We start from the raw sequence: 68,945 nt of genomic DNA, 5'->3' as shown, positions 1-68,945 counted from the left end.
AAGTAGACTGGTGCCTTTAACTGTGTGTTTCCTTCGTGTCCTGCTGGTGCCTTTAACTGTGTGTTTCCTTCGTGTCCTGCGCGGACGATCCCTGGCTGGTTCTGCACCGGGCACCTGCAGGGTAGGGAAGCGGAGATGGACGGAAGCAAAAATGGACGTTCAGATCGTGCGCCGCTCCACGTGCCCCTCCCAGGAGGGAGACGCATGATTGTCACATTAACCCTGAGCCATTCTGTGGAGCAAGAGTATTGGACTTTTTTGTCTTATGTCCAGAGTTGTCTCTAGGGTACGGCAAATGGATGCAACCACGCCAGCTTTATGCTTGCAAGGAGGGAGGGATAGCTCAGTGGTCTGAGCATTGGCCTGCTAAATCCAGGGTTGTGAGCTCAATCCTTGAGAAAGCCACTTAGGGATCTGGAGCAAAATCTGTCAGGGATGGTACTTGGCCTTTCTGTGAGGGCAGGGGACTAGACTCAATGACATCTCAAGGTCCCTTCCAGCTCTATGAGATAGGTATATCTCCATATATACTTCAGGGGCACTATGGGGTGGCTGGTGCAATGGTCCTGGAAGGGTGTTTGTCATGCCTGCCCCAGGCCTCACAACCCTCCAGGAACATCCCTGCTTCCACCCCATGCTTTCTGAAACAGCTCTTGGCACCTCTGTGGCCAGCTCTCCAAACACAGCCATCAGAAAAGCACACTGGCTGTGCCTAGACTGGCCTGGCCAGTTTTCCAGAAAAACTTGCCAGCTGTCTACACTGGCCACTTGAATTTCAGCAAAAGCACTGACAATCTCATGTAATCTCATGTAAGATTGTCAGTGTTCTTGCGGAAATACTATGCTGCTCCCATTCGGGCAAAAGTCTTTTTGCGCAAAACTTTTGTGCAAAAGGGCCAGTGTAGACAGCTCAGATTTATTTTCCGCAAAAAAGCCCCGATCGCGAAAATGGCGATCGGGGCTTTTTTGCAGAAAAGCACGTCTAGATTGACACGGACGCTTTTCCGCCAAAAGTGCTTTTGCGGAAAAGCGTCCGTGCCGATCCAGATGCTCTTTTCTGAAAATGCTTTTAACGGAAAACTTTTCCGTTAAAAGCATTTCCGGAAAATCATGCCAGTCTAGACGTAGCCACTGAGTGTTGGGAATCATCCAGAAAGGGACAGAGCAGAACACATACTGCCTCTTCAGCATGGCGGGAGCACATCTTGAGTGCTGCATGCACGTGCGGTCACCCCATCTCAAAACAATATAGATTGGGCCTGGAAAAGGCTCCGAAAGGGACAGCAAAGGGGATCAGGGACTTGGAACAACTTCTGTCTGAAAAGATTCATGAGACTTTTCAGCTTGGAAAAGTGGCGACAAAGGGTGGATGTGACAAACTCACGACTGGTGTGAAGAAAGGGGATCTGGACATGCTATTTACTCCTTCTCGGAACACGAGAACTAGGTGTGGTGTGGCTAGGCGTGCCTGGGACAGCCCTCTGTGGAAATGCCAAGGGCAAGGCAGGCTGCAAAAGATACTCCCAGCTCTCACGGATAACGCAGAAGTTAAACACACCGATGAGACACGCACCGGGTTTCTGATTCCCCACACTGGTTCTTAAGAAGCTGAAAAACCAGTCACCCAACCCCCTTTACTGCATCACATGTCTCTGGCCCCCAATCAGCACCAAGATCCAGTACAGAGTGAATCTCTCCAGTCCGGAACCCTCGGGACCCGACTGGTTCCAAACGAGAGAATTTTCCAGACCACGGGAGGTCAACATTCTCTAGCAGCATTACCAACACTTCCACTGCTTACTGGGCTCTTTAAGGGTCAATTAGAGCCAAATCACAGCACAGAGCACTGAGCCAGGACTGGTGGCGGTAAACAAACGTCATGGGACCGCGGGAAACCTGGCCACTCCCAGGAAAAGTGGACACCACTAAAATCATGGTGGACCACAGATGTTTCCAGACCAGAGAGTTCTGGACTAGCGAGGTTCCACCTGCACAGTGAGAAATTAATTTTAAAACTCTGCTCTCTATACATTGGCTGCGTCTAGACTGGCATGATTTTCCGGAAATGCTTTTAACAGAAAAGTTTTCAGTTAAAAGCATTTTCGGAAAAGAGCATCTAGATTGGCACGGACGCTTTTCCGCAAAAGCACTTTTTGCAGAAAAGCGTCCGTGCCAATCTAGATGCACTTTTGCGCAAAAAAGCCCCGATCGCTATTTTCGAGATCGGGGCTTTTTTGCACAAAACAAATCTGAGCTGTCTACACTGGCCCTTTTGTGCAAAAGTTTTGCGCAAAAGGGACTTTTGCCCGAACGGGAGCAGCATAGTATTTCCACAAAGATCACTGATTTCTTACAGTAGGATGTCAGTGTTCTTGCAGAAATTCAAGCAGCCAGTGTAGACAGCTGGCAAGTTTTTCCGGAAAAGCGGCTGATTTTCCGGAAAAACTGGCCAGTCTAGACACAGCCAATGTGTTCTTCTGAACCCCGTGATCCAGCCACATTGATGGGTCAATATTAGACTGGATCTGAACCAAAAAAAACCATGCTGCCAGCCAATCCCCTTCGGGCTGAAAGCCAAAGGCTTATTCTAAAGAAAAAAGAAAGAACAAGAAGAGAGTTGTTAAATTATAAGGAACTCAGATACATACAAGAATACAAGTCTGTGTAGCAGTATCTTGGCAATATTGGTGAGTTTGCTGGCTTGAACGTCCCTCCGGAACGCATTCACAGCTTGGGTGGGTCATTCAGGCCTCTGTTCAACACTTCCATCTGTAGACAATTTACTCCAGAGCTAAGAATCAGGACTGAAGACAAAATGCATCTGCCTTTTGCATTCTTCTGCCATGTGGGTGTGCTTCCTTGGTCCCAAACACAAGCTTCACCGCACATGGCCTGGAAAAGCCTGAGTCATAAGGGCTATGTCTAGACTGGAATGATTTTCCGGAAATGCTTTTAACGGAAAAGTTTTCCATTAAAAGCATTTGCAGAACAGAGCGTCTAGATTGGCACGGACACTTTTCCGCAAAAGCACTTTTTGTGGAAAAGCATCCATGGCCAATCTAGACGCGCTTTTCTGCAAAAAAGCCCCGATTGGCATTTTCGCGATCGGGGCTTTTTTGCGGAAAGCAAAATCTGAGCTGTCTACACTGGCCCTTTTGCGCAAAAGTTTTGCGCAAAAGGACTTTTGCCCGAACGGGAGCAGCACAGTATTTCTGCAAGAACACTGACAATCTTACATGAGATCATCAGTGCTTTTGCAGAAATTCAAGTGGCCAGTGTAGACAGCTGGCAAGTTTTTCCGGAAAAGCAGTTGATTTTCCGGAAAAACTGGCCAGTCTAGACAGAGCCCTGGTGTATCTCTAGGCACCTTCCAGAGCCGGTCTTAGGGGCGGGCTGTGACTGCATTTCGGCCCGACCTCCTGAATCCTCCCCTGACTCTTTTTTTTTTTTTTTTGCTTGACAAATTTTTGTCCAGTATATTTTTTTAAACCATCTTGGATCCCTACGGGCGAGCCGAGCAGTCACCCGGAGCCACCAATTGATTAGGACTGGTGTTGGTGCCTTCCCATGAGTTAATTGTCCTGCTGCTGACCCTTGATAGGCAAACATACCAGGTAGGCAGTGCTGATACCAATCTCTCGCGGAGTGTCAGCCAGAAACACAGCACAAGTTTGGAGATGGACACATACCCTGCATATCTATCGCTCATAATATAAAGGTGATATGCGCATATAAACATGATTATCTTACTTGGCAAATTACAGCATTTTTGTAAAAACTTAAAAAACAATGAATAGTCTAGCAGCACCTTAAAGACTAACAAAACATGTAGCTGGTATCATGAGCTTTTGTGGGTACAACCCACTTCTTCAGATGACTGGAGTATTAAAAGTCTAGATCCAAGAATAAAAAAGGGAAGGCGGGTGGGAAAAAAGGAGGGGGGGAGAGAAAAAAAAAGAAAAAAGTACTGAATTAGACTGTTCAAGTTACAAGAGGCCGATAAGAACAATTAGCACCCCTATAAGTACCCATTGTTAGGTTGGTTGGTTAAGTCAATAGGATGAGGAAGGTAACGTTCAAGACAGCCGATATCGTTATTCATTCCTTTCTGATAGGAATCAAACTTGTAAATGAAGTTTTTACATTTTTTTAGATACCATACATAGCACAACTGTCATGATTCATTGCAAGATAATGAGAAGAAGAAGAAGAATTCCATACAGCACCAGACTAGTGGATCACCAAAATGTAATGAATAGGCAGCAGGTTTTAAACAAGCAAAGGAGAATATTTTTCAAGCAGTCAATCTGTGGAACTCCTTGCCGGTGGATGTGGTGAAGACCAGGACTTTAACAGAGTTCCAAAAAGAGGTAGATAATTTCATGGAGGATGGGTCCTCAATGGCTATTAGCCAGGATGGGTAAGAATGGTGTCCCTAAACTTTGTGAGAAGCTGGGAATGGACGGCGGAGGATGGATCACTTGATTCCCTGTTCTGTTCACTCCCTCTGGGGCATTGGCCATTGTTGGCAGACAGGATCCTGGGCCTGATGAACCTTTTGTCTGACCCAGTGTGGCTGTTTGTATGTTCTTATGTACATGTGTAGAGATGTGACTGAACATGGAGAGACAGAGCCAGATGGCATATATCACAGCAGCTCTGTCCAAGGCAGTGGGGAGCGGCCAATTGCTGCCAGCCGGCGACCTGGCCCCAAACTCCCCACATCCCAGTCTTGCTTGGGTTCTAACCTTGCGATGGGATCTGCCCACCATTGGCTCGTGGCATAACAATATGTTCATTGGACCGATTGCAGACCCCTGCCTGCCTCCTGGCCCTCCCCCCACCTGGCAGAAATGGAAGGGGGGTGACTCCGAGCATTGGGGCACTGGACGAGAGTTACAAACTATCCCAAAGTCTCTGGAGGTGGTTCTGCCCCCTATAGGCTATGGGGCAGGTAGTTCTACCACCTGTGGAGTATAGGGGAGATGATTCTACACACTGTAGGCTGCGTCTAGACTGGCAAGTTTTTCCGCAAAAGCACATGCTTTTGCACAAAAACTTGCCAGCTGTCTACACTGGCCGCTTGATTTTGCGCAAAAGCACTGACGTTCTACTGTCCGAAATCAGTGCTTCTTGCGCAAATGCTTTGACGTTCCTGTTCGGGCAAAAGCCCTTTTCCGGAAATGTTTTTGCGCAAGAGAGCCAGTGCAGGCAGCTAAAAACTGTTTTGCGCAAAAAAGATCCGATGGCGAAAATGGCGATCGGGGCTTTCTTGCGCAAAACCACATCTAGATTCGCACGGACACTTTTCCGCCAAAAGTGCTTTTGCGGAAAAGCATCCCTGCCAATCTAGACGCTCTTTTCCGCAAATGCTTTTAACGGAAAAACTTTTCCGTTAAAAGCATTTGCGGAAAATCATGCCAGTCTAGACGTAGCCTGTAGAGTATGGAGGGAGACGGTTCTACCATCTGCAGGATATGGGGGGAGATGGTTCTACCCACTGTAGCATATGGGGGGAGATGGTTCTACCATCTGCAGGATATGGGGGGAGATGGTTCTACCCACTGTAGCATATGGGGGGAGATGGTTCTACCATCTGCAGGATATGGGGGGAGATGGTTCTACCCACTGTAGCGTATGGGGGGAGATAGTTCTACCATCTGCAGGATATGGGGGGAGATGGTTCTACCCACTGTAGCATATGGGGGGAGATAGTTCTACCATCTGCAGGATATGGGGGGAGATGGTTCTACCCACTGTAGCATATGGGGGGAGATGGTTCTACCATCTGCAGGATATGGGGGGAGATGGTTCTACCCACTGTAGCGTATGGGGGGAGATAGTTCTACCATCTGCAGGATATGGGGGGAGATGGTTCTACCCACTGTAGCGTATGGGGGGAGATAGTTCTACCATCTGCAGGATATGGGGGGAGATGGTTCTACCCACTGTAGCGTATGGGGGGAGATGGTTCTACCATCTGCAGGGCATGGAGGGGGGTGGCTCTACCTTCTGCGGGGTAGGAGTAGGTGGTTCTACCCCTCTAAGGCATGGGGGAAGGTGTTTCTTGCCTCTATTCGGCTTGGGGGAGAGGTGGCTCGCAGTGGGGCTCTCCATAGGACTCACATGGCCAGTTCCTGCCCCTTATGCTCTATTGCTCCCAATCGAGATTCCATTATTCAGAATAACTAGCCCTTACTCTTGGGGACTTTTTGGAATATTGGGGTTGGAATCTGGGATGAAACCGGGGCAAGGACATAGGAGAGTCATTGTTTTGAGATGCTTTCTATAGAGCCCAACTCCTTGGTTTCTGGGGACCTCAGTCGTCCCCCTCAAATTAGGGAAATTTGATCTGCCTATGTTTCTAGCTTTCCGCTTTACCCTGCCACCTATCACTGGTGTATCTGAGTGCCTTCCATGTAAAATCAACTGCAAGGGCGAAGCCTCTAGAATCTCTGGCATGGCTCCCTTTTCAGGGCAAAACCTCTGTTTGCGGTAGGATGTTACTTGCAGTGGGGCACACATGGGAAACTGAGGCACAGGGAGAGGCTGAGTGATTTACCCAATGCCACACACAGAAAGTCTGGGGGCAGAACAGGGAACTGATGGGTACGTTCTTCATGTCCTAGATAAAGTCCCTACCAAATTATCACCAATGGCACAATCGGCGACACATACAGGATAGGTCTGGTTTACTGGACCGGCTGGGATGCATCTGGCAGGGATGCCCATCTCCCACTGAATTCTGGGAATTCTGGTTTGGTCTCTCCATAGGACCATCCTAAGATGCCTTGTTGGGACATTGACACCTGGCTGGGGGTGCCCCCTTCTCCCCATCAGCTGGGCACTGAGGCCCCAACCTCCAAGCTCATGTCTTACACACAAGATGAACAATGCGTCCGTCCACACACACGGAAACACCACTGTCGGAAGCCGCTTTTGGCACGGCATGTGCCCCCCTCCAGCTCACTGGCGTACAGCATGTGGGACTGTTTTCCCTTTGACTTCATTGGCTTTGCACCAGCTGAACATGGCCCTGTCCATCCAGAAGCGACTGTGCACGCTCTACATGCTGCATGAGCGCCAACACCTTTTTGTTCGTTAGAAAAAACAACCCAAAAGGAAAAGCAGACCCCAGCTCAAAGGCGAGGCTTTGTAAGAGAGCTGTGTTTTGAAGATGGAGAGATTAGCTCAAAAGAAAGCAGGAACCTGCAGGCAATTGACTTTGGAAACCAGTCGTTTTCTTTTCACACTGACCTCTTTAAAAAAAACAACAACCTGCCAATGGTGCACGGAATGGAATGCCTTGTCTGATCAACTCACTAAAATCAGCATGCAACCTGCAGAAAGAACTAACCTTCCTCTACAATGGGAAAAGTGTTTCTTAGCATTTGTGAGTTGCCCAAGGGCCTGATGTGAATCCAACCTGAGAATGGCATCTACCTTCTGGGTGGGGTTCCCATCGCAGGACGCGCTCAGGGAGAAAGCCTGGTTCTGCTCCAGGTGTCAATCAGCCATCAAGTCTCAACGAGCACCGGAGGATTCAAACAAACAAGAGAAACATCTATTGTTCTGTAGGCATCCATGGGACTCTCCTTGTGACATCAGAGCCCTTCCCCATCGGAGCACCCCTGCAGGTGCGGAGCACAGGGAAGAAATCACAATTTGCCAAAGGTTAGCCGCATGGACTGAACCCAGCTGTCTCTGGAGTTCCAGCTCGGAATGCGGTGTCATTGTCCGGCTCAGACCACGGTGTCATTGTCTGGCTCGGAATGGGGTGTCATTGTCCGGCTCGGAACGCGGTGTCATTGTCTGGCTCGGAATGCGGTGTCATTGTCCGGCTCAGACCACGGTGTCATTGTCTGGCTCGGAACGCGGTGTCATTGTCCGGCTCAGACCATGGTGTCATTGTCTGGCTCGGAACATGGTGTCATTGTCCGGCTCAGACCACGGTGTCATTGTCTGGCTCGGAACGCGGTGTCATTGTCCGGCTCAGACCGCGGTGTCATTGTCCGGCTCGGAACGCGGTGTCATTGTCTGGCTCAGAACGCGGTGTCATAGTCCGGCTCAGAACGCGGTGTCATTGTCTGGCTCGGAACGCGGTGTCATTGTCCGGCTCAGAACGCGGTGTCATTGTCTGGCTCGGAACGCGGTGTCATTGTCCGGCTCAGACCGCGGTGTCATTGTCCGGCTCGGAACGCGGTGTCATTGTCTGGCTCAGAACGCGGTGTCATAGTCCGGCTCAGAACGCGGTGTCATTGTCTGGCTCGGAACGCGGTGTCATTGTCCGGCTCAGAACGCGGTGTCATTGTCTGGCTCAGAACACGGTGTCATTGTCTGGCTCAGACCACGGTGTCATTGTCCGGCTCAGAACACGGTGTCATTGTCTGGCTCGGACCACAGTGTCCGCTCTTGGAGTCATTGTGGACAGTCCTCGAAAACATCCACTCGGTGGGCAGCGGCTGTCAAAAAAGCAGACAGAATGTTGGGAATCATTAAAAAAAGGATAGAGAATAAAACAGAGATAATCTTACCGCCTCTGCGTAACTCCCTGGCACAGCCACATCTTGAATACTGCCTACAGATGTGGTCTCCGCATCTCCCAAAAGAAATCTTGGCATCGGAAAAGGTTCAGAGAAGGGCAACAAACATGTTTAGGGGTTTGGAACGGCTACCAAATGAAGAGAGATTAAAAAGACGGGGAAGTTTTCAGTTTAGAAAAGAGGAGACTAAGGGGGGATGTGATAGAGGTCTATAAAATCATGACTGGTGTGGAGAAAGTGAATGAGGAAAAGTTATTTACATGCTCCCATAACCTAAGAACTAGGGGTCACCAGATGAAATTGACAAGCAGCAGGTTTAAAACAAACAAAAGGAGGATTTTATTCATCCAGCGTGCAGTCAACCTGTGGAACTCCTTGCCTCAAATCCCGGCCCTTGATGGGTGTAGCGCTCAAGGGAAGATTAGTCAGAACTGAGCAGTAAATACCTCCCCTGCTCAGGTAGGGTCACCCGAAGACCATCCTTTTTTTCAGGTGCTTTGCTTTTCTCTGCGAAGGTGTGACCCACTCGCCCAAACACGCAGGATAATGAGGAAATGAGAGTGAGAAGAGGCGCATCTGAGCATACGGCATGATGGGGACAGGCCAGCAGGGGAGGCACACAAATATCAGGGCTATGACTCAGAGACCCAGCGGTTTGCCAGTGAAACCTCCCAGCCCCTTGCGGTTGATGAGATAACTGAACCAGGCTATAAAACACCCCGGGAGGAGGTGTCCCGTATTCGATGGGCTGGACTCATCCTCCGAAGATGAAGGCTTTTCTGATCACCCTGCTGGCTGCCATCCTGTGCACACAGCCAGGTAAGACATCTGGGAGGTTCCTCTGTACCCCAGCCCATATCCTTACCACCAAGATAAGGTGCTATGGGGATGTCTGGAGAGATGCTCACAGTTTGTTTGCAGCAAAGAAATAATGAAGCCCCTGGCTCCAGCTCCAGAAATAGTGGATTGGCTTTCTCCTGGACCACTTGCTGGTGGAGCGCTTGATCACCTGTTCTGTTTGTTCCCTCTGGGGCATTGGCCACTGTCGGCAGACAGGATACTGGGCTAGATGGACCTTTGGTCTGACCCAGTCTGGCCATTCTTATGTTTTTATGGGCAGCTGACCTGTCCAGATGAGACTAAGGATGGTTTTCTGATTTCTTGATGGGAGTTAATGTGCGTGGGATGTAAAATGAGTGCTCATTTCTAGAAACTAGCAAACTATCTATGCACATGTATGTAACCCACACCCCTAGTGTGGGTCACTGGCCCATGGAGTGGAACTTAGACCACTTACAGTGAGAGATAAGAACAAGGGAGCTCTACAGCCTAAACCGGGAGCCAGCTGGCTTTATAGTTCAAGCTGTAGAGACTTCTACACTAAAGTCTCAGGTTCAAATCTGCCTAGCGGTGGTTATGCACACACATATTACCCTGGTTTCTCAGGCTACGTCTATACTGCGCCCTTCTTCAACAAAAGCTTATGCTAATGAAGCATGAATTAGCATATTGCCGTACTTCATTTGCATAATTAATTAGGGCCCGTTTTTGCGCAAGAGGCTTTTGTGCAAAAAGGAGCTGTGTAGATTGTTCCTTTTTGCACAAAAAAACCCTCTTGTGCAAGAGCCGTTCTTTCTCATGTTTTCTTGTGGGGGTTGCCTTAAAGCTGTGAGCTCAGCTCCCATTGAGCCGAGCCTGTGAACCAAGGGGATCGTTGCAAAGTCGGCAGGAGATTAGATGGGCTTTCTGGATTCATTGTATCCTGCAGGTTGTCTCCTTAGTGCCGAGTATAATCCCTCCTCCCCTTCCCCTCCACCCCATACAGAAAATCCATTGCGAGGGGTGAGGCTAGAGAAACCCATTTGGCACAGGCTGGGGGTTGAATTCCCAGCTCAGATCCCACGCGGACAGTTGCACCCAAGGGAGTATGGGAACCTTCCTCCCTCCAGGGGAGGCTACATAGGATATAGGCGAATCAATGCATCTCCCCTGGCATTCGGGGTGTGTGCCGGCTAGCCAGCCCCTCCTGGGAGCAGGAAGAAATGGGTGGCCCTGTGATTCCCCTCCACTCTGATTGTGCTGGTGGATCAAAGCCAAGGTTGGGAGGGGAAGCTGCAGCATGGAACTTCCCGAAAATTCCACACGCAGACAGGTAGGATGGCCTAGTGGTCAGGGAGCTAGAGTTGAAAAAGAGAGATAAAGGGGGGTTGTCCCGGTCAGTGCACTAAAGATCCCAAGGTGCTTGGACACTGTGCGAGAGGGGGGCCGGAGAAGCGCCGGAGGAAAAGGTTTCAGGCCTCCCCTATGTGGGGTCATTGTTCACTGACCTCCTAGAGGCTCGTGAACCCTGCCAGTCTGTGAGAGAGCTAGATTGTCCTTGAACCTCCGAGAATGTTGTTCCCACGCCCTCTACAGAGTGGGATGTCACCCCTCAATCCGTGAAATGGGCTACAAAGGCAATAAAAAAGGGTATGTCTACACTAGCTCTCTAGTTCGAACTAGGGGGCTAGTGTAGACATACCCAATGGAAGTTCTGAAAAGTTTGACAAACAGAGGGGGCTGCCATTCGCTCTAGGGCCATCCCCAAGAGAAATCTCCATCCATCTAGCTCCCCGCAGAGAGTAAAGCAGGCACATTAATTGAAAGTCCTCAGGTCAAACTCATTCTTTTCTCTCTCTGTACGTGGGCTCAGCACCAGCGAACCGCACCCAGCAGGTGTGCGGGCAACAACACACCCAGCAGACGATGCACCGGCCATGAGCTCCAGGTGGAACTCACCTGTTGAAAGCACCTAGCTCCGCAGCACAGTTGGCAGAGCAGCAGGTGCCATGTAGGCCTGGCAATGAATGGGTTAAATTCATCCCCTTCTCCCCTGGACTGGGAGGTTCCTGGGAAACAAACTCTGAATCGTGATTGCTGATCTTTGCATCATTGCGCCATTGTACGGTGCTGTGCAACTACACAGCGTTGCATCATGTTCCCCTCGGGCCCTCACACATGCCCAAACTCCGCAAATTCACCCAGCACCGTTCTACCCACTAGGATTCACTTCCACGGGGAGGTGACAGGTGTGGGCAGGTGTAACACCAACAGGCAGAACCAGACCTGGGATCTCAGTGCAGAAGTCGCTACAGCCTGAGCTGAAAACCAGCTGGCGCTCAGCTATGGCTGTTGAGCAAACGCCTCTCTCTCTAGAAGTCGCCTACCTTGGACAGAGCACCACACCCAGCAGGTGTGTGGGTTACAGACAGCCTCTTCAGGGAGCAGGTATCAAAAGTCACAGTCCTTCACGTGAATGTCGGCTCGGTCCTTACCTTTGGGGCCTTCCGCCATCCATCCCTGTTAGCAGCCCTGCTTTCCTTTACCACTAACAAAAATCACCATTCGTAAATCCGACAGTCCTTCTTCTTGACACTAACTTGAGGGACCAATCCTGTCAAAAATTGTCCGTTTCCTGCCCCGTTCTGACATGCGAGTCTCTGAGGTGTGACCGGCGGGAAAGACGGAGAAGGGGCGGCAGCGGGAGGCGGGTGCTTTTAAGCCTGGCTTCCCGCTGTACTCACCCAGTCTGCTTGTGAGTGTGCCCGGCTCTCCTGCTCACACTTCTCCCCCTCCTGCAGGTGGCTCACTGAAATGCTACACGTGCAAGACGCAGCTCAGCAACTCCAATTGCCAGACGTTGGTGGAGTGTGCCAATGGCACAAAAGCGTGCAAGACGGACGTGATCAGTAAGGCAACGGTCCAATTCAGTGGCCGTCACGGACGGGGCCAACCCAGAGCCACCCCCCTAGGACCCTCTCTCAGAGACCCCTGGCCGGGTGCCACTGCCGGGTGTGGGGAGCTAGAGGAAAAGAGGTGCCGATGTTAGGGGCGGCGGGTATCCGAGGCAAGGGGAGACACTGCCTATCCAAACTACCTCCCCTGTTCCCACCCATGCCCCGCCCTGAGCCATGCCTGCTGGCTGACTCTCCGGAGTACACCAGGGCAGATTGTGGCCGTGTCTTCCCACTGGCTCTCCGGAGCTCTGGGGATGGGGAGGTGGGGGGTAAGGGAGGTAAGGGCAGGGAGGGGGCAAGGGCCAGCAGCCAGCGGGGCCAGAGCCTCTGGGCGGCTCGGGGCTAGCAGGAGGGCCTGATGCCCACAGCCCCTCTGCACTCACCGGCAGCGGAAGGGGAAGCGGAGCAAGGCGGCCCCGGCTCACTCTGCACTCACCTCTCGGGGAGCCGCGTGACTCCGCTTCCCCTGCCGCTGCCGGTGAGTGCAAGGGGGCTGGATTCCTGCTGCCGGCGCCAGACCCCGCCCCCCAGCTCTACTAATTCCCCTGCACCGCATTGGTTGGCGGAGAAGGCGGGATGGGGCGGAGCAAGGGCGGGGAAGAGGAGAGAGGGCGGAATAAGGATGGGTTGGGGGCGGGGCAGGGGAAGGGAGAGGCGGGGCTTAGGGTTGTCTTAGCTCCTCCCCAGGCTGGCGGGGGCTCACATGCCCAGTGATCCCCTGTGTACCCACCCACCAGTCGCCCCTGCTCTGGGGAGGTGGCGTCATTAAGCAGACAGGAGCTGCTGCCGGCTTGCAGCAGCTGCCCCAGTAATGCCACAGCCGTGCGGCTGCATCAGTGCAGTTGTGCGCTGTAAGTGCTAGAGTCTTTGTAGCCTTCTCTCCCTTAAACTCTCCCAGCTCTCCGTCCACTAACATCCCGAGCACTTGGGCAGCCATCCAGGAGAGATTTAAATGCCACCTTGCTGATAGGCAGAGCACCCACCGCCAGCAGCATGTGTTTCTCCTGGTGGTGCACATCCGCACATGCCTCACACAAAATTTATTCTGCACATGGATGGAGCAAAATTAGAGAGCACGCTGGTCAGGAAGACCGAGCTGCTGTAACTTACACACTCAGGGGCCAAGAAAAGTTTAAGTGACTCCAACGGAGAGTGGCTCAGCTCTGAATCCGATCCTTTGTCTCTTGACAAATTGCTTAGCCCCTGAATTAATTACTCCATTTCCCGTCTGTGAAAGGGTAACAGGGATGTGGCGAGGCCAGACGTGTCTCTAACGGAGAACAGGGCTGTCCCCGGCTCTGTGTTTGTACAGGGCTTACCACAGCCGAGCCCCCGTCCCTGCAAGGGGTCTCGTTCTGGCTCTGAAATCCTCGGCCAAATAGAAAGGCAAAAGCGTTGCTGCTCTGTGAGTCAAGCCACCAGGGGAAAGAAACTGGATTTGTTTACAAGCCAGTTTGACCCCAAAATGGCCTCGGGCTTTATGTTCTTTCCGCCCCCTTTGTCATCCCTTGGCCTAGGCTCCTTCTAGGGGTCGCAGTCCAGCGAGACTTGGCTGCCGTCGAGTTCGAATTCCCACGCGGCGGTCCACAGACTTTTGGCTAGGGCGACCCACCGGCCGCATGTGGGGGGACCCACCGGTACAGAGAGAGCGTGAGAGAGAGAGATTCTTGACTGTGTTTTATTATTTTAAATTCAAACATGGAAGAAAAAAAAACCACCAACTGCAATGATTTTCACAACGCTAGCATCCCCCCCCCCCACAGCCCCTCCCTCGACCAGCCTGTCCCCCCAGTAACTTACTGGGTTCCCCCAGCTCTCTTGCCCTCAGGCTGCCGGCTCTGCCCCTCTGTCAGGGGTGACCCCATATATAACGGAAACTCCACTGGTGCTGGCTTGATGCACAAGCTAAGTAAACTCAGATTTATGAGGGGCCTCAGCCCCCCAAAATGTACTCGTTTTCGTTGCACCCTGTGCTCCGGTACAGGCGCAAATAGAAAACGTTATTATTCCTATTGTCAGCGTCCTTTCGGTTAGAATAATACACTTGTGGGTAAAGCCGTGGGGGTCTCCTACACTTGACATAGCTTAGGGCAGGGAGCGGGGAAACTTTTTTGGGTCAGAGGCTGCTGACCCACAGAAAAATCAGTCGGGGGCTGCACAGAAATGAAAAGCAAACCCTCACCCCCACCAAAAAAAGCCCTGACTCTCCACACTCCCCTTGCACATCAAAACCTTGGGGGGCCCCAGCTAGTGGTCTTGGGGGACCCACCCTACGCTCTGGGGTGCAGCCAAAAATGAGGATTTCAGTGTGTGGGAGGGGGATGCTGGGAAGCGGCCTTGGGGGACGGGGTCTGGGAGGGCACAGGAGTGGGCGAGGGGTTGGGAGGGCTGGGTGAGAGGTAGGATGCAGAAGCGGAGCGGGGGCTGGGGGCTGGGTGGGAGAGGGCCGCGGGGCTGGAGTGCCAGTGCCAGATACCTGATGCTGGGGGGTGGAGCCCCGAGCCTCGGGGGGGCAGATCCAGGCAAGCTGGGGGCCAAATCCAGCCCCCAGGTCATAGGTGCCCAACCCCTAGTTTAGGGCTTCAGTGTGTCTGAATCTGACCCTGGGCAGCATCCCTCTCATCCCGAGTTCCAGGCCTGTAGCTCTTGTGGATGGAGACCTGGAATAAGGCTCCGGCGACAGCCCGTCGTTAGAGGCCTCCAGTTCCTAAGAGGGGGTGGAAGAAAAGGGACCAGAACAGCCCTCCAGGCTGTCTCTGTGCTGGGACAGAATTAGCTCCGCCCCCTTCACGCTCCTTTTATGTCTGTGGGAGGGGGCGGGGCTAACGGAACAGCACCTACCACAGTTCCCACTCCCGGGGGGGGAGCCACTCCCTCAAGAAGAGCAGCGCTCCCCCACCACCTTCCCAGCTCCCTCCCTGGCCAGGCCCCCAAGTCCCATCCTGTGCTCTACCCATCCTGGAGAGGCCATGGGGGGGGGGGGCGGTGGAAGGAAAAAAATCCTGCCCCACACATGCCCCACAGCAGCAGCTCCTATCCTGGGGGCGGGGCCTGCTTTCCCGCTCCAGGCATCACAACCAGGTGCCTGGGGGACGCCACGCCAGTCGGATTGGGCCCAGCCGCCCCTCTATCTCAGGCCCCCGGAGCCGCAGGGGGCAGCGGCCCCAGGTCCCCAGTTGCAGGGCCACTTGCTCCGATTTGGCCCCTCGTAATGGAGGGGGCGGCGGGGCCAAACCCGAGCAGGGGTGCAACTCCGTGCCCCGGGCCACCACACCACCGTGGTCGAGGGCCCGCTCAAGTAGGGGTCCAGGGCAAGAGACCCCTTTTGCCCCCACCTCCTTCTGGGTAGCTCTGGGGATGGGGGGCAGAGGGAGTGCTTCTGGGGCATGCATGGGGCAGGGGTTGGCATGGGGGCAGGGACACGCAACCCACCTAGACACACACGCACCCCCCGCACCTCTGCCCAAAGTGAAACCATCTTGCCTCCCTTCCAGACGTGGTGGGCCTCTTCAGCGTCATCAACAAGGAGTGCGCGGCCACGTGCGAGGCACGCTTCCAGGACTTCACCGTGGGGAAGCAGAACGTTTCCTGCTGCCCCACCGACGGCTGCAACGTCAACGGGGCGGGCAGCGTGGCCGGCAGCTACCCCACCCTGGCGGCGGGGCTGGCGGCCAGCGTCGTCTGTGTCCTCCTGAGGAACGGGCTGTGAGGCGCGGGGAGGGGCCTCCAGTCCCCGCCCTGCCGAGGCCGCTAACCCCCCAGCTTCCCGCTCCGGTCGCGCGCGCGCTTCCCGCCGGGCGCCAACGCTTCCCTTGGCCAGAGCTTCCTGCCGGCTGTAAATGAAGCAAAAGAATCTCCGAGTGTGTGTCCATGTGTGCGCCTCTTGGGTTGTGTCTGACACACCGACGTGGGCAGTCCCTGGGCTTCGCGGCTGTCGTCGGGGGGGGGGGGGCGGGTTGTGTGAGGCGCCGTTTACTGTTGGATCGCCAAGCCGAAGGCATGAATTGTACACACCGAGCCGGGGGGGCTGGTCAGGGAGGCTGGCTCCTTGCGGCTGTACAAATAATAAATGATAACAGTAATGGAAGGGAAACCTTGGCCTGTCGGGGGGAACCCGCTACCGCGACGTCTCTTCAGCGTCGCAGCGCTCGCGCCTGGGAAATACCGAGCTGCCTGGATGAATTGTTAACTCCTCCCTTGCCAGCCTCCCTCCCCCGCCCGGGCCGTGTCCCGGCAGATATTTTCACCCCAGAGCGCGGCGCGTCTGCAGCCATCCCCCTCGCCTGCTGCCGCGGTTCTGAGTGGCGGTAGCACCCGCAGAAGTCGCCCTCCCGTCTCCCTTTGGTTCTCTCCCGGGTACCTGTCTCCTCAGGCCGGGGACTGGAACAAGCCCCTGCCGCTTGGCTGGCGGGGAGATTCCTCGCAGCAGCTACAGGGTCATGCACCCGACCAGGAAGAGCGGAGAGAATAAATAACCCGGGGCCTATTTGCATCACACCGGCTTGATTGCTGAGGCAGGCATACACACGCATGCACACACCCAGTGCCATGGGCCAGCTGCAAGGGAGAAGCCAGTGCTGGAAAATCACTAAATTCCCCCAGGCCAGAATCCTTCTGCTGCGTGCCTACCTGTACCCCAAGCCCCTGCCCCAGGTCACCACCGTACCCTCCTCCCACCCCCGCCCCAGACCACAACGCCCCAGACTTTCCACCCTTCCTACACGCCACCCCCAGGCTAGAATCCTCTCCTGCACCCATACCCCTTCTCTGACCCTGCACCCCAAACCTCTGCCCCAGATCACAACCCCCTCCTTCACGCAAACTCCCTCACATCCCACACCCCAGTGCCCTACCACAAACTCCCTTTTGCACCCACTCTTTGTCCCAGACCCCTCCATAGAAGAGAGCGGCCCTTGCTCACTTACCAAAATCGCGGAGTGGCCCCGCCATCAAAAATTGCTGCCCACCCCGGGATATAATCGTGATCGTAGGTGAGTTGTGGTAGCTCTCAGGAGGTGCCCAGCCCCCAGGTTCCCGCCAACGTTTTAATTGCTAAATGGGGTGCTCCTCATGTCCCCTCTCTGCCCCTCTGACTGGCCCGCCCTGCACCCCGCAGGGACCACTTACCTACAACCATGATGAAAAGCGTGGTGGGATTTCTGTCAGAGGAGACACTGGGCTGAGGAGAACCATTTCGTAGCGAGAAGAAGCTAATAAGAGAAGCCATGAGAAGTGTAGAAACTAGGTGTAAGCTGAATGGCATGTTAGGTGCATTAGGAGGGGCATTGCCAGCAGATCTAGAGAAGTGACTGTTCCCCTTTAGTTAGCTCTGGGGAGGCCACATCTGGAGTATTGTGTCCAGTTCTGACTCTCCCCCCCCCCCCCACCGCCTCCCCAGTATGGAAAGGATGTGGACACATTAGAGAGGGTTCAGTGGAGGGCGACCAAAATGATTCGGGGGCTGGAGACCTACGAGGAGAGGCTGAGGGATTTGGGTTTGTTTAGTCTGCAGAAGAGAAGAGCGAGGGGGGATTTGAGAGCAGCCTTCAACTTCCTGAAGGGAGGTTCCAAAGAGGCTGGAGAGAGGCTGTTCTCAGTGGTGACAGATGACAGAACAAGGAGCGATGGGCTCAAGTTGCAGTGCGGGAGGTCTAGGTTGGATATTAGGAAAAATTATTTCCCTAGGCGGGTGGGGAAGCACTGGGATGGGTTCCCTAGGCAGGGGGTGGAATCTCCATCCCTAGAGGTGTTTAAGTCCCAGCTTGACCAAACTCTGGCTGGGATGATGGAGTCGGGGTTGGTTCTGTTTTGGGCAGGGGGCTGGACTCGATGACTCCTGAGGTCTCTTCCAACATAGGAAGATTCTATGAAATGAATGAATGGGACAGAGAAGGCAAATGGGGGTTCTCTTATTTACCTTTTCCTCATACAAACTTTCTAACCGGGGGGGGAGGTGGGAGGTCACTCTGGAACAGGCGTCCCAGGGGGGTTGGGGAACGCCCACCACTGGAGGCTGTTAAGAAGTGGTTGGACGAACACCCGTCAGGTCTAGGTTTCCTCGGTCTGGTTTCTAGGCTGGTCTAGGTTTCCGTGGTCCTGCCTTAGCGCCGCTGGGCGTGGTGACATCCCAACGTCCCTTCCCGCCCGATATTTCTGACACGCCACGAGACCCCGGGGAATGGACACTGATGCAGAATTAACCTGCAGCGCTTGCTGCCTCTGCGAGGCCCAGCGGCGAGGAAGAGCCAGAGTCAGCCATTCCCACGGACGGTTTTCTTCGTAGCATATGTGCCACATGCCTCAGGGGTCAGGTGGCCAGGGCCCGTCACCGAGCGGGGGCTGGGACCTACAGGGAGAGCAATGTGAGCACCAGGCCAGGTGAGACCACCCGTTCCCTCAGTCAAACGCAGCCTTCCAGGCCGTGGCTCTGTGGACCGCTAGTGATCTGCACCCAGCTTGTGAGCGGGCCACACTCGAAGCTTGTCACCCCCTCCGCAGTGGGGAGACTGCGCTGGCGCTCCAGCCCCACACCCGCCCCCACTCGAGGTTGAATCACCAGCACCAGCTTCCTGTGGGGGAGGGCAAACCCACTATCGCTCCCCCGGCAGTGCGGGAAACTGCTTGCCTGGAGGCTTTCACCCGGCCCAGGGCTGCCCCCACCTGGCCCCAGGGCCACCCCCACCTGGCATGGAGCCAGGTAAGCGCCCCCCAGACCCTTCATGCCAAGACTTTCCCATCCTCAGCCCGCTCCCGCACCCACCTCCCGGCCAGACGCCCCCTCCACTCTCAGCTCGCTCCCGCACCCACCTCGCAGCCAGACGCCCCCTCCACTCTCAGCTCGCTCCCGCACCCACCTCCCGGCCAGACGCCTCCTCCACTCTCAGCTCGCTCCCGCACCCACCTCGCAGCCAGACGCCCCCTCCACTCTCAGCTCGCTCCCGCACCCACCTCCCGGCCAGACGCCCCCTCCACTCTCAGCTCGCTCCCGCACCCACCTCCCGGCCAGACGCCCCCTCCACTCTCAGCTCGCTCCCGCACCCACCTCCCGGCCAGACGCCCCCTCCACTCTCAGCTCGCTCCCGCACCCACCTCCCGGCCAGACGCCCCCTCCACTCTCAGCTCGCTCCCGCACCCACCTCCCGGCCAGACGCCCCCTCCACTCTCAGCCCGCTCCCGCACCCACCTCCCGGCCAGACGCCCCCTCCACTCTCAGCTCGCTCCCGCACCCACCTCCCAGCCAGACGCCCCCTCCACTCTCAGCTCGCTCCCGCACCCACCTCCCGGCCAGACGCCCCCTCCACTCTCAGCTCGCTCCCGCACCCACCTCCCGGCCAGACGCCTCCTCCACTCTCAGCTCGCTCCCGCACCCACCTCCCGGCCAGACGCCCCCTCCACTCTCAGCTCGCTCCCGCACCCACCTCCCGGCCAGACGCCTCCTCCACTCTCAGCTCGCTCCCGCACCCACCTCCCGGCCAGACGCCCCCTCCACTCCCAGCTCGCTCCCGCACCCACCTCCCGGCCAGACACCCCCTCCACTCTCAGCTCGCTCCCGCACCCACATCCCGGCCAGACGCCCCCTCCACTCTCAGCTCGCTCCCGCACCCACCTCCCGGCCAGACGCCCCCTCCACTCTCAGCTCGCTCCTGCACCCACCTCCCGGCCAGACGCCCCCTCCACTCTCAGCTCGCTCCCGCACCCACCTCCCGGCCAGATGCCCCCTCCACTCTCAGCTCGCTCCCGCACCCACCTCCCGGCCAGACGCCCCCTCCACTCCCAGCTCGCTCCCGCACCCACCTCCCGGCCAGACGCCCCCTCCACTCTCAGCTCGCTCCCGCACCCACCTCCCGGCCAGACGCCCCCTCCACTCTCAGCTCGCTCCCGCACCCACCTCCCGGCCAGACGCCCCCTCCACTCTCAGCTCGCTCCCGCACCCACCTCCCGGCCAGACGCCCCCTCCACTCTCAGCTCACTCCCGCACCCACCTCCCGGCCAGACGCCCCCTCCACTCTCAGCCCGCTCCCGCACCCACCTCCCGGCCTGACGCCCCCTCCACTCTCAGCTCGCTCCCGCACCCACCTCCCGGCCAGACGCCCCCTCCACTCTCAGCCCGCTCCCGCACCCACCTCCCGGCCAGACGCCTCCTCCACTCTCAGCTCGCTCCCGCACCCACCTCCCGGCCAGACGCCCCCTCCACTCTCAGCCCGCTCCCGCACCCACCTCCCGGCCAGACGCCCCCTCCACTCTCAGCTCGCTCCCGCACCCACCTCCCGGCCAGACGCCCCCTCCACTCTCAGCTCGCTCCCACACCCACCTCCCGGCCAGACGCCCCCTCCACTCTCAGCCCGCTCCCGCACCCACCTCCTGGCCAGACGCCCCCTCCACTCTCAGCTCGCTCCCGCACCCACCTCCCGGCCAGACGCCTCCTCCACTCTCAGCTCGCTCCCGCACCCACCTCCCGGCCAGACGCCCCCTCCACTCTCAGCTCGCTTCCGCACCCACCTCCCGGCCAGACACCCCCTCCACTCTCAGCTCGCTCCCGCACCCACCTCCCGGCCAGACACCCCCTCCACTCTCAGCTCGCTCCCGCACCCACATCCCGGCCAGACGCCCCCTCCACTCTCAGCTCGCTCCCGCACCCACCTCCCGGCCAGACGCCCCCTCCACTCTCAGCTCGCTCCCGCACCCACCTCCCGGCCAGATGCCCCCTCCACTCTCAGCTCGCTCCCGCACCCACCTCCCGGCCAGACGCCCCCTCCACTCCCAGCTCGCTCCCGCACCCACCTCCCGGCCAGACGCCCCCTCCACTCTCAGCTCGCTCCCGCACCCACCTCCCGGCCAGACGCCCCCTCCACTCTCAGCTCGCTCCCGCACCCACCTCCCGGCCAGACGCCCCCTCCACTCTCAGCTCGCTCCCGCACCCACCTCCCGGCCAGACGCCCCCTCCACTCTCAGCTCGCTCCCGCACCCACTTCCAGGCCAGACGCCCCCTCCACTCTCAGCTTGCTCCCGCACCCACCTCCCGGCCAGACGCCCCCTCCACTCTCAGCTCGCTCCTGCACCCACCTCCCGGCCAGACGCCCCCTCCACTCTCAGCTCGCTCCTGCACCCACCTCCCAGCCAGACGCCCCCTCCACTCTCAGCTCGCTCCCGCACCCACCTCCTGGCCAGACGCCCCCTCCACTCTCAGCTCGCTCCCGCACCCACCTCCCAGCCAGACGCCCCCTCCACTCCCAGCTCGCTCCCGCACCCACCTCCCGGCCAGACACCCCCTCCACTCTCAGCTCGCTCCCACACCCACCTCCCGGCCAGACACCCCCTCCACTCTCAGCCCGCTCCCGCACCCACCTCCCGGCCAGACGCCCCCTCCACTCTCAGCCCGCTCCCGCACCCACCTCCCGGCCAGATGCCCCCTCCACTCTCAGCTCGCTCCTGGACCCACCTCCCGGCCAGACGCCCCCTCCACTCTCAGCTCGCTCCCGCACCCACCTCCCGGCCAGATGCCCCCTCCACTCTCAGCTCGCTCCCGCACCCACCTCCCAGCCAGACGCCCCCTCCACTCCCAGCTCGCTCCCGCACCCACCTCCCGGCCAGACGCCCCCTCCACTCTCAGCTCGCTCCCGCACCCACCTCCCGGCCAGACGCCCCCTCCACTCTCAGCTCGCTCCCGCACCCACCTCCCGGCCAGACGCCCCCTCCACTCTCAGCTCGCTCCCGCACCCACCTCCCGGCCAGACGCCTCCTCCACTCTCAGCTCGCTCCTGCACCCACCTCCCGGCCAGACGCCCCCTCCACTCTCATCCTGTTCCCGCACCCACCTCCCGGCCAGACGCCCCCTCCACTCTCAGCTCGCTCCCGCACCCACCTCCCGGCCAGACGCCCCCTCCACTCTCAGCTCGCTCCTGGACCCACCTCCCGGCCAGACGCCCCCTCCACTCTCAGCTCGCTCCTGCACCCACCTCCCGGCCAGACGCCCCCTCCACTCTCATCCTGTTCCCGCACCCACCTCCCGGCCAGACGCCCCCTCCACTCTCATCCTGTTCCCGCACCCATCTCCCGGCCAGACGCCCCCTTTATTCCCTTCATTCTCAGAGGGGGACATGCTAGCAGTTTTCAGGTATCTAAAAGGGTGTCACAAGGAGGAGGGAGAAAACTTGTTCTCCTTGGCCTCTGAGGTCAGAACAAGAAGCAATGGGCTTAAACTGCTGCAAGGGAGGTTTAGGCTGGACATTAGGAAAAACTTCCTGTCAGGGTGGTTAAACACTGGAATAAATTGCCTTGGGAGGTTGTGGAATCTCCATCTCTGGAGATATTTAAGAGCAGGTTGGACAGACACCTCTCAGGGTATGTCTACACTACAGCGCTAATTCGAACTAAGCTAATTCAAACTAACGCATCCAGACTAAAAAGCTAGTTCGAATTAGCGTTTTGCTAATTCGAACTAGAATGTCCACATTAAGTGGACCCTGAACCAGGCTTAAGGATGGCCGGAAGCAGTGCCGGCAGGGCATCAGAGTAGGACTTAGAGCGTGGAGATGCTGTTTCAGGCTAGCCGAGGGCTGTGCTTAAAGGGACCCGACCCCCACCCCGGACAGACAGTTCTCAGGGGTGCCCCGCTTGCAAAGCAGTCCTGGCTTGGATTGCCCAGACTACCCACACTGGGCACATCACAGCACTCGGCCATCAGCCCGGCTGCACTTGCCGCAGGCTGCCATCTGGGGAGAGGGGGCAATTGGGGGGCTGCAGGAGAGCTTCCACCCCCAGAAACCCGCAGAGCCAGCCCAATCCTCCCCATCGGGGGCTCGTACCTCATTCCTCCCTCACCTCCTTCCACTTACCCCTCCCTAGCCCCCCTTCCTGATGTACAAAATAAAGAAAACGTGTGGTCAAAAATAGAATCTCTCTTTATTGAACAAAACTCGGAGAGACTGGGAAAAGGAGGTGGGAGAGGGGAAGAGAGAGGCTGGGAGAGGGGAGGGCAATTAAAATGATCAGAGGTTTGAAACAGGTCCCATATGAAGAGAGGCTAAAGAGACTGGGACTTCTCAGTTTAGAAAAGAGGGGACTGAGGGGGGATAGGATAGAGGTCTATAAAAGCATGAGTGGGGTGGAGAGGGTGCATAAAGAAAAGTTCTTCATTAGTTCCCATAATAGAAGGACTAGAGGACACCAAAGGAAAGGAATGGGTAGCAGGCTTCAAACTAGTAACAGAAAGTTGTTCTTGGCAAAGCAAAGAGTCAACCTGTGGAACTCCTTGCTGCAGGAGGCTGTGAAGGCTAGAACTAGAACAGAGTTTAAAGAGAAGTTAGATAAAGTGATGGAGGTTGGGTCCATGGAGTGCTATTAGCCAGAGGCTAGGAGTGGTGTCCCTGCCCGAAGTTTGTGGAAGGCTGGAGAGGGATGGCACGACACAAATGGCTTGGTCACTGTCTTCGGTCCATCCCTAGGGTTGGCCACTGTCGGCAGACAGGCTACTGGGCTAGATGGACCTTTGGTCTGACCCAGGATGGCCATTGTAAGCTCAGGGCTCAGGGTCGGGGGTCTCAGTGGATCACCTTGATTTTCATGCACACCTGCTCCTGGGTGGCCAGGCTGGCAGCTCTCCTGCCCTAGATGGCCGCTTTCCTGTGCCTAGTGCGGAGGTTGTGGACGAGGTCCACGATGTCCGCACTAGACCAGGCGGGTGCCCGCCTCTTGCGGTCCCGGGCAAGCTCCCGGGAGCCGCCAGCCTGGTCCCGGGAAGAGGGGGTGGGCTGGGGGACATCGGGTGGCTGGCTCGAGCCATGCCAGGTGCAGGGTCTGCTGGCTGGGTGCTGGCAGGCTTGCACCTGGCACGGGCACCGTAGCCAGCCCGTGCCCCTTTAAGGGCTCCGGGGCTGGGAGGGGGGCAATAGAGTTTCCCTGGTGTTGGCCAGAGTGGCCACCAGGGAAAGCTGGGGAGGGCTAGCCTCCCACTAGTTCGAATTAAGGGGCTACACAGCCCTTAATTCGAACTAGTAAATTCAAACTAGGCTTAGTCCTCGTAGAATGAGATTTACCTAGTTCGAACTGAGCGCTCCGCTAGTTCGAATTAAGTTCGAAATAGCGGAGCGCTAGTGTAGCGCCTATCAAAGTTAATTTGAACTAACATCCGTTAGTTCGAATTAACTTTGTAGTGTAGACATACCCTAAGAGATGATCCAGTGCTTGGTCCTGCCGTGAGGGCAGGGGGCTGGACTTGATCTCTCGAGGTCCCTTCCAGTCCTTGTGTTCTATGATCCCCTCTGCAGCAGCCCCTGACATACATAGACCATCTCCCTCAGATCCTGCTGCTCCTTTCTGGGGGTTGCTAAAATAAAGGGGACAGTTCACAGCTGGCTTCCCAGGGACCTGCCAACCAGGGCTGAGGAGCGTTTACTCTTCGCTGCCCCAAGCCAGCTGCCTCCACCCAGGACAGTCATGTAAGGACACAAAAGCTGCTTCCCCAAGCAACTCATCTGGAGCCACCGCGCCCTCCTCGAGCAAGACAGCTCATTGGAGCGAGACCTGCCTTGCGGCTTAGCGTGCCGGTGGCCGATTCACCTGCCTCCCCCTGCCAAATTCTGCTCCCCATGTGCACAGCTGGACTGGGCGTAGGGAGGTGGGCCAGGGGTCTAGACAATGGTAAAGAGGAGAGAGAGAGAAGAGGACACCCAGGATACACAGGGGGGTTGCCAGCAAATGTCTCCATTGGGGTGGGGAACCTCAGACCCAGGGGCCGGATGCGGCCCCTGCTTTGCGTGGGTCCGGCCCCCCAGGCTCAGTATGGGGGAGTCTACACTGGAGCTCCAGCCACTCACCCGCAGGGCTGGGGCACACAAAATCTACTAGCCTGCCCCCCCCCCCCCCCCCCAGGCTCTGGTGTGGGAGGGGAATGTGGAGAGGGTCCTTCGTCTCAGTCAGGAGCTTCTCACTGGCATGCAGCCCCCGACTGATTTTTCTGAGGGTCAGTGGCCCCCGACCCAAAGAAGCTTCCTCACCCCTGCGTGAAGAGTACTTATGTCAGCAAAATGTAACTTGCTCAGAGATGTGAACGTAAGTTTTGCCAGCATAATAGTTACAGATTGAACCTCTCTCGTCCGGCACTCTCTGGTCCAGCAACCTCCGTGGTCCGGCATCAATTTAGTTCGCCGGATGTCCACTTAGTTTGGGTGTGGCCAAGTTTCCCGCGGTCCCGTAAAGTTTGTTGGTAGCCCACAATCCCGGCGCTCAGTGATCTGTGCTGTTATTTAGCTTTTAATCACCCCTCAGCGTCAGAGCCCAACAAGCGGTGGAAGTGCTGGTAATGCTGCTAAGTGTAAGCGTCGTTCTTACGCTGTATCTACTTATTGCCTTGTGCCAATGCGATAACATTGCGTAACAACACTGACACTTTGTGATGAAGAGGGCTGACAAGCTTCGGCTGGGTGTTGGCTTACTTAGGGTGTATTGGTACAGTCGAACATTACTAAGCAGCTTTGCAAGCGCTAAGCCATTTGTTCGCCTCAGTGAAACAAAAATAAAGAGGCCCACTCACTACAAAATTGACCTCCCATGGTTCAGCAAATTCTCTGATTTGAGACCGGGCAGGGTGCCAGACTACAGAGGTTCAATCTGCAGTGTGCACAGAGCTATGTCGGCAGACGTTTTCCTGCCCAAGAGAGCTACCACCACTCATTTGAGGAGGAGAGCTCTCTCCCACCAGCTGCACGCTCTTACAGGGCAGCTAAGAACATAAGAATGCCCAAACCAAAGGTCCATCTAGCCCAGATCCCTGTCTGCCCACAGTGGCCGATGCCCGGTGCCCCAAAGGGAATGAACAGAACAGGCAGTCATCAAGTGATCCCTCCCCTGTCATCCACTTCCAGCCTCTGACAAACACGAGGGACACCATTCCTGCCCATCCTGACTAATAAATATTGATAGATCTAGCCTCCATGAATTTATCTAACTCTTTTTTGAACCCGGTTAAAGTCCTGGTCTTCAAAACATCCTCTAGCAAGGAGTTCCACAGATTGGTTGTGCGCTGCGTGAAGAAAAACTTCCTTTTTTTTGTTTTTAACGGCTGTGCCTGTTCATTTCATTTGGTGAGCCCTAGTTTTTATGTTATGGGGACAAATCAATAACTTTTCCTTATTCACTTTCTCCGCACCAGTCATGATTTTATAGACCTCTATCCTATCTCTCCTTAATCTGCACATTTCTAAGCTGAAAAGTCCCAATCTTTTTAATCTCTCTTCATATGGGACCTGTTCCAAATGCCTCATCATGGTTATTGCCCTTTTCTGAACTTTTTCCAATGCCAAGATTTTTTTTTTTTTTAAAGATGAGGCACCCACACGTGTAATGACTCTGTACAGCTGTGCCTCTGTAAACTTGCTAGGGGAGACCTGGCCTCAGTCGCACGTTGCATTGTGGCCTTTGGGCTGCTGGCTGAGCCCTGGCGCTGAGCCCAAAAGAACCGTCCTGCCTCCTGTCCTGATACCTGCCAGCCACGGCTTAGGCTGTCGGCCTGGAGGATACAGACCCGCCTGCCCGCTCCCAGGGCGTTCCTCCAAAGCTCTGAAGCCTTGGGTTTTGTTTGCACTCTAAGTATTTCCAGACCGTCTCCTTTGAGGTGGGGAGGAACCTGCCTCCCTGAGGAACAAGCTCATTATTGCGTGAGGACCACGCCCTGAGTAATCAAAGTCAGAGGCTCAGGACCTTCGTGGTACCTCTGTGGCAGCGACTGTAGTAGGTCATAGCTATGTCCACCCCATGGAGAAAGTGAGTCTTTATTACAGATGGGACCAGTTAGGGCACCCCAGACCCTGTCCCATCTCAGGCCTGGGAGGGCTACAGCTACTGTGACTCTTTTCCCGCAAGATCCTTATGCCCCCAAAAAGGAGGTAGACCGATCTTGCGGGAAAAGGGGGGTGTGCGCAACAAGAAAACGTCCACACTGCTTGTTTTTGTGCAAAAACGGAGCGGCAAAAATATGCAAATGAGATCGCGACTCATGCAAATGAGCCCCTCGTTCGCATTTTTTGGGCCGAGAAAACTCTGCAGTGTAGGCATACCCTGAGTGAACATCTCATCCGGCCAGGCCTTGAAAGCCCTTGTCTCTCCTAGGCAGCATCCAGGTCTCCTGGTAAAATCCCAGCCAGCGAGGAAAGACACAGAGGGCTTGGAGAGTCCGCCTGAGAGAGCCTCCGTCCGATCCTACCTCCTAACCCCTCCCCAAAGGCAGCAAGCTCCAGGTGGCCGACAGATTTTGAGGGGCCCGTCTGGCTGTCAGGCTCCATTCGCTGCACCAAGGTGCCACCAGCTCCGGCGGGGGAGGCTTCTCTTGCCAATTACCCCCAGCTCGGCCACAACCGGGGGGGCGCTCGGGTGGGAACACCCATGCAGACAAGCCAGGAGCATTTGCCAGGTTTTAAACACTGGGGTGACTTGATGCTGTGGCCAGGGGTTCTTCCCGGCTAGCTGAATTAAGGGTATTAAAATGCGATTATCTGGCTCGTCGTATAGTCGATACAACGGGTGCCGGCTGTACCGTTAGTCGATAAGCACCGCTCTGCAGAGCCGCGGCGGGGGTCGCGACTTGAGCCGGCTCTGGAGCCAATGGGGTCGTGGCTTCGCAGCAGTATCCCCTGCCTCTGAAAGAGGTAGCAGGGCGGGGGGAGAGGGGGACAAGCAGGCAGCACCCCGAAGACGGTGCTGAAGGAACCGGCTTTGAGCTGAGTCCCCCCAGCGCCAGCTCCTTCTCCCCTCCCCCTTGCTGCTTCTCTCTGATAGAAGCAGCAAGCAGGGGGGTGGAGGGAGCGACTAGTCGAGTCGCTAGTCGACTACAGCTGAGTCAGGGTTGACTGTCCACTTTGGGTGTCCTCATCAAATACACTCACCGGCTCCACAACCAGCTCATCCTGTCTTAAGAAGGGACAGTCTCCTCCCAGCAGGAATCACGGGGGACACAGTCTGGCCTGTGTTATATGGGAGACCAGACCAGATGCTCAAAACGGTCCCTTCCGGCTGCAAATATTAGAAGAAAAGTGCCATCGGCAGCGGTTCAGTCAAACCAATTGCTGAGACGGGGCAGCAGCACGTCTCCCAGATCTGATGCCCCAGCCTGGGGGTTTTCAGCCTTATTTCCTTTTCCGACTCCCTAAAAAATGTGGGAGGCACAGACCAATGTTCCCGGGAAGCCAGGCGCTGGTGCGGCCACTCAGGAGACATTCCAATGCCGCCTGGTTTGGTGTTTCTCCTGGTGGTGCACCTCTGCACACGTCTTGGTGCGTGCATAAAATTATTCCGCACATGGATGGAAAAGAGCCAGACCCCTTTGGAAATCATCTACAGACTTCCATGGCTCTGCGCACCACTGAGTGAAAACTACTGTCCTAGACAGTATCCGAAACATCGAGCAGGACCCTAGTGGTTGGAACCGGCATCCGGGTGATAACGCTGTTTGTACCGTTATATCCTACGCAGGGAACAGTGTTCCCTAGCAGGGTTCTGTAGCTGGGCTGTCCTAGCCACACTATCAACAACAATCCATTTCAGGAGACAAACACCTCGCCCCAGAAGCAGTGTGGGAATGGGGCCTTTAGGGAAAGTTATCTCTGTGCAGACTCGACTGCGTGGCACCTCTCCTGGCTTGAGTGGCATCTTGGACCAGGGAATGATTAATTTGTAGCACTTGTATTTCATCTAAAACAGCCCCACCATGCCTGTCTGAGGAGTTTCATGGTGCTGCCATGGGCTAAGAGTGACTCGCAGCCATCTCTTTTGGGCTGAGTTTGAATATGGCTAAATGTAGTGGCTACAAATTGAGGAACAAAGAACCTATAGGACAGGGGATGCTACCCTGGGAAACAGGGACTTTGAAAAAGATTTGGGGTCATGGGCTATTTTACCTCTGTGTTTGTCACTGGTGAATCCTGGGTCCAGTTCTGAACTCAAGAATGGAGGTGGATAGATTGAAGGCTTCAGAGAATAGACACAAGAAAGGTTAAAAACCTGCCTTATAGTGCTAGGCTCAGGCCATGTCCACACTCTGCGGAAGATCGATGCTGCCATGGTTGATCTTGCAGTGTTTGATTTAGTGGGTCTGGTATAGACCCTCTAAATCAAACTCAGAGTCCACCCTCATTGGCACCAGTACTCCTGCTCTGCATGAGGGGTAAGAGAAGCTGATGGGAGCATTAGCTCCCGTCCACCTACTGCTGTGTGGACGGTGCAAAAACGTGACTTAAGATACAGTGTCTCCATCTACGTAATTAACTTCTGCTGTAGTGTAGACCAGGCCAAAGAGCTCAATCTACTTAGCTTCACAAAGAGAAGGTAAAGGGATGACTTGATCTAAGTCTAAGTGTCTAAATGGGGAACCAATATTTAATCATGGGCTCTTTAATCTAGCAGAGAAAGGTCTGACATGATCCACAGGCTGGATGCAGAAGCTAGACAAATTCAGCCTAGAAATAAGGCACAGTTTTGAGAGGGAGGGTAATTTCCCCTTTGGAACAATGACCCAATTACCCATCATTGCCAAGTTTCAAATCGAGCCTGGAGGCTTCTTCTTTTTAAAAAAAATATCTGCTCTAGGAATTCTTCGGGGGAGTTCTATGGCCCATATTGGCCACTCCATTCACAGAACCATCGAATTAAAAGGGACCACAAGGGCCATCCAGGCCAAAATGCAGGTTTTGTTGTGCCTAAGCCATCCGAGGCAGATGGCTCCCGCCTCCTTTGGAAAAGCTCAGGGAAGGAGCTGCCATGACATCCCAAAGCATCTGTGCCATTGTCCTACAGCTCTGACAGGAAGTTATTCCAGAGATTCCATCACAACCTGCTCTGCGTGGATTGTTGGAGGGACTAGATCCTCCGAGTGGTCCCTTCTGGCCGTGGAATCTAGGATCTGTGTCGTGGTAGTAGCCAGAGGCACTTGTCCGGGCTAGGATCCCACTGCGCTAGGTGCTGTGCAAACTAGAGATGTGAATGACTAATCGACACACTAGTCGACTAGTCACTCCACCCCACCCTTGCTGCCTCTATCAAAAAGAGGCAGCAAACGGGGGAGGGGAGAAAAGGAGCTCCTTCAAAGCAGCAGCACCATGTGGAGCCCAGGGCCAGACCCTGGGCTCCACGTAGTGCTGCCACTTTGAAATGCCACGTGCAGTCCAGGATCAGCTGCAAGTCCCCAGCTGGCCCAGGCTACATGTGGCAATTCAAAGTGGCAGTGCCGCGTGGAGCCAAGGGTCAGCGGGAGACTCAGAGACCCGAGCTAACCTCGGGCTCCATGCGGCACTGCCTCTTTGAAATGCCGCAGGGAGCACGGGGCCAACGAGGACTGCTTGAGTCCCTGCAGGTCCCGTGCTCCCCACAGCACTTTCGCCTTTGAACATCCCCAGGGCTGTTGCTACACTTCAAAGGGGGCGGCGCCCTTATTGACTAATCAAATAGTCGATGCAAATTGCATCAACCAGTCGATTACCCAATTAATTGAAATTTTACATCCTTAGTACAAACATAGAATGGGAAAGCAATCTCGATAGCATTTCCCCAGCAAAACAATCGCTAGCTCCTTTGGAGGACGTGCCAGTGTTTGGCCGGTGTTTATTCATGTTGGCTACGTCTAGACTGGCATGATTTTCTGCAAATACTTTTAACGGAAAAGTTTTTCCGTTAAAAGCATTTGCGGAAAAGAGCGTCTAGATTGGCACGGACACTTTTCCGCAAAAGCACTTTTTGCGGAAAAGCGTCCGTGCCAATCTAGACGCAGTTTTGCACAAAAAAGCCCCGATCGCCATTTTCGCCATCGGGGCTTTTTTTGCGGAAAACAAATCTCTGCTGTCTACACTGGCCCTTTTGTGCAATAATTTTTCGGAAAAAGACTTTTGCCCGAATGGGAGCAGCACAGTATTTCTGCAAAAAGCACTGACAATCTTACATGAGATCATCAGTGTTCTTGCGGAAATTCAAGCGGCCAGTATAAACAGCTGGCAAGTTTTTCCGGAAAAGCGGCTGCTTTTCCGGAAAAAGTGGCCAGTCTAGACACAGCCATGGAGTGTGGACTGCCTTGTGGTTTTAAATATGCAGAGGAAAACCATCAAGGGTGTTTCCAATGCTGGGATACCTCAGTGTCTGGGCAAATCATATGCAGAGAGCCTTTTGTTCTTAAGTCGTAGCAGTGGTGGGTCTTAGGAAGTCACGTGTCCTCCCTCTCTGGTACGGGCTGGCCAGGTAATTTCCCCATGTAAAGGGAATCCATAAACCAGTGGGAAGCTTAGCGGGGTCTTTGGCTGGCACACCCGGCAGAAGTGAACCAGAGACCCCCGGGGAAACGGAGAGTTCCCTTATCTTGGGGGCTGAGCTGGATAAGAGAAATCTGAGGGGGAGTTTGTAACAGGTTTGTACTGAGGTTTCAGTGTTAGAAGTAGCTCAGCGTTTTCTGTTATTTTACGTCTGTAATCGACTTTGCTCAGCCTGTTCCCCCGTATAACCACTTACATCTTACAGCTTATACTTAATAAAATCACTTCTATTTTCTCTCAAGCCCAATGTAAATGATTGTTACCTTGGGGGACAGGGGCAATCAGTGTGTGTGTGTCCCCCTTTCATTGCTAAAGAGGGCTTACCCAAATCATCCATGTGGGGTTCTGATCCCATGTGGGGAGCGGTAACCCAGGAAGCTGGGCCCAAAACTGTATTTTCCCTGGACCTGAAGGGTTTCGTAGAATCATAGAATCACAGAACTGTGTTCATTTTTTTAATTGTATCCTTTGGTATATATGATTGTGACAATTTTCTTCCACTATTTGATCTGAGGAAGTGGGTCTGGCCCACAAAAGCTCATCATCTAATAAACCATCTGGCTAGTCTTTAAAGTGCTACATAGTCCTGTTTTTTGTTTCAGCTACACCAGACTAACACGGCTACATTTCTAGAACTGGAAGGGACCTCGAGAGGTCATCAAGTCCAGTCCCCTGCCCTCACGGCAGGACCAAGCACCACCTCGATCAGCGTTTCTCCACCAGTGGGACGAGTGCCCTTAGGGGTACCTGAGAGAAGTCTGGAGGGTTACGGCAACTCAACTGAAATTTGGAGAAAACGGGATTTTTGTTTGGCGTTTTACAGCGCTTTATTATTTTTTGTCCTTTTTACACCCAAAAATTCCATCGCCCGCCCGGCTACAATTAAGTTGTTTAAACAAATGTGTTGCAATGGTGGAAAAAAATTGGGTGTGTCTCAAAACTGTAGGTACAGGGGGTACTTATAATATTTTTAAGGGGTACTTTATGTAAGCGGGGGAATGGTCCCGCTATTGTGGGGAACTTTCCTGGCTTCTATACACCCCGGTGAAATGGACCAGCGAAAGGATCTGAGTCCCCGCTCCCACTTCCTTTACCCCACGGCTCCCTGATCCTGAGGGCTCCCCCTCCACTCTCCTGAGGAGCAGAGCCCTCGAAACCCCAACAAGGCTGGGCCCAGGTTTCCTGGGGCTTAATCCCCGACCTTGTAGTCACTAGGGGCAGGAGTTAGGGTGTCCCCACTCCGAGGTGCTCTCTTCACACTGCAGGCCTTCTTGGCCCAGTGACCACTTCATAAGGTTCAAAGCAAATACAATTTATTAAACAACAACTGATTAAAGAGAAAAGAGTAAGACAAAATGAGAATGGTTAAATGAGAACACACAGCCCTGCTCTGTAGCACAGGGACATCAAAACAGCAGCCTGCAGAGTGTAAGGACAGTCCACAGTCTCTTCCTTAGAGGCCCCTTAGAGGCCTTGGATGTGCTGCGGGGGGGCTGCAGGCTGGACACACTTGCTCTGGCAGTGACCACACAGCCTCAAGCTCGAAGTGGCCAGACCCCTCTCCCAGTCCAGAGCCTCTCCCCACACTTTGCAGTTCCCAGCTGCTCACCACACCCAGCTGCAGGCTGTGCTGCGTGGCCAGTCTCTGGCTCCTTGCGTTGCTTCTCTGTTCCTTTTGGCTCTCTGAGCACGGCCAGTCTGCTGCTCAACACAGGGTCTGCGCTCCTTGAGCTGTGTGTGTCTGGCTCAGCTCTGCAAAAACTGCCCCTCAGCACACAGCTTGCACTCCTTAGGCTGTCTCTCAGCTCCCTGTTTTTGCAGGACTTCTTCTGCACACTGCTTGCCCCCCTTGGGCAGTCTCTCAGCTCTCTGTTTGCTCAGAGAGAGCCAGAACAATCCCAGCTCACAGGGAGGACGGGTCCTGGCCTCTTGCTTTTCTCACTGGCCTGTCCAACTTGTCAATCAGGCTGAGCTGGAGTGTTGGCTGCTTTCCATTGTCTCTGGGGTCTGTCAGACTCATGGACCCTTCCCCCTCAGATACTGCGAGCTGGCAAGCCAAAAACTCCCACAGAGTTTTAGTAAGGGGCTAACAGTCCCCTTACATTTATACAAAAAAAAGTAGCGAAACACTGCTCTAGATCCTTCGGTGTCTGTACAAGCTCGGGGCCTTGGCTGGGGGAAACCAGTGGCAGGACTGGGTAATGAGAAGCCCCAGAGAGCAGGAAAGGGAGTGACAGCGGCCTTATCCGCACTTCGGGAAGCTCCCCCTTCCCCTCCCCCGAAAGGGGTCTGCTGCGACCCGTCACAGTGCGGCCCATGCAGCTGTCTGCTCCTCGCTGGAAAGCCCAGCTGACGTATCTCCCACCGGCCTGGCAGCACCGGCGGCTACTCCGGCACGGAGCCCACGTGCAGATCTGCACACACAGGCCTGCAGCCGTTCCCTCTCCGCCTCCCCCAGCGCAGCGAGGCCTCTTGAGCAATTACCCAGCCGTGCGGGCGCAGCCGATCCGGAAAGGCCACATTGCTGGCTCCCCTGCCCTGGGCGGCTCTGCCAGTCATCCATCCATCCATTCCAGCACTCCCGGCCACGCCTGCGCTGGTTGTGGAAGGGACCGATCTGGCCCCAGGGTCACGGTCTCTGAGCATCCCACACATGTGCATGGATGTGTGCTTCCCCCATGAGGCGGGGCAGGGCTGTTATCTCCATTGGAAAGGTGAGGATCCGAGGCACCCGGCGTAGGATCCTGTTTGAGGCCCCACCGTGACCCCTGAACGCCTGCTCGGCCGCCACCTGGCCCTGTGGAGGCCTCGTGCCCATGTCCTTGAACCTGGGCACAGGTTCGTGCAGCGCCCCCGGCTGCAGGGCCAGGCCCGACGGCCTCGTGAGAGGGGTCCAGAGACCTGTCTCCAGCCAGAGCCCAGGAACACGTCCCAAACCAGAACAGGCCGTCAACTGAACCACCAAGCTGCGCTCCTGAAACGTCACTAGGGCTGGCGGAAAGGAGCCACGGCCTTGTGACCTTTAGCCTAGGGGCTTGGGCGCGCGTCCATGTGGGAGACCCGGGTTCAAGTCCCCCTGTGCCAGGGACCTGCCACCTCCCAGGGGAAGGCCTTAACCACAAGCAAGGCTGTCGAATTGTTCACTGGGCGCGTTCACAGCTAAGCATTGTCCCCGGGTCTACGTGGTACCCTCCCCAACTGCGCCAGTGCACACGCCACAGCCTGGCTCCTGCAGATCTAAGTTCCCTACCATGCCGACATCATAATGCCCCCTCTGCAAGAGGCATGGGGCTTATCTCGGCATAGCTAGGGCTAACCACTGGACCATCCTTTCTCCCTCTCACTTTGCCAGTTGCCCTCCTTCTGAACTCCACTCCCTCCAGCTGCTGTAGCTTCAAGGCATCTCCCCCGATGAGACCACTGCACTGAATAAACTCATACGGAGAAACATCTGACGGGTAGCGAGTGGAGAGACCCACCAAACTCATCTCACCTAATGCCACACTTTTTTTTGGCTAGGCACTGCTCTGTAGAGCACACAGAAAATAAGGGTCCAATTCTCAGCGGGTGTGAATCTGCATGGGTCTACTAAAGTAAAGGGAGCTACACTGATTTACTCCAGCTGAGGATCTGGCCCTAAAAGTGCAGGCACCGGAGTCCAGCAGAGTTAAAGGCTCCTCAATATGCACAGGATAGAGAATAAAAGAAAGAATAGCGTATAGAGAAAGGATTAGAGAATAAGACAGAGACTACCTCTGCCTCTCTATACGTCCATGGGCCTATGTCTACACTATATCCCTCTTTCGAAAGAGGGATGTAAATTAGGCAGATTGAAATTACAAATGAAACCGGGATTTGAATTTCCCGCGCTTCATTTGCATAATGGCAGCTGTGCGTTCTTTAGAGCCAGGGTATTTCGAAAGTGTCTAGACGCGGTTCTTTCGGAAAAAAATACCCTTTTTCGAAAGAACCGTAATGCCTGAAAAAATGTGGTTTACCGCTTCTTTCGATAAAGGGTTTGTTTGTTTTTTTCCGAAAGAACCACATCTAGATAGTGGTTTCACTTTCAAAACACCCATATTAGAAAGAACACGCAGCTGTCGTTATGCAAATGAAGCACATGAAATTCAAATCCCGGCTTCATCTGCGATTTTGATCTGACTAATTTACATCCCTCTTTCGAAAGTGTAGACATGCCCTGGGACACTCACAGCTTGAATACTGTGAGCAGATGCGGTCGCTTCATCTTGAAAAAGAGATCTTGGCATTGGAAAAGGTTCAGAAAAGGGCAACAAAAATGATTAGGGGTTTGTAACGGGTCCCATATGAGGAGAGCTTAAAGCGACTGGGACTTTTCAGCTTGGAAAAGAGACGACTAAGAGGGGATGTGATAGAGGCCTATAAAATCATGACGGATGTGCAGAAAGTGAGTAAGGAAGAGTTATTTCCTCCTTCCCATAACACAAGAATCAGGAGTCGCCAAATGAAATGAATAGGTAGCAGGATTAAAACAAACAAAAGGAAGTTTTTCTTCACACAGTGCAGAGTCAACCTGTGGAACTCCTTGCCGGAGGATGTTGTGAAAGCCAAAACTATACCAGGGCATAAAAAAGAACTAGACAAGGATGTGTCCATCAATGGCTACTAGCCAGGATGGGTAGGAATGGTGTCTTTAGTCTGTTTGTTAGAGGCTGGGAATGGACGGCGGAGGATGGATCACTTGATGAGTCCCTGTTCTGTTCACTCTCTCTGGGGCACCCGGCATTGGCCACTGTGGGCAGACAGGACACTGGGTTAGGTGGACTTTTGCTCTGACCTTGTGTGGCCGTTCTTATGCTCACTGTTAAGAGAGGAGAGCCAGTGACCAGTGCTGTGTGTGGACACCCAGCAGGCCGGGGCATGGGACGAAGGTACCGAACAGGGAAACAGGAGGGAGCTGGAGGGTGGAAACCCAGTGAAAGTTGCTGAGCAGGATGCTTGGTCAAGCCCCTTCGGTGCTGACGCATCTCGACTGCAAGCAGAGAGACCCATTCGCCCACGACAAAGCAACCATTGCCTCGCCCTCCCGAAGAGCAGCTGTGCACAGCCAGGTGCCCCCGGCTCTACGTCAAGCCGGCACGCCCTGCTCTTGGGCCCCGGAGCCAGAGGCCAGGGATGGCACCGCACTCCGGGCTGACGAAGGCCTCACCCCCGGCGTGTCCCACACACCCGTCCTGTGCTCGCTCTGGTGCAAAGGGCTTCACGGAGCAGGCAGGGAGGGGGGAGAGACACCCGGTCCAGACGCAACCCGCCCGGATAGTCTGAAGTCCTCGCTCTCATGGCAACCGCAGCTTGGCTCCCGCCTGCCACAGTCCCGTCCCAGCAGGGCAGATATTTAAAATCCTTCCTTGTTATGAAACATGTGGCCGACGCGCGAGGCTGCCGGCGCGTTGGCACGAGGCTGGAGGCTCTGAAACTTGCCCCCGTCGGTCCATTCCACCACCGTTGTCTAGCCTGTGGGCTTGGGAAAGCCAGGGAGATGCGAGGCCGGGGGCAGCCCCTCCCCAGCGCTGCTTCTGGGTAGAGGCCCGACCCCCAGCACCTCCCCTGCAGAATAGCTGTCAAGGCTTCTTCCCCACTCAAAGAACATAAGAACGGCCGTACTGGGCCAGACCAAAGGTCCATCTAGCCCAGTATCCTGTCCGCCGACCATGGCCAGTACCAAATGCCTCAGAAGGGGTGGACCGAAGACAATAATCAAGCGATTTGTCTCCTGCCATCCCTCTCCAGCCTCTGACAAACAGAGGCCAGGGACCCCATTTCTATCCCCTGGCTAATAGCCTTTTATGGACCTAACCTCCATGAAATTATCTAGCTTCTCTTTAAACTCTATTATAGTCCCAGCCTTCACAGCCTCCTCTGGCAAGGAGTTCCACAGGTTGACTACACGCTGTGTGATCAACACACTCTGCCACGATAAATGCAGAAGTGGGGGCCCGCAAAAGTACCCTTATCTTTCCAGGCTTTGGTATAAAATGTCCCCCCAAAATCTTAACAACCTAGATTTTGAGGATAAAATCCCCTGCCACCACCCAAGTAAGGAAAAGAAAATCAGATCACTTGGGAAATCTCGCCTCTAAAGTACAAACCAGGACACACAAAAATTAACCCATGCCAGGTTAATAAAAAGAAAAGAGAAAGAACTTTTATTATCAACACAATATTCCTGTTGCAAGCATCATGACTAGACGGAAAGTCACAAAGTAATATCCTCATGGGGGAGAGGGAGAAGTCCCGACCGTGGGCCAGGAGCTTAATTACAAAGGACAAGAAAATTTCTAATTGCACAGACCAGATCCCATTTCCCAAACCAGAAAACAATCAAACGGATTTATCTAAACTTTACCCTACTTACATACAGGGAAGAGTCTTTTCTTAGAGGGAGACATTCTGTCTGTCTCCCTCAGCAGCTGGAGAGAAAATGCCCAGACCAAAGGAAGGAAAACCCCAAAATTCCTTTGTCCCAGTTTGGAATTCCTACCTACATTCCTATTGGCCAACTCTACCTGGCTTAGGTATAGTTAACCCCTTAGTCCCCAGGCTGCTGCCTAACCCTCGTGATCAGGACAGTAGCAAATCCCAGAAGACCCTCCCAGGACAGACCCCAAGCAGACTCCCCGCTCTGACTGTTGCCTGGGACGTTGCAGCAGGTGGAGACTTGGTATAGACCAGTCCTGGCTTTTCCTCGCCACCGGGACCTCCCTAAGTATAGTCGAGGCTTGCTCAGAGCCACAGGAGCCGGCTGGGCCCTCGCACATAAGGGCTCCCACCAGGCAAGCGTGGAAGGAGGAAGGTTTGGTTTCCGAACAAGGCTTCCTCGAGGGAGGAAGGACAGTCAAGGGCCAGGTCTGGAGATCAGATGACGTCATGGGCAGTGGGTACCTATGTTAAAACAAAGCAAGGGAAGTTTTTCTTCACGCAGCACACAGTCAACCTGTGGAACTCCCTGCCACAGGATGTGGTGAAGGCCAGGAGTTTAACAGGGTTCAAAAAAGAGCTAGATCGATTCATGGAGGTTAGGTCCATCAATGGCTATTAGCCAGGAGGGGTAGGAATGGTGTCCCTAGCCTCTTTTTGTCTGGAAATGGGCGAGAGAAGAGGGATCATGTGAGGATTACCAGTTGTGTTCCTTCTGTCTGGGACATCTGGTGCTGGCCACTGTCGGCAGACAGGACACTGGGCTAAATGGACCATTGGTCTGACCCATTCTGGCCGTTCTTATGTTCCCCAGCTGCCTCATCTGGTCCCACCCATGCCCAGCCCCGTGTCGTGCCTGCTAGCCGGCTCTCTGGAGCTTGGGGGCTGGGGCTGCACCACCCGCCAGCTCTCTGGGGCTGAGTCAGGCTGGGACCACACCACCACCGGCTCTCCAGAGCTCTGGGGCCACGGGAGGTTGGGGGGGTGCCACCCTGGGGCATGGAGGTAGCAAGGGCCAGGAGTCACATTGTAAGGGTGCAGGGAGGGGGGGAGGCTGGGCAGGAACCATCAGGCCACGGCATGCGTGGGGGGAGCATGGGCTCTGGTGGGCGTGGCTGGGGGGGGGCATGCCTCCCCAAGCCACGGGGTCACTGACCGCCCATGGGCGACGTGAGCTTTGTTCACCATGTCTCGGCACCCCTCCCGCACCATAGCATGAGGGCGGTGAGGGCCCTGAGGCTAGGTCCATGCCTGACCGAGAGGGGCTGGGATCCCCGGGTGAGGGATCCCCAGGGGCCGTTCCCAGTGCGGCACAAACGCTGACCAGCCAGCAGCTGGGAAGATGAGGCCCGGCAAGGCTAAGTGACCCACCCAAGGTCACACTGGAAGTCTGTGGCGGAGTGCCGCTCGCCCACGTCCCAGCCTCGCCGGCTGACTGTGGGACTGCCTGGGCATGCTTGCTTCACGCCCTGCTCCCTGGCATTTCTAAAGATGGTCTGCGCCGGGGCCCGGGTCCCTCCGGTGCCCCCCGCTGCCCACACAAGCAAGGAGGGGGCCCAAAGAGCTGGTGTGCTGAGTGCCGCCGGTGCAAGGGGGGAGCTGTGGGAACCCCCCTGCTCTTGTCCGACAGACGACCCCAAATCGATGCAGGATCCCCGGACAGCCCACAGTCCAGCCCTGGCGAGCCTCTGGAGGTGCACCTGGCGGGGGTGGAGGCCGGGGGGCGGACGCTGCCACCGTGACCTCACTTGAAGAACTTGTTCCGCGGCCTGGCGCAGGCTCTGGGCGGACCCGCCGCGGCCGGGGAATTCCCTGCGAAGGGGAAACCTGGCGAGCTCCCTGGGAGCGGCTGCGGCTTTCCGTGGCTTCTCAGGATGAAGGTTCTCCTGGTGGCACTGCTGGCCGGCCTGGTCTGCGTGGAGCGAGGTGAGATTTGGCTGCGAGGCCCCAGCGTGGCAGCCCGGGGAGGGGAAAGGTCTTGGCACGGGATTGACAAAGGATCAGGCAAGAGGAGAGGAAGATTTCGGGGGAAGGGAAATGTGTGTGTGGGGGGGGGGGTCATGCTCCTGATGGTGGGGAGGGGCTTTTCTTCTGCCCTGCCCCACACCCGGTGCAGGCATTCACACCTGTGCTCAGCCGGTGGCCCACGCCGCCAGCTCAGGGCGGTCCCGCCTCGCAGGGCCCCTTCGCATTCTCTCGGCACTGGTTCAAGAACTAGCAAAGTAACGGGGCTGGGGAGGGATTCTCCTCTCTGCTCCAAAGCCACAACCCCTTGGGGGGGCGGCAGGACTGGGTCGTGCCGGGAAGGAGGCCCTGGACCTGCCAGCAAGGATGGGATCCAACCAGGCTGGCCCGACGATGGGGAGGGCCAGACGAGGACAGTCCGTGCTAACACCCCCCCACCGGACTCCGTGCTTCAGCTCATCTCTAGCTCAGCGGGTTAGAATGAGCCGTTCAGGGATCCCTACATGTGCCCCCTCCGGTGTGTCCTGCGCCTTCCCCTCAAGCCGGTGGCGCTGGCAGGGATGGCGCAGCCCAGATGGGCCTCGGGTGGGATCCAGGCTGGTGACCCTTCGGTTCCGGTCACACGCCCTGGCAGCGGGCGTCCCTGGCACTGAAAAGCCAGGCTGAGTTTTCCCCGCCTGCTGGGGGGTTCTCTGGACACCTCTGCTGCGGCTTCAGTTACCCCTGGAGTCTTTAGAACATAAGAGCGGCCAAATTGGGTCAGACCAAAGGTCCATCTAGGCCAGGGTCCGTTCGTCAGTGGCCAATGCCCCAGAGGGAGGGAACACAACAGGGAATCATCAAGCGATCCCCCCCGTCACCCATTCCCCAACAAACAGAGGCTGGGGACACCATTCCTGCCCAGCCTGGCTAATAGCCATTGATGGACCTAACCGCCATGAATTTATCTAGTTCTGTTATGAACCCTGTTAAAATGCTGGTCTTCACCACATCCTCTGGCAAGGAGTTCCACAGGTTGGCTGTGCGCTGCGTGAAGAAAAACTTGGTTTGATTTGTTTCAAACCTGCTGCCTATTCATTTCATTGGGTGACCCCCTACTTCATATGTTTCAAGAGGCTACCTCTGAAACATAAGAACTAGGGGTCACCCAATGAAATGAACAGGAAAACCCCTGAGTTGCGCTACTTCCCCTGAGTTCACCTACCTCTGGGGAAGCAACCCCAGCCGTGTGCTGAACTGCTTTACGTACCATGGGCCAGCTCCTCCCCTCCGTTAAATCAGCAGCGCTCCATATGCGTCACCACAGCGACACCGAGTTACACCATCGGAGGCTCTTGCCCCATGTTTCTTGGTTCATTCCCTTTCCTTGTAACTTATTCTACTTGCTCAGTCATTTCCCTCTGGGTCAGCTCTGGACCTGAATTCAATGGGGCTGCAAATACCAGTTCCACTCAGAGACAGGTCAGTATCAACACCTCCCCCCCCTCCCATTTTACAGATGGAAAGACTGAGGACCAGGGAAGGGAAAGTGACTTGCCTAAGACTGCAGTGAGACAGGGCTCTGCTGGGCACAGAACCACCTTCTGGTGCACTAACCGCTGGTCTGTAGGCCAGAGCACAGCACTGCCCCTTGCATGCCGCTGTTCGGCTTTTCCAGGGCCTTTTTCTTCATTATTGGATCAGTCTTTAGGTTTGTAACCTCTCCTCCGTGTTCTTTGGTTCCCTCCCTGACCCCCTCCAAGACAGGAATCCCTTTCTGCTCCTCTGGGAAGGATCCATTTGCCACAAAACATGAGGCTGACTCTCTTCTTTAACCTGGTGTAAATGTTACTCCACTGACATCAATGTGAATCCAGTGTGAATCCAGAATCAGGCCCAATCCCAAATCAAGTCACCATGGGTACGTCTATACTGGGGGGTGGGGGAAAAAGTCACAAGTGAATCTCAAAGCCCGGGCCTATTGGCTCAGACTCACAGGACTTGCACCTGGAGCTAAAATTATCCATGTAGACCAGCGATTCCCAACCTTTTCCAGATAGGGACTCATTTGGACAATTCAGGAAGACTTGGTGACCCAAGGCAATTCAAAAATGGGGGAGAGGGAGAAGAACCACCTGGGGAGACACGTGGCAACCCTTTTGAACTGTAATGGTGACCCATATTTGGGTCATCTGATTTTGCGGAAAAACTTGCCAGCTGACTACACTGGCCGCTTGAATTTCTGGAAAAGAACTGACGATCTCCTGTAAAATCATCAGTGCTTTTCCGGAAATACTATGCTGCTCCCGTTCGGGCAAAAGTCTTTTTCTGGAAGACTTTTGTGCGAAAGTGCCAGTATAGACAGCACAGTACTGTTTTCCGCAAAAAAGCCCTGATGGCGAAAATGGCGATTGGGGCTTTTTTGCGGAAAACCGTGTCTAGATTGGCCAGGGACGCTTTTCCGCAAAAAGTGCTTTTGCGGAAAAGCATCCTGCCAATCTAGACGTGCTTTTCCAAAAATGCTTTGAACGGAAAACTTTTCCGTGAAAAGCATTTTCGGAAATTCATGCCAGTGTAGACGTAGCCATTGGTTGGGAAACCGTGAGAGACGTTCCTGCTCTGGTTGAAGATGGGGCTGCAAAACCCAGAGCCCAAGATTCAGCCCCACTGAACCCCTACGCTGCAGTTTTAGCCCTGTTCCACGAGGATATGTCTACACTGCAATGAAAAACCCACAGCTGGACCATGCCGGCTGATTCAGGCTCGGGTGAAGAGGTTGTTTAATTGTGATGTAGATGTTCCAGCTTGGGACCGTAGTCCGGGCTCTAGGACCCTGTGAGGTGGGATACCCTGGATCGCTAATTCCTTTTGGATTCGTCAAAAATTCCAGCCAGAACTACTACCTAGGTATGAGGCAAAGAAGAATTGTTCGTAGAGCAACAGAAATCATTCCCTTCTACGTTTTCACCAGGAGGGGGCAGTAGAAGCCTGTGTTCCTTTTTCTTTTCTTTTCTTTTCTTTTCTTTTCTTTTCTTTTCTTTTCTTTTCTTTTCTTTTTTTTGGTAACCTGCAAACTGTTAGCGTTTATAAAAAGGAGACATGGGAAAGAAGAACTCAGATTGCAGGTCAAAGATCTTAACTGTGCAAATAGCTGCTCTCAGCATATTAGGAACCCACCATAAGACCCTCCATGGTTGGATCCAGCAAGAGCAAACCTTCATGGGAGCCTTTAGAGGGTTCGGGTCCAATCCTGTCATCAAGTCATGCTGGCGTAAACCTGAAAGTCACTGGCCTGTATTCTGAGCTCAGGAAAAATCAGTCAGGGAACGCACACCAGTGAGAAGCAAAAAAACCCCAAAAAACCCAACCTCGCTGATGAGGCCCCCGGTTGAAATGCAGAAAGACCTTCCCCGCACTCCCCTCGCACACCAGAGCCTGGGAGGGGGGCAAGCTAGTAGATTTTGTGTGCTCCAGGCTCCATAGAGAGATAGAGGGGGAGGGCTGGACCACCACGGGCTTCCCAATGCTGGGGGGGGCCAGCCTAGGGGAAGGGGGACCGTGGACTTCATATGGCCCCCGGACCGCAAGTTCCCCACCCCAGGTTTAGAGACTCACACACACACCTACACACACACACAACTCCGACGATGACAGAACCAAAGTTTGTCTACAAAATAACTAACCACATAAAATTCTCTGCCAAGAACACGCACAGAAAAATTCACCCCAAAATGGGGGAACATTGCTTTTGTTCTTTCTTGCATTCCTTAATCTAACACCAGAATTATTTCAGGTGACCTGGGGGTTACAGTGGATGAGAAGCTGGATATGAGTCAACAGTGTGAGCTTGTAGCCAAGAAGGCTAATGGCATATTAGGTTGCATTAGGAGGAGCATTGCCAACAGATCCAGAGATGTCATTATTCCCCTTTATTCGGCTCTGGTGAGGCCACATCTGGAGTATTGTGTCCAGTTCTGGGCCCCCCACTACAAAAAGGATGTGGACGCATTGGAGAGGGTCCAGCGGAGGGCAACCAAAATGATGAGGAGGCTGGAGCATATGACTTATGAGGAGAGGCTGAGGGAGTTGGGTCTTTTTAGTCTGCAGAAGCGAAGAGTGAGGGGGGATTTGAGAGCAGCCTTCAACATCCTGAAGGGGGGTTCCAAAGAGGATGGAGAGAGGCTGTTCTCAGTGGCGACAGATGGCAGAACAAGGAGCAATGGTCTCAAGTTGTGATGGGAGAGGTCCAGGTTGGATATTAGGAACAACTATTTCCCTAGAGGGTGGGGAAGCGCTGGGCTGGGTTCCCTAGGGAGGGGGTGGAATCTCCATCCCTAGAGGTGTTTAAATCCCGGCTTGACAAAGCTCTGGCCGGGTTGATTTAGTTGGGATTGGTCCTGCCGTGGGCAGGGGGCTGGACTGGATGACCTCCTGAGGTCTCCTCCAGCTCTATGGTTCTATGATTCTGACTTACACACAACTCCCTGCCTGCAGGATGCCACTTTAGCACTTAACCAGAGGGGTTAAACTGGTTAACCAGGATTCCACATCCCCCCTCCACGTCCATTTAGTGCGATTGCGGATTCTCCAGAGCGGACAGAAAAACAGAGCCAGACTCTGCGCCTGCTCAGACCTATTCTGAGGGGTAAAGACTCGGGGCGAGGGAGGCCGTGTTAGTCGGGAACTGTAAAAGCAACATGTGGTCCTGTGGCACCTTAGAGAGGCTGGCAGCGTTATCAGGTCACGAGCTTTCGTGGGCCAGACCCGCTTCCTCAGAGGAGTGGGAGTGGGCATGGCAGACTCCAGGGGATAGACCTTGTGTTCCTCTTGCCAGCCCTGACCTTGCAATGCTACACCTGCAAAGAACCCACCGACCTCTCCGCGTGCACCACTGTCACCAACTGCTCGGAGAAAGCCACGGCCTGCAAGACGACTGTGCTCTCCGTAGACTCCGGTAAGTCTCCTCCAATCATTGCAAAGAAACACGGCCAGGGAGATGCACCCCGCATGGAACCCCATTAGAACTTCTCCTGCACCCTCCTGCCCCACCCAGCGTGGGATTGTCCCTTCCACTGTCTTTGAGGAACCCCGGTGGGGAAGTCTGAATCTCAATGTACCGGAGAGACGTCTACAGTCTCCCCTGCTGGCAAGTCAGGCTCTGGTCTCTCTCTGATGATTTTGACTCCTCTATCTCAGCTCTCCTGCCCCTCTGTCTTGGGGGGATCTGGATTCTCTTGGCTTCACAGAAGCTTTACCCAGCGCTGATCGTTCACAAAGGAGACTAACACCATGCCCATGCTAGTTGTACAGCAGTGTCTCCGGTATAATGGGTAACCGGTCACCGGGAACAGCCCCTCACCTGTGGCCTGCCACGAGGGCTGTTCCTGCCCTGCAGGGTTGCCGTTTAATCAATTAACTGGCTAAACTTAACAGGTAACCGGTTAACTAATTAAACGGGATTTTACAACCCTACCGTCTCCTGCGTGCTCTGATCCGACACGCTGGCCTGAATCGCTATTGGAGAGGCCGCGATACGGCTCATTTGGCTGTGCCCTGTCGTAATGGGCAGGGACTTTGCCCTTAATTGAGGCTGGCATAGTTCAGCATCAGGCCACGGAGAGGACGGAAATGCCAGCTGATGCCGGGGTCGGAATGCCATGCCACGTGGGCCCAGCGACTCTGCCTCTTCCCATGCACATAGGCAGCGCACCGTGGGTACCACTGAGTTGCAGCCACTGGCTAAAGCCAATGAACTTTTTCTTACTGGCACTAAGGCTCCTCTGGATAATTTGCTTCCCCTTTGAAGGCCCCTTTCTCCTTCCAAGACAGTGTAAAATCAAGGAAAGCCGGCCCCTCAAGCTACAAACCCCCCTTCACCGTTTCCTTCTCCCCTTTTTTTCCCCTAATCCGCCCGTCGCAGGTTACCCCTTTTTCGGGAACATCACCGTGTCCAAATCCTGCGCTGAAACGTGCGTGCCGTCCGACCCGGATGGAATCGGGGAGGCCCACCCCGACTCGTGCTGTTCCACCGACCTGTGCAACACGGACGGAGCGCCAGGGGTGAGAGGCAGCATCCTGGGGGTCACAGCCGCCGCGCTCTGGACCCTCTTTCGGGTCATGCCTTAGTGCAGCACCCCCGGGTCATGCTGCCCAGCGCGGAGACTGTGGGAAAGACACTTCGTCAGTTCACTGTGGCTTCTTCTCTCCATGCCGGCAATGGAACGGCCCGTTGGCTCTGCTCCTCGCCGCTAGCCCACGGGAAACGTTCCTTCCGCGCTGATCGCATCCTGCCGCTTCGCCCCTGAGGGGATGGGGGCGTGGGAGAGGCAGAGCCGCCCTGCAGGGCAGAAAAGGTCGGGGGACAGAGGGACTGGGGGACAAGGCTCTGGCCAGCAGTTGAAGAACTACACAAACTCTCCAGCTGATCCATCCCCGGGGAGCCAGGCCAGGCTGGTGTCGTTTCAGAGGGGGAAACTCGGGGTGCCCCCTTACTCTCACCTAAAGCCTGTTTTCTCATGCAGGGAATCCTGCATGGAACAGCAACCCTGCTGGGTTTGTGCCATAAATAGCTCAATGTGGCACAGGTACAAGAGATGTGGGGGGCTCTTGGGCTAGTGCCTGGGGTCCCAGCTGTCAGCCCCATACACCAGGAGCTCTGCTGCCAGCCCCACACACCAGGTTCCCAGCTGCTGCCCCACATGCCAGGGGCTCCGCTGCCAGCCCCACACACCAGGTTCCCAGCTGTCACCCCACACACCAGCGGCTCTGCTATCAGCCCCACACACGCCAGGGACTCTGCTTCCAGCCCCACACACCAGGTTCCCAGCTGCTGCCCCACATGCCAGGGGCTCCGCTGCCAGCCCCACACACCAGTTCCCAGCTGTCACCCCACACACCAGCAGCTCTGCTACCAGCCCCACACATGCCAGGGACTCTGCTGCCAGCCCCACACACCAGGTTCCCAGCTGCAACCCCACATGCTAGGCTCCTGGTTTGAGCCCCATACACTGCTGCCAGCCCCATGCCCGGGATCCTGGCATGCTGGCCCCACATGCTGGGGCTTTGCTCTGGGGCTTTGCTCTGGGGGTGGACAGAGGTAAGGGGGGAAGCACCCCCCCCTTTTTTAACTGTCCCCACACCACTGTAATGTAGCCATCCCCTGTCCCGTGGGTGAACCTCCACTCCTGTTTTCTCAGCACCGGTTTTAACCTCCCGGGGCCTAGGCCCACGAGCGAAACGAGGTGGAGGGCTGGGCGGAGCCTTTGTCTCGGTTGCCCGTCCCACCGCCCAGCTCGAGAGAGGCCCAGGGCTGGGACCAGGGGCCATAGCAGAGCTGCAGGGGTGGACCCGTACAGAGCGGTCAGAGCCCTTTCCTTCCCACGGCGCTAAAATCCAGACACGCGCCCAATTGGCTCCCAGCACCTCCCTCCCCCGCGAGAAGGAAAAAAATCGGACTGGGTCGGAGCCACTCTTCAGAGTCCAGTGAGGCCTTTCGGGGGCTGAGCGTCTCCCCTGGCTGGAATCCGGCCTCCGGGTCTTTTCTGCTGCGAAGCAACGTGCACGAGGATCATTTGCCCCACCTCTGTCTGCTGCAAAACTCGAGCCGGCAGAACCGGATCCCATGCAGGAACGGCTGGCCGGGCTTCCTCGCTCTGCCCTGTCTGGGGTTTGAACTTCACCCAACCCTCCTTCCCATGGCGGATCCTGCGTCGGGCGAGCGGAAATCAACAGGCCGACTCGCGTAGGTAAGGGAAGGAGGTCTGGGCATCAGCTCACCTGAATTCCTGTTATAAATGGTTTCACGTAGACCGGCCTTTCCTCTGTGTTGCTGTCCCATGTGGGGGAAGGTCCAGATTCGCTCCCTTGATCGCTAACATATGGAAACTGACCAGAAACTTGCTGGTTCTGTCCTCACTGCCTGTTGCCTCGCGCCGGTCCTTGTGCTGGGCCTGTCTTGGGTGTTTGGAGTCCCACAAGAGGGGACAGCATGAGCTTGCGGCAAGGGCAGGGGACCGGCCGCTCTCCTCCTGTCTCTGCCGGTGACTTGCTGGGCGACCCTGTTCAAATCACAGGTTCACGGCTCCGTGCCTCAGTTTCCCCAGCTGTCACCTGGAGACAACTGCGTGGACACACCTTTGGAAAGAATGCTGGGATCCAAGGGTGACATGCTTTTTATTACCCTGGTGGGAGGCGCACTGCCCCCCTTCCCCAGTCCGAAAAAAGGTCTTGTCCAGGGGTTCCTGCTGTCCTTTCTTTTCATATCAGTGAGCCCCCAGAGAGTCGGAATTCGAGACCCCAGAGCAGACCAACCTGGCCTCCGTCTTTCTCAAAAGAAGGTCCCTGATTAATTCCCCTTTCCCGTTCCACGCTTTACAGACTGGAGCTCAGCGTTGTCTCGGCTCTGTAGGTGCAGATCCCAGGACCGATGCAGCGACGTGAGCCGTCTCCCAGTTGCATGGTCCGGACATGTAAAGCGATTTGCCATGTTCTGTCAGAGGGGGGAGCTGGCGGGGGTCTTGAACTCCCAATGGGGCAACCACTCGGACTGGCAGCTCTGTGGAAGCATTCGAGTCATGTTCACCCATCCTGCTCTAAATCCTTGGCCAAGGACTGTCTGCCCCCGTCAGTAGGGACCAACAATCTGACCATGGAGAACTAACATTTGATTAGGGGCATTTCAATTACAGGCTGGACCTCCCTGGTCCGGCACCCTTGGGACCTGACTGGTCCTGGATGAGGGATTTTGCTGGACCAGGTGAGGTCATTTCTGCCCCCTCCCTCCCCATCCTGCTGCCCCACTGGACTTTCTGGGCCCCTCCGGCAGCCCAGCTGAATTGCATGCTGGGCTCCTTGCCCCTCCTCTGCCCCCTCAGCCCAGACAGGCTTGCGCTGGACTCCTGGCTCCCACCCTGCATCACACTAGCCACCCCCCCCCCCCCACATTGAACGGAGCTCCAAGGCTCCCCCAGCGGCATCCTAGGACTCTCTGATCCAACGTGGAACATAGACTCATAGACTCTTAGACTTTAAGGTCAGAAGGGACCATTATGATCATCTAGTCTGACCCCCTGCACAGCGCAGGCCACAGAATCTCACCCACCCCTCCTAGAATAATCCTCTCACCTATGTCTCAGATATTGAAGCCTTCAAATACTTTGAAGACCCCAAGATGCAGAGAATCCTCCAGCTGTGATCTGTGCCCCATGCTACAGAGGAAGGCGAAAAACCTCCAGGGCCTCTGCCAATCTACCCTGGAGGAAAATTCCTTCCCGACCCCAAATATGGCGATCAGCTAAACCCTGAGCATGTGGGCAAGACTCACCAGCCAGACACCCAGAAAGTTTCCTATAGCAACTCCTATCATCTCTCCATTGACCTATTTCCCACTGATAATGAATGGTCAATTAGTTACCAAGATCATATTATCTCATCAAACCAGCCCCTTCATAAACCCATCTAGTTTAGTCTTGAAACCAGATAGATCTTTGGCCCCCACTACTTCCCTTGGAAGGCCGTTCCACAACCTCACTCCTCTAATGGTTAGAAACCTTCGTCTAATCTCATGCACGTAGCCAGTCCAGAGAGTCCCAGTTTACAAAGGTGTAGCCTGTAGCAGACCATCGTCTAACACGATGCAGCAGCTGGTATTTGAAGCTGGACTAAATAAGGGGCACCTTTTTACCAGGGAAGGAAATTAGCCACTGGAACAATTTGCCAAGAGCCGTGCTTGATTCGGTGTTGCTGCCAATCTCGCGGTCAAAAATGGATTTTTTTTCCTAAAAGGGCTGCTCTTGTCAAAACTTCAGGGAAGCGTTAGGCAGGAGGTCTGTTGTAATCCACGGGCCTGTACATGTACCCTAATTGTGAGCGCAGCGGTAAAACGTGAAAGTTCACAGGCGGTCACAACCACCTCTGATAACCAATGTTGCTGAGAAAAGGCGCAGAAGGACGGGACTTCATCCAAACGAAAAAGGCCGGCCAAGGGCTGCGTTAAGATCGTGCTCGGAAAAATGGAGGAACCGAGGAACAAAAATGAATAAACCGAAATTGGAATGTCGGAAATGAGGCTTAATTGGGGGACAAAACAGAAAAACGATGGGCTCTTCCACCCATTGCTCCCTTTGGGGGTCTTTGGGACAGAGACGTAGGGGAGAAAATGGGGAGAAAAATGGCGTGAACGTTGCCATCCTAACTGCGGAAAGATGACTGCCATCTCCCAAAAGATGCTCTGACCAAAGAGGACATCTTCTAGGTGACCAGAGCCCAGCTACCAGCTTCTGCCAGCTCATAAATAGCACCAGGGATGTGAGACTTGGTCTCCGCACTCCCCCACCTGGCCTCGGACTGGAAAGACGCAGCTAAAAGCACTGCCCTAAACAGCCCAATCCCGGCATGAGTTTGCCAGGTCTCAGAGCAGTGGTCACTTGAGGTTGCAAGTGAGCGTTGCCGGCAGCAGAACTGCCCCTCGCGGGCGGACGTGAGGAATCCGACACTTCCAGGACGGACCACGCCCTAGCCCGTGGGACCTCCCAAAGCACCGGGCCCAGACTCACCGTGCCCTAGGGATAACTCTCCCCTTTCATGTGTGTTTGTATAACCCACACACCTAGGCTGGGTCTACACTGGAGGGTTGTTGCGCCAGAAATATGCAAATGAGGCTAAGCGTGGAATATCGCCGAACCTTATTTGCATATTTAATGAACTGCCATTTTTGTGGAAGAGGTTCTTGCGCCAGAAGGAGCATCTACACGGCCCCTTCTTGCGCCAGAAAACCCCTCTTGCGCCGTGCCGTTCTTCCTGAAAATAATCAGCGTAGCGGCATGGCACAAGAGGGTTTTTCTTGCGCAAGAAGGAGCCGTGTAGATGCTCCTTCTGGTGCAAGAGCCTCTCCCACAAAAATGGCAGTTCATTAAATATGCAAATAAGGTTCGGCGATATTCCACGCTTAGCCTCATTTGCATACTTCTGGCGCAAGTTCTCGCCAGTGTAGACCAAGCCCTAGTGTAGTTCACTGACCCATGCAGTGGCACTTAGACCACCGCAACAGATACGAACTAGAGACCCCTACAGCAGGGGCTGAGAGACACCTGGCTTTTAGCTCAAAGGGGTGAGGCTCCTATAGTCAGCTCCAGAAGTCCCAGGTTCAAATCCACCAGGTGGTGGCTTGATTTGCCGTCTAGGAAATGGTGGGGTTTGATTTGAACAACAGCTCTCAGCCCGTCTCTTTCCCAGCAGAGAATCTTGTAATGTAGAGCAGCTAAAAGGCTGTCAAACAAGAGGATCTTCCTTCTAAACGCTTCTTCCTGCTAAAGAAAAAAGAACAAGGGAGGGAAGTTAAACTAAAACCTGAGTTAATACCTTATCCGCCAAATGCTTGAACTGTTTTTCCTTCTTTTTTAGATCTCTAATAAAAAGTTCAACCACAATTCCAGGGTGGGTTTGCCAGGGTCTTAAGCTGGCAGAGGCTGCTGTACAGTGACTGGCAGAGGCTGGTTGTACAAAGGCTGCTGTACAGTGGCTGGCAGAGGCTGGTTGTACAGAGGCTGCTGTACAGAGACTGGCAGAGGCTGGTTGCACAGAGGCTGCTGTACAGAGACTGGCAGAGGCTGGTTGCACAGAGGCTGGGCTCAGACCTTTGGCCCGAACATCCCTTCAGAATTAATACAGCAGCTCAGACGCCCTTCCCGCTTCAGACTCTCACCAGCCAATCTCAGGGAGCCGGGCTGAGGCCCTTGGGCGAGCACGGTGCTTATCTCTACCCAGAGGGGTTGGCTTTAGCACGCAAGCCGCCTCTGAAGAACAGCCCAGTCTGAGATCACAGAATCCTAGAGCTGGAAGCAGGGCCGGACGGAGGCAGCTGTAAGGGGTGCACGGCGTCCCTTACAGCTGCCATCAGGCGCCACGCGCCCGGCTCCCGCAGCACCGGCCTGCCCGCATCCCCGTGGAGCCGGCCAGCAACGCCCGACCCTACACGGCCCGGCGTGCACGCCAGCAGCAACGGCCGGGCCGGGCCGTTGCGCCCTAAGGATGGGCCCCAAGCTGCGCACCAGCGGCTGTAGCCGGGCCGTGCATGCGCTGTGTGCCCGGGGGCGGTGCCACATGCCCGTGCTCCGGGCACCAGAATACCTCGGGCCGACCCTGGCTAGAAGAGACCTCAGGAGGCATCAAGTCCAGCCCCCTGCCTAAAGCAGGACCAATCCCAACTCCATCATCCCAGCCAGGGCTTTGTCAAGCCGGGACTTAAACACCTCCAGGGATGGAGATTCCACCCCCTCCCTATGGAACCCAGCCCAGCGCTTCCCCACTTTGTTAAAAAAAAAAAAAAAAAAAGGCTATTACTAGGGTTGCCAGATGGTTTCGAAAAAAATCCCAGACAAAAATTGGATAAAAATTTGTCAAGCAAAAAAAAAAAGTGCCAAGGAGTAACCAGAAAGACCGGGGAGGAGGGAGGGGAGATTCAGGAGGTGGGACGCTTCAATTGCTGCATGTCCCAAGCGGGTTTCCGTCAGGCGCTGAGCCGGGCCCAGGAAAAGCAGAAAAACGTTCTTAAATAGAAAATACTGGTGCGGCACGAGTGCTCCGAGGGCTGGCTGGGGGCTGTGCCGGGGTCAAAAAAGTTGCCGGTACGCCGTACTGGTGCGTACCGTCCCAAAAAAAGCACTGGTTTTTCCTAATATCCAACCTAGACCTATCCCACTGCAACCTCCCCCATTGCTCCTCCTTCTGCTACCTGACACAATGTATGCAACAACACTACTGGGAACAGCCTCTCTCCAGCCTCTTTGGAACCCGCCTTCAGGAAGCTGATGGCTGCTACAACCCCCCCCCCCCCCCTCCTCTCTTCTGCAGACTAAATGCCTCCAAATCCCGCAGGCTTTCCTCCTGGGTCATGTGCTCCAGCCCCCTCTTCGTTTTGGTCGCCCTCCGCTGGACCCTCTCCAATGCGTCCTCCCCCTTTCTATAGCAGGGGCCCTAGAGCTGCTGGCAACGCTCCTCCTAACGCAGCCCCGTGTGCCCTTCGCCGTCTCGGCTACAGGGGCGCCCTGCTGACTCGTGTCCGCAGATCAGGCGGGAGCGCCGGCAGGCCCGGGGGGAAGCGCTTCTGCAGGACTCCTCGCCCCTCCGGCTGGGAGAGGACGAGGGGGCAGAGTTGCAATAAGTGGGGGGGGTGGGCATCGGAGCCCAGCGCTGCAATAAGCAGCATCGCCAGCAGGGGTGGTATTATCGGGAGGGGGGTGGGAGCCGCTCGGGAAGCGGGGAAAGCCCCCTGCTCCAGCGCACGTCGGTGGGCGCGGCGGGGCGGCAGAGGGCGCCGCGCCCGCGGCTCCCGGGCCAAGGGGCGGTGCAGGGGGCCGGCCGTAGGAAGCAGCCGCGGCTCCGAGCCGGCTCCCTCCCCTTCCCGGCCATGCTGCTGCTGCTGGGCGCCGGGGCCGCGGCCGCGCTCTTCTGCCTGCTGGACGCCTGGTACCTGCTGCGCCTGCCCCTGGCGCTGCTGCGCGCCCACTGGCTGCAGCCCCGGCTGCGGGACCCGCTGGGGGTGCACAGCTGGGCGGGCCGGGTGCTGCCCTCCGACCTGGACTGGCTGCTGCACATGAACAACGCGCGCTACCTGCGCGAGGCCGACCTGGCCCGCTGCGCCCACCTGACGCGCATCGGCATCTCCACCGCCCTGCGCGCCCTGGGGGGCCGCGCCCTGCTGGCCGCCTCGTGCGTCCGCTACCGCCGCTCCCTGCACCTGGGGCAGCGCTTCGCCGTGCGCACCCGCCTGCTGGGCTGGGACGCCCGCGCCTTCTACCTGGAGCAGCGCTTCGTCTGCGCCCGCGACGGCTTCGTCTGCGCCCTGCTGCTCTTCCGCATGCACCTGGAGGGCTGCAGCCCCGCGCAGGTCATGCAGCACCTGGGCCAGGGGCAGGTGAGGCCGGGCACGCGGGGGGACTGGGAGCACGGGGCTGGGGGCTGGATGAAAGCGGCGCCGTGCCGAGGTTAGGGGCGCAAGGGGCGCAACTCAGGGGCCAGTGGTGAGGAGAGCACAAGGTGGGGGCTGGGGAGCTCAGGGTGCCAGGGGACATAGGTACCCTCAGGGGCACCAAACCACAGTTTCTCCCAGGGCACCATTTCCCCTAAGGCCGGCCCTGCAAAGAACATAAGAACGGCCGTACTGGGTCAGGCCAAAGGTCCATCTAGCCCAGTAGCCTGTCTGCCCACAGTGGCCAGCACCAGGTGCCCCAGAGAGGGTGGACCGAAGACAATGATCAAGCGATTTGTCTCCTGCCATCTCTCTCCAGCCTCTGACACACAGAGGCCAGGGACACCATTTTATCCCCTGGCTAATAGCCTTTTATGGACCTAACCTCCATGAAATTATCTAGCTTCTCTTTAAACTCTGTTATAGTCCTAGCCTTCACCGCCTCCTCTGGCAAGGAGTTCCACAGGTTGACTACACTCTGTGTGAAGAAGAACTTTCTTTTATTAGTTTTAAACCTGCTCCCCGTCAATTTCATTTGGTGTCCTCTAGTTCTTCTATTATGGGAACTAATCAATAACTTTTCTTTATCGGCCCTCTCCACACCACTCATGATTTTATAGGCCTCTATCATATCCCCCCTCAGTCTCCTCTTTTCTAAACTGAAAAGTCCCAGTCGCTTTAGCCTCTCCTCATATGGGACCCGTTCCAAACCCCTCATCATTTTAGTTGCCCTTTTCTGAACCCTTTCCAAAGCCAAACTATCTTTTTTTGAGGTGAGGGGACCACATCTGTACACAGTATTCACAGCCGGCGTTTGGTAGCCGCCATCCAAAGAGGATGGAGAGAGGCTGTTCTCAGTGGTGGCAGATGGCAGAACAAGGAGCAATGGTGTCAAGTGGCAGTGGGGGAGGTCTAGGTTGGGTATTAGGAAGAACTATTTCCCTAGGAGGGTGGGGAAGCGCTGGGCTGGGTTCCCTAGGAAGGGGGTGGAATCTCCATCCCTAGAGGTGGTTAAGTCCCGGCTTGACCAAGTGCTGGCTGGGAAGATCGAGTTGGGGTTGGTCCTGCTTCGGGCCAGGGGTTGGACTCGATGACTCCTGAGGTCTCTTCCAACCCTGGGATTCTGTGATCCCTCTGTGGTGCAGGGAGCCCCCTGGTGAAACAGGCACCCTCCACCGCACAATCCCCCAGTAACAGTCGTGGTCCCTTTTTAGTGCCTCGCGACCGAGAGGGCAGCTCTGGCCAGCACCGGCACGCAGCCAGGAAACTAAGCACCCATTCCGCACCCTTAGGATCACCCTTGCCAGCATAGCACCAGGACTGCCGGAAAGGGAAATATTTAGTCTCAGGCGGGTGGCGGGAGAGAAACCAGGATACGGCTGGCGCAGACAACAAACCATGCGGCTGTGCTCAGAGTTCAGGAGTCCAGGGCAGGGCTCCAGGCTAGCAATGTGCCTTGAATGCTCTTGGTTATCTTTGATGCCAATGAACTCTCCCCTCCCCTGCCAACAAACACCTCTGGTGGCCTCTTCTGTTGCCCTCTGCAAAGCCACGTTTTGCTAGCCACAGCCTCCCTCCTTATGCCCAGGGCAAGATCCCAAGGCCCCTTGCTCACAGCCCCAGGCAGCTGTGGGCAGCTGCAACCCCGGGCCCAGCTCCAGTTGGGTCTCGGGTGATTCCTCCCTGGTATAGTGCTGCTCCTGACCCTAGCCCTTCCCGGCTTCAGGCTGGCTTTCTACTGTAGCCCTCCTGTTTGGCGCTCCGATTGCACATCCCCTGTCCTCTCCCACGCCCCGGGACAGCCAGCCCTCCCGCTGCCTCGGCACAAGGTTTTAAAGGGCCTAGTTGTGGATGAAGACCCCTTGCGCTCGGTGCTGCACAAACAACACCGAGGCAGCCCCAGCTGCGACGAGTCTGCAAGCCACGCGTGGCCCGTTCAGCTAAAAACAATCCTCACCTGTAGAAATAATGCCCAGGATTTGTAGCCCGGGTGTGATTTTTGTTCTGAGCGAGGATCATTGGTGATTGGAACACCAAGCAATAGTTGTTTTTTTTAATGAGGAACACCAAAGATTTTTTGTTGAGCGCAAAAAAAAAAAAAGTTACCTGCTCCTTTAAGGGTGGCTATTTATGAGCTCTGTTGTTCTCCGTGGCACACCTCCGACTGCCTGGTGTGCCACGGAACACGGTTTAAGAAACAGTGCTAGAGCCTCGTGGCCAGTGCACAGCTGCGAGGCTGCAGCACCAGCTCCAGGGGGCCAACACGGGGGGGGAGGGGTGAAGAAAGCAAACTCACACTCCCTCCCGCCCCCCAGCATGGGCCACGCGTGGAGGAGCACCGCACCGCCCCCCTCCCTGGAAAAGTCCCACCTGACAGGCTGCAGATTGGGTTTTGTGGGGCCTGGCCAGGCGGGACAGGCTCTCGTGGTGCGCGAGCAGCCGGCACCCTCCCCCTTCCCCAGCAGCAGGGTAGCTGCGCCTGGCGATGGTGGGCGGAGGCAGCGATGGGGCTGAGGACCCTGTACACACAAGATACAGGTGGGGGCTTTGCCCCCACAGGGTCTCGGTCTGGGGGCACGCGGATCTGTGAATAGAAGTGAATAAGTTAAATCTTGACACTCCACTTGCCAACCCCTGGTCTGGTCTCTGATAACGCCCAGAGCCAGATCTTCAGAGAAAGGTGCAAGAAACCCTGCAGCAGGGAGTTATGGGTTAACCTATCCCTAGGAGAGCCCTCTCCTAATCACCAGTATTTAGCACTTGGCTTATATCTGAGAACTGCTAGGGTTTGGAAGAGATCTCTATTTACTGTCGCAAAGCTGCGTCTTCTCATTGGTTAACTCTCTGTGGAATCTGGCGAATGGTATCTTGTGGCAATGAGTTCCCCAGGCTGAGTGGGTGGGGCCTGAAACCTGAGGAGGTTTATAAAGGCTGTGGGAGACGTGGTCTCTGTCTGGGAAGGGAGCGGCCTGATGGTCTGCCCCAGTTGCCTTGCAGGGGAGGGGAGATTTGCCCCCCCCCCCCCCCCCAGTTTCCCTCTGGTGAAGAGCTACCAGGCTGAGCCCACACCCTGCTCTGGGGCAGCACGTCACGCTGAAGGAGAAACTTACCAAACACAGGCTTGGCCCCCATAGTCCGGGGGGGGGGGGGGGGGGAGTGAGGAGGACACATTGCAAATCCAGACCCATGAGAGAGGGATGGGGGCGGGGGGGAGAAAAGGGTGGGCTTTCCCTCCTGGAGAATTCCTCTGATTAGGGATGTGAAATGAAGATGTAATTGGTTAATCATAGAATACTAGGACGGGAAGGGACCTCGAGAGGTCAAGTCCAGTCCCCTGCCCCCATGGCAGGACCAGTTACGTGCTTAAGCCTTCTATTTGGTTATTTGATTAAGCCTGGGATCCCAAAAGGGGACCACTCCAGCCCCCCCACCTGCAAGGGGGGCTGCCTCTGCTAGCCCTCTCGGCCTGCCCCCGCGCATGGGAGGGCCAGAAACAGGAGCTGGCAGCCCCAGAGTTAACCCGCAGTGGGGCTGCTCCCAGGTACTGGTTTACCGGTACCCGGAAGCATCACCCAGTAAGGATGTTGTGTCCGTAAGCACGGCCACACTGGTCAGAGCAAAGGTCCAGCCAGCCCTGTATCCTGGCCTCGACATGGCTAATACCTGGTACCCCAGAGGGGATGAACAGTTCATCCCCTGTCAGCCATTCCTGGTTTCTGACAAACAGAGACTAGGGACACTATTCCTACCCATTCTGGCTAACAGCCGTTGATGGACCAAACCTCCATAAATCAATCTAGCTCTTTTTTGAGCAGACCTCGCTGGGGATCTGGAAAGTTAAGACACACGAGCAGCCGGGAAAAAAATGGGCAAGATTTGTAGCCCGAGACGGTTCCCTTTTAAAGACCTGATTTCAGTCTTACGGCGTGCTCAGTACTTTAGTGAGAATGGTCTTGATACATTCAGCCCCTGATTTTTAGTCCCACCATGAGTGCAGGGCGTGGGCCCAGATGACTTCACGAGGTCCCTTCCGTTCCTGCCAGTCTGTGGTTTCCTTTACGTTACCAGAGTGGTGTGAAGACCCCATATAAACAGTGGTGAGAATCAGACCCCCAGCCAATAAGCTCTTCAGGTCAGGGGCTGTTTTTATTTTGCACTTTCTCCAGGGCTAAGTCCTTGAGCCCAGCTGGGTAAGATCTCAGTGTAGAGAGAGAGAATGAGCCTGTGGGTTTGTGTGGGCCTGAGGGGAGTCAGGCAGGCCTCGGGGCAGGACTAGTCTGTGACGAGATGTTTGCTCCACATGAGGACGGGGGTCTCAAATTATTTACCAAGATGAAACGTTTCAACACAGGATAAACATGCCCTAAGCAAGTCCTTCTCCCAGGAGGAAACCTCTCTGGAAATCATGCTCTAGATACACTTCTCTCAGGAGAAAGGCCCTCTGAAAACCAGCCAACCCACCAGAGCCCCTGCTTCTAACGTGAGGCTTCTACAAATGCAGGCCGAGCCCAAACAAGCTGTGGGGGGCTAATCCCGCCCCAGTTATACCCCACAAAGGTCCCTTAGAAAACTGGACCCAGCTGCTCCTCAGGCTTTCAAATGCAGTCTGCCGTGCGTCTCGTGGTCTGGCTGTTTGCTTTGAAAATTAAATTATACTATGAGTCAACAGTGTGATGCTGTTGCAAAAAAAGCAAATATGATTCTAGGTTGTATCAACAGGTGTGTTGTAAGCAAAACTCGTGAAGTCATTCTGCCGCTCTACTCTGCACTAGTTAGGCCTCAGCTGGAGTACTGTGTCCAGTTCTGGGCGCCACATTTCAAGAAAGATGTGGAGAAATTGGAAAGGGTACAGAGAAGAGCGACAAGAATGATTAAAGGTTTAGAGAACATGACCTATGAAGCCAGGCTTCGTGAACTGGGCTTGTTTAGTTTGGAAAAAAGAAGATTAAGGGGGGACATGATAGCGGTTTTCAAATATCTAAAAGGGTGTCACAAGGAGGAAGGCGAAAATTTGTTCCTCTTGGTTTCTGAGGACAGGACAAGGAGTAATGGGCTTAAAGTGCAGCAGGGGAGGTTTAGATTGGACATTAGGAAAAAATTCCTAACTGTCAGGGTGGTCAAATATTGGAATAAATTGCCAAGGGAGGTGGTGGAATCTCCCTCTCTGGAGATATTTAAGAACAGGTTAGATAGACATCTGTCAGGGATGGTGTAGACGGAGCTTGGTCCTGCCTTGAGGGCGGGGGGCTGGACTCGATGACCTCTCGAGGTCCCTTCCAGTCCTATGATTCTATGATTCTTCCCCTCTTTAACAAAGCGCTGGGTCAGACCGAAGGTCCATCTAGGCCAGGGTCCTCTCTGCCGAAAGTGGCCAGCACCAGGTGCCCCAGAGGAGGGAACACAACAGGGAATCCTCACGTGATCTCTCTCCTGTCACCTATTTCCAGACAAACAGAGGCTAGGGACACTATTCCTACCCATCCTGGCTCATAGCCGTTGATGGACCGAACCTCCATGAATCTATCTAGCTCTTTTTTGAGCAGACCTATCTTGGGATCTGGAAAGTTAAGACACACGAGCAGCCGGCAGAAAATGGGCAAGATTGGTAGCCCGAGACGGTTCCCTTTTAAAGACCTGATTTCAGTCTTGCAGCGTGTTCAGTAGTTTAATGAGAATGGTCTTGATACACATAGCCCCAGGTACTTAGTCCCACTCTAAGTGCAGTGCACAGGCCTAGATGGCCTCTAGGGTGGCTTTTTGCACGAGAAATATGCAAACAAGGCTACGTGTGGAATATCGCCGAGCCTCATTTGCATACCTAATGAGCCACCATTTTGCAGAAGAGTGTCTTGCGCTAGAAGGAGCTGTCTACACGGCCCCTTTTTGCGCAAGAAAAACCCTCTTGCGCAATGCCGCGACGCTGATTATTTTCAGGAAGAACGGCACGGCGCAGGAGGGGTTTTCTTGCGCAAGACGGTGCAGTGTAGACAGCTCCTTCTGGCGCAAGAGCTTCTTCTGCAAAAATGGCGGCTCGTTAGGTATGCAAATGAGGCTTGGCGATATTCCATGGTTAGCCTCTTTTGCATATTTCTCACGCAAGAAGCCGCAAGTGTAGACATAGCCCGTAGGTCCCTTCCAGTCCTGCCATTCTATGGTATCCAAAATTTTGGAGGAGACCAAGCACTGGCTAGGAAGGGGCCTGGTCCGTGGAGTGGAGCTGAGACCGGTTTTGAGACCAGCTGGGTTAAGTTGCTTGGACGCTGGCAGGGAATCTGTAAAACCCGGACTCTGGACCAGTCTCTCCTGCTTCTGTTTCCTCCAGATGGACTCCCCTGAACTCCCAGAGGAGGTGCAGCTGTGGGTGAGCTACAACGAAGCCAGCAGCCAGAAGCTGAGAGCAGAAAGCGGCCTGGCATCGCCCCGCAAATATGAGTAACCCGACGCCGTTTTCCTGGCCCCTCTGTCTCCGGACCGGACCGAGTCTCGAACTCGCAGCTGTGGCTCCTGCTGCAGCCGCTGCGGCTACGAGACGGCCCCAAAGCTCCATCCACTCGCCAGAGCAACCAGCCAAGCGGTGGGACCCCCAGGAGCTCCGCCGAGTCAGTGAAAGCCCTTTCTGGCCAGTGAGTCACGGAGCTCCGGGGTGGCCGGGTGGGTCAGGCCTAGATCCCCAGCACAGTGGGGGGTGGCCCCTTTGGGTCTTGGGGAAAGAAACTGAAACATCCACCCGCACCGGCTGATGTCCCGATGCCTCCTCTGTATCCATAACCCTTTGCGATCGCCCAGCTGGGACACACTCAGGCACTAACGCTGCCGGCAGACAGCTCAGGACTGCTCAATAAAACACCCGGGGAGCAAAAATCCTGCTGGTCTGTTGCAGAAGAGATGGGCACCCCCACCGTGCTGGCTTATGCCTGCAGATGCCCATACCCAGTAGCAGTATTAAAACCCCCCAGGATAGGGACCCAGCCCCGTTCTCCTAGGTGCCTGCAGGGAACTATAGCCGTGCCGTGGGGGGGAGGCTGACGTGAGGCTAGTAAATCAGAATTCGGCACATGCATGTGTCGTCTCCCTCTGCAGACCGAGGGAATGTGATCGCCAGGGCTAGAACAAGTGTGTTTGGGAGAACTAGATCGGGTCGGACGAGGAGCCTTCGGCACTGCCGCTGAATTCGGGCAAGCGTTCTCTGTGCCCTAGATTACTCAGCTGTGAAACGGAGATGCCACCTCCCTACTAGGGATGCACAGTCCCGTGTAATCAGTTAACCAGTGAAATGTGACGTTTACCTGGCAAACCATTTAAATGGGGACCGGCGGGGGCTGCTCCAGCCAGGCTGGGCCCACCATGCCCTTTCTTGGTACCCGCTGTTGGAGGTGCAGGCAAAAACAACTGGTCGTAGCCTAGACACGAGCCAGGCGTTGCAACCTGTTTTAAAGCCCGACGCAGGGAATTCAGGTCCCCTGTGACGGTGTAACTACACACTAACTTCCTTTCGGATTGTTAACTGGTTGATTGTATTGTATGGATTGTACTCCGATTGTAAATGGAAGATTTCTACATCCTGTATTAACTTTTTCCTCTAATGAGCACTTGACACAGAACTGGCTTATGCTTCGAAGTGTGGCTGATCTGCGAACTACAGAAAATTACAGTACAGGTGACCCCCGACCTACGACTGCCCTACTTATGACCCCCCCGTATTTACGGCCTTTAAAAAAAAAAATCCCCCACCTGCTCACACGCCAGCAGTCCCGCCAGCTCCGGCAGATGTACTCTGCTGCCTGGTTCTTCGTCGAGGCAGGTGACCCTGCAAGCTCTGGAGCCTGCTCTCTCTCCCCCTACCCCCCGCCCTCCCAGCAGGCCCCCCAGCTCCTACAGGCAGCCCCGCCTGCCTGTGAGCCGGCACCTCCGGGCCCCCCGCACCTCCGGCAGGCTGGCGACGAGGCAGGCTGCCCCCACCATCTCCTACTCGTGGGCCTGCCTGCCTCCATGCTGAGCAGCTCGTGGCCCTCTTGGCAGGCCACCCCCCCCTCACCAGGCCGCATCCCAGCCCTCCCCCCGCAGCTCCCGGCCCACCCCCCGCAGGTCGCCAACTGGCTCCCGGCCCTCCCAGAAGCCCGACCTCCCCCCGTGGTTAGTGCCCCCCCCAGCAGCCCAGTCCCGCCAGCTCCTCCCACCCCCACCCCGCCAGGCAGGTTGCCAAGCTGCCCCCCCTTGCAAGCCTGCATCCCAGCACCCCCCCCAGCAGCTCCCAGCACCCCCATGGCTCATGGCTCCCCCCCACCTGCCCCTCCCCCCCCACACCCGGCAGGTTGCCAGGCCACCCCCTCTCGCCAGCTCGCAGCCCAGCCACCTCCCTGGCGGTTCCTGACACCCCCACAGTTCATGGCCCCCCAGCTCCCCTCCGGCTCCCACCCCTCCTCACCAGCCTGCATCTCGGCACCTCCCCTCCCCCGCAGCTCTCACCCCCTCGGCAGGCCTCCTGCACCCCCTGACCAAAGAGACAAAAATAAAAAATGTAAAAGTCTATCTAAAAACACACTAGAAGACTGAAAATCAAGTTTGCAGCTACCAATGTAGGAGAAAGATACGATGGCTAAGTACGGTTCAAGGTAGTTGCAAACCGGGTTCCAGGGAAAGGCCGCGGGGAGCCCGGGGAATCCCCAGCTGACCCCGGGCCCCCAGCGACATGCAGCAGCCCCTCCCCAAGTTAAGAAGATGACAATATTTTCTGTGCTTTATTTTCACATTGAATGTTTGTTTTAAGTTAATAAATGTTTGTTAGAGCACATATCATTGGCTTGTTTCCTTTTCCTCCACTTCCATTTTGGCTTTTTTCGTCATGAAATGGGGTTCTGGGAGCGGAACCCCCATTTATAACATTGCACCTATGGGAAAAAAGGGTTCGACTTACGACGGTTCGACTTACGACGGTTCTCCAGGAACCAATGAGGTCGTAAGTGCAGGGGTCGCCTGTAACTTTTGAACAAAACCCACAGAGCCTGTGACGAACCATGCGGAAAGCGGAGGGAAAAGAACCATGGAAACCTTTGTGACATTTCAAATCTTTAGTGGCCTCCCTTCTCCCCCTCCCCTTTTTTTTCTATTTTGCTGCCAGCTCTCGTGTCCTGTAAGAAACCAAACCCGCCCTTAGCAGGACACATCGGTCCTAAATGATACTCATGCCTCTTTGGGCCGGAAAATGAGCAACGGGAGAGAGGATGCGGGAGAGCAAGAGACGGGAGGAAGGAAGAGGCCTGTGGGGCAGCGGCAAGGGAGTTTGGTTTTCTGGAATCGGGAAGTTGCAAATCGATTTGCAACAGAACCGTGGCAGGTCTTCTGCTCGGGACTTCCCTGGCCTTTGCGCCTTACGCTGTATGGGAATCCCGTCTCAGCACTGATACTTGGGGATCCGTTTTACGTCCAGACCACGCTGGGCAGAAGCCCCATTCACTCCAGCAGAGGGTGAAATTTGGATCTGCCGATAAAACGTGGCTCTACCCCTGCAGGCACGTGGTAACCCGAGAAATGCCACGGGGCAAAATTTCCCCGGCCATGTAGAACGAGGGGGCGGGGGAGGAATGAACATTGTCGGTGGGGATAAAACTAAGAGCATAATTGAGGGTCTTCAGCCCTGTGAGGTCCTCTCGGGGGAGCCAAAGGGGCAGCTCCTCTCGAGTTTGGAGCAGGGGTTGTCAGACTAGGAAACAGGGCTCCTCAGAGGGCCGTGAGGTTACTACGTGGCAGGGAGGAAAGGGGCAGTGTGAGCCAGCAGCCTCTGCTCCCAACTCCTCAGTTCTTGCATCTCCTCCTGCACCCCCGTCTCCTATCCAAGCTCCCTCCCAGACCCCTCAGTCCCCCATTAACACCATAGGTAGGGTTGCCAGGTGTGACAGACCGGGCCGTGTCTGGGCACAGCTTAGGGCGTCCGCTCAGGGCGAGTTGCTCAAATCCGGGGCTCTTTACAGTCCCCCTGACTGGCGACCTCTCCACACAGGCCACAAACCAGTCTCAGAGAGCGCTTCAGCTGCCTGCCTGAAGCCTCCCGAGCAAAACCCCTCCGACACCCCAGCAATATCCGTGCCCCAGATGGCCCCGGGCCTATACACGGGTGGGGGGTCCTAGCACCCAATCCCACCTACCCCGAACAAGTTCTGTCCGGTTCCAAGAAACCAGCCACAGATCCCTGGTCAATTTACCCTCTGGACCTTACCCCACAAATCACGCTGGGCCAATCCTTTAGAATCTATATCTAAAGGTTTATTATTACAGGAAAGAAAAGCATGAGAGTAAGGTTATTAAAGTACAGTACGTTACATGCACCGAATCTCCCAGTCCTCGATGCAGGCTCTAGCAGAGATGTTGCAGCTGCTGGTTTAAAAGTTCTTATTGCACATCCTGCAATCAGGATGGGTTCACAGGTCTTCCGGGCTCTTCAATCCCTGCAATGCTGCCTCTGGGATGAAGTGCTGAGCTGAGAACCAAATGGCATCGACCACATGGCCTCTTTATACTCCTTCCTGGCCTCTTCTAGTCTGCAGCAAGTCACCTGGTCAGAGGCCAATCTCTATGTTCCCTGCTGGCTGCCCTCAGGTGACAGCCCCCATTCTTTGGGTGTGTCCATAGCCCATTGAGAACCATTGTTCCACAGGGCTTTGCTACTCAGCCTGTCCATAGCCATGCTTAACCACATTCACAGAAATATTCAGCTTCCACACAGATTACAGATTCCTACCTACACACACAGACATTATACACTCACATAAATAGTGTACATAAGATCAACAAACAATAATCTCCCATTCAATACCCCACATGGCTCCCCCTACACCAATTTCTGGGGCCAACACCCCCACCTAGGGGTGCAGCAGCGATCTGGCTGCTTCCCTCCAATTCAGCAACGTGACACCAGGTGTCCGGGATTCAACCGGACAGTCGGGTTTTTGCGCCCTTTGTCCGGTAATAAAATTCAGAAAATACCAGACACGTGCAAGGTATTTCCTGGTTTCCCAGCAGGGCGCCTGATGGAAGCCTGGCGGGGCGGGGGGGTGGCTGGGCGGCGCCGGGAGCCTCTGGTTGCGTCTGACGTAGGAGTGATGCCTTGGGGGGGAGGAGAAGCCCTGTCCCTGCTCCTGAGCGCTGCTCTAGCGCCTTGTGGAGCCGTAACCGGACTCGCTCGCGCTTCGCCGGGACCGTGCGCGGGACGGGCAGCGCCCTGGGATCTGCATGTGCCTGGGTCAGTCCCGCCCCCGCCGGCTGATTCTCTTCCCCCCCACTGCTTCTCCCGACCCCTCCCGACCAGCCCTGCTTCCCCCAACCCCTCCCAGCTAGCCCTGCTTCCTGCCGGCCGGTTCTCCTCCTCCTGGTCTCCCCTGGCCAGCCCTGCTCCCCACGACTGCCCCCCTGATCTCCCCTGGCCAGCCCTACTGCCCCCAACCTCCCTCCCCCGCCAGCCCTGCTTCCAGCCCCGCTCCCCTCCCGGCTGGTCCTTCCCCCCTCCCCCCACAAGTGTGTCCGGTATTTTTTCTGAAGCTACCTGGTAACCCTACCCATAGACAAGTGCAGCCCCTGACCACTCACCAAAGTCTTGAAGTGCCCCGCCACCGAAAATGACTGCCCATCCCGAGCTAGACAAATCAAATCTCTGTCTGTCAAACGGGGGATGAAAAGCAGACGGGAGACACCAGAAATGAGAGGTGAGAAGACCAGAAGGCACCCCTGTGACCATCTCACCCAGAGGTTCTCCGGCTGAGAGGGGCACAAAATATATCGGGGGGGGGGCACCGGAGGGGGAGGAATGAGAAGCCGCCACCCAGCTCCGAAGGCAGAGCGAAAGTGGCAGCCGCTGGCTTGTGGGTGGGCCGATGGAGCCGTAGCAGCGCGGTGCTTGGCTGCCGAGGGAGCGTGCGGCTCACGCACGGGAAGTGAAGTGAGTCCTGACTGCGTTTCACGTGTGTGTCACTGTAACACCAGTTGGAAAAGTGCAACACGGAGGGGAACCAGCGGAACGTGGCCAGCCTGCGCACAGGCATTGGCAAACATGTCTCGTGGGCCATGCATAGATCCCAGCTTGCCCTCCCCCATTGGGATGTGTGGCAGCGGGAGGTTTGGATTACCCAATAGACAGCCTAAGCACATACTTAGGGCACCAGGAAAGCAGAGGCACCAAAAAAAAATGAGATTTTATGGTATAGTATTGTTGTTATTTTGAATTACGTATGGGAGTTACCATAATCTGTTCAGTGCTTAGGGCCTCTAAAGGTCTTAATCCGGCCCTGGGAGGAAGCTACAAATACAGAGAAACAGGCACGCGCTCGAGTACGTTTGAGAGCCACAACCTGGACCGTAGGACTTCTCTGAATTAATCCCGGTGTGAGCTAAAGCAACTCTTCTTTGGGTCCAAATATCCAGTCTTTAAAAATCCCCAGCGATAGACTTCCCGGCCGACCGTTCTCCACCCTCTCTGTTCAAATTTGTGCCCTGCTCTTTGTTAAGCTCACTAGATTGCTCTGAAAGCGAGTTTTCCTAACACCTTCTGGAGATGTTCCTGTTGGTACCCCCACGAATCACGAGCCCTTTTGGCCACCACATTGCACTCCGGACTCATGATCCCCCAGGTAAGTTTCAGAGTCGCTGTTCCCCAGGAAGGAGACATCCTGTTGTAGGCTCAGATACTATAGTGACGGTTGTGACATAAGAAACGAGAGTATACAGGTCGGACCTCCCTGGTCTGGCACCCTTAGGACCCGGCCGGTCCCCGAAGGGGGATTTTGCCAGACCAAGGGAGGTCATTTTTGGCCCCCATGCTGCTGGCCCCACCCCATGCCCCGCCACAGGGCTTCCTCATCCCCCCCGCAGCCCAGCTGAGTCGTACACCAGCTCTCACCCCCGTTCCCCTGCAGCCTGGCTGAGCCATGCACCAGACTTCCCATCTCTCCCCTACAGCCAAGCTGGGATGTGTCACCCCCTCCCCCATCCGGCCGGTCTTCCAGCTCCCCCCCCCTCCCCCCAGCTCACTGGGACTCTCTGGTCCTGGAACATTTGTGGTCCAGACCAAGAGAGTTCCAGTCCATAGAGATGCCACCTGTACCATCCATACCTACCTCAAGCGCCTTTGATTCTGAGAGATTTCCTTTGGACTTTTTTGATGGCATCAGCATAACTTCATGTCCTACATCTAAGGCTTAGGGAGCTGGGGGGGGTTGTCTTAGAAATCCCAGCACCCACCTCCCCTCAGGAGCTCACCCTATCCGGGCTGATGACGGTGCTCAAGTTCTTCAGTGAACGCCGCACATTGACCTTCTAAAAAGATAATCCGGCTCCTGAGGTATTTGTGTTTCGGTGCTATGACACGGTCAATTTACAATGTTCCCGGGCGTGTCGGTCTTGTGTAACAACCACCGCAGGGCAAAGACAAATTCACAGGGCATCAGTCGTCCATCGCAGACAACACACGCTGCAGGGCTTTGAAAACCAGCATGGGGGGGGGGAGAAGCGAGGTTCAGGTGACGCGAGCGTGGATTGGACGAAGGTGTCATAAGAGACAGCACTGACGCACCCAGCAGGGAGAAATGCCAACGTAAGCTGTCTGGCGGCTCACGCATCAGCCAGGAGCGTGGACCCTGGCCACACATGCACACGCCTGCACCTGGTTCTTGGAGCGGGCCTATGGAATATGCTGTGGTGGGGTATCTCAGAAAGAAGAAACTGTGGCTGAAAAGCTGGGGAGACCAGGGTTCTAGATGGTACTCCCCGGATGTGTGAACTTGGGCTAGTGCCTGTGCCTCAGTTTCCCCAACTATATCAGTATTACTCAGCCTTAGGGAGGGCCTTGAGACCTGCAGCTGGAAAGAGCTAAGTATTAGGGTGGTGTGGAAAGTGGAGATGAGGGGCCACGAATGGGGGGGTGTCAGTGGGCGGGAGAAGGCCGGATGCCTTTGCTTTGACTCCGTGTCAATAAGCACACGTGTGAGCTGCTGTGTCTGGTGCGGAACACGCTGCGCTCTCCCCAAGGTGCATTCGCTCTGGCTGGCGTTTTCGGCCCTGGAACCAGGCTGTACCTCCCAGATTCCTTCTGAGTCTCCGGTTGTGCAGCCGCAAAGTCGTAATGACCCCCTGGCAGTGATCTTCCGGCTGATCCGTTCTTTGCCGCCCCCTGCTCCATCCCCCCGGGCTGTAATCTGTCCCTGGCCCAGCAACTGTGATTGCTCCTGGATTCCAGCTTGGGGAGAGGGGGGTAAGAGCGCCCGAGGCAGTAACCGGGTCACGGCTGTCATTGGAAGGGCTGGGTTTGCAGTAGGAGGGGCAGGCCGGCAGGTACGCACAGTGTGGAGCACAATAAGGACGCGCCCACGCACAGCAGCCCCCACTGGGATGTCTGGCAGTGACCTGTCATAGAACACTAGAACTGGAAGGGACCTGTCCTCACAGCAGGACCAAGCACCATCTATCATCTCTGACAGGTGTCTGTCCAACCTGCTCTTAAATATCTCCAGAGACGGAGATTCCACAACCTCCCCAGATAATTTATTCCAGTGTTTCACCACCCTGACAGGAAGTTTTTCCTAATGTCCAACCTAAACCTCCCTTGCTGCAATTTAAGCCCATTGCTTCTTGTCCTATCCTCAGAGGCCAAGGAGACCAATTTTCTCCCTCCTCCTTCTGCTACGCTTTTAGGTACTTGAAAAACCGCTCTCATGTCCTCCTTCAGCCTTCTCTTTTCCAAACTAAACAAGCCCAATTCTTTCAGTCTTCCCTCATACATCATGTTCTCTAGACCTTTCATCATTCTTGTTGCTCTTCTCTGGACCCTCTCCAATTTCTCCACATCTTTCTTGTAATGCGGTGCCCAGAACTGGGCACAATACTCCAACTGAGGCCTAACCAGCGCAGAGTAGAGCGGGAGAATGACTCTCCTGTCTTGCTCACCACACTCCTGCGAATGCAGGCCAGAATCATGTTTGCTTTTTTTTGC

At 55.5% G+C, this 68,945-nt stretch overlaps 3 protein-coding genes and 1 long non-coding RNA gene across 8 annotated transcripts; 3 read left to right on the top strand and 1 right to left on the bottom strand.

Moving 5' to 3' along the window:
- Positions 1 to 9,162: 9,162 nt before the first annotated feature.
- On the top strand, positions 9,163 to 16,176 carry PSCA (prostate stem cell antigen). 2 transcript variants are annotated; one of them, XM_014574990.3, is made up of 3 exons: positions 9,163 to 9,362; positions 12,164 to 12,271; positions 15,814 to 16,176. In XM_014574990.3, exons 1-3 carry the CDS (start codon positions 9,287 to 9,289, stop codon positions 16,026 to 16,028), a joined length of 399 nt encoding a protein of 132 aa, XP_014430476.2. In that variant the 5' UTR covers positions 9,163 to 9,286; the 3' UTR covers positions 16,029 to 16,176. The 2 variants fall into 2 exon arrangements, with proteins under 2 accessions (XP_014430476.2, XP_075776128.1); XM_075920013.1 differs by lacking the exon at positions 9,163 to 9,362 and adding an exon at positions 11,666 to 11,810.
- Positions 16,007 to 38,071, bottom strand: LOC102458457 (uncharacterized). 4 transcript variants are annotated; one of them, XR_003089908.2, is made up of 4 exons: positions 38,000 to 38,065; positions 18,521 to 18,665; positions 17,447 to 17,529; positions 16,007 to 16,876 (listed from the first exon to the last, which is right to left on the bottom strand). It is a non-coding gene; the product is annotated as an uncharacterized LOC102458457 (long non-coding RNA). The 4 variants fall into 4 exon arrangements; XR_012901176.1 differs by lacking the exon at positions 18,521 to 18,665 and having other exon boundaries at positions 38,000 to 38,071; XR_012901175.1 differs by having other exon boundaries at positions 17,447 to 18,665.
- A 1,759-nt stretch (positions 38,072 to 39,830) lies between these two features.
- On the top strand, positions 39,831 to 47,813 carry LOC102459241 (ly6/PLAUR domain-containing protein 2-like). Its single transcript, XM_075920012.1, has 3 exons — positions 39,831 to 39,987; positions 44,840 to 44,959; positions 45,926 to 47,813. Exons 1-3 carry the CDS (start codon positions 39,936 to 39,938, stop codon positions 46,129 to 46,131), a joined length of 378 nt encoding a protein of 125 aa, XP_075776127.1. The 5' UTR covers positions 39,831 to 39,935; the 3' UTR covers positions 46,132 to 47,813.
- A 5,057-nt stretch (positions 47,814 to 52,870) lies between these two features.
- THEM6 (thioesterase superfamily member 6) lies at positions 52,871 to 62,764 on the top strand. The gene is made up of 2 exons (XM_075920011.1): positions 52,871 to 53,917; positions 60,294 to 62,764. Exons 1-2 carry the CDS (start codon positions 53,411 to 53,413, stop codon positions 60,405 to 60,407), a joined length of 621 nt encoding a protein of 206 aa, XP_075776126.1. The 5' UTR covers positions 52,871 to 53,410; the 3' UTR covers positions 60,408 to 62,764.
- The last annotated feature ends 6,181 nt before the right edge of the window (positions 62,765 to 68,945 follow it).

This window comes from Pelodiscus sinensis, chromosome 2, assembly GCF_049634645.1.
Source record: "Pelodiscus sinensis isolate JC-2024 chromosome 2, ASM4963464v1, whole genome shotgun sequence".
NCBI lineage: Eukaryota > Metazoa > Chordata > Testudines > Trionychidae > Pelodiscus > Pelodiscus sinensis.
The sequence above is the reverse complement of the archived record's forward strand: the minus strand, read 5'-3'. Positions and strand labels throughout refer to the sequence as shown.

Bases quoted from the DNA above. Each gene is read 5' to 3' on its own strand.
- PSCA (XM_075920013.1), top strand. From the start codon at position 11,708: ATGGCTGTTGAGCAAACGCCTCTCTCTCTAGAAGTCGCCTACCTTGGA. The intron at 11,811-12,163 runs GTATCAAAAGTC...CCCCTCCTGCAG, and splicing joins ACAGCCTCTTCAGGGAGCAG to GTGGCTCACTGAAATGCTAC. The intron at 12,272-15,813 runs GTAAGGCAACGG...CCTCCCTTCCAG, and splicing joins GTGCAAGACGGACGTGATCA to ACGTGGTGGGCCTCTTCAGC.
- LOC102459241 (XM_075920012.1), top strand. From the start codon at position 39,936: ATGAAGGTTCTCCTGGTGGCACTGCTGGCCGGCCTGGTCTGCGTGGAG. The intron at 39,988-44,839 runs GTGAGATTTGGC...TCCTCTTGCCAG, and splicing joins CCTGGTCTGCGTGGAGCGAG to CCCTGACCTTGCAATGCTAC. The intron at 44,960-45,925 runs GTAAGTCTCCTC...CGCCCGTCGCAG, and splicing joins TGTGCTCTCCGTAGACTCCG to GTTACCCCTTTTTCGGGAAC.
- THEM6 (XM_075920011.1), top strand. From the start codon at position 53,411: ATGCTGCTGCTGCTGGGCGCCGGGGCCGCGGCCGCGCTCTTCTGCCTG. The intron at 53,918-60,293 runs GTGAGGCCGGGC...TGTTTCCTCCAG, and splicing joins AGCACCTGGGCCAGGGGCAG to ATGGACTCCCCTGAACTCCC.